At 43.1% G+C, this 72089-nt stretch overlaps 3 protein-coding genes across 5 annotated transcripts in view; all 3 read right to left on the bottom strand.

The window, feature by feature from the left end:
- The window catches only part of ifitm5 (interferon induced transmembrane protein 5), a 3622-nt gene extending 2932 nt beyond the window's left edge, over nt 1–690 (bottom strand). Inside the window, exon 1 of one of the 2 annotated variants that reach the window (XM_055932955.1) lies at nt 642–690. The gene's annotated coding sequence lies outside the window, so the exon portion shown is untranslated. Of the gene's footprint in view, nt 72–641 lie in introns of those variants that run through there. The other variant, XM_055932956.1, reaches the window with a different exon arrangement.
- Nucleotides 691–16996: 16306 nt separating this feature from the next.
- Nucleotides 16997–33096, bottom strand: cat (catalase). Its single transcript, XM_055934921.1, has 11 exons — nt 32876–33096; nt 29355–29526; nt 24828–24938; nt 23740–23870; nt 23262–23366; nt 22809–22934; nt 21917–22108; nt 20711–21133; nt 19541–19648; nt 19253–19330; nt 16997–18817 (listed from the first exon to the last, which is right to left on the bottom strand). The coding sequence occupies exons 1-11, from the start codon at nt 32939–32941 to the stop codon at nt 18755–18757; spliced, it is 1575 nt and encodes a 524-aa protein (XP_055790896.1). The 5' UTR covers nt 32942–33096; the 3' UTR covers nt 16997–18754.
- A 217-nt stretch (nt 33097–33313) lies between these two features.
- On the bottom strand, nt 33314–70916 carry syt12 (synaptotagmin XII). Of its 2 annotated transcripts, none has more exons than XM_055934922.1 (8): nt 70530–70916; nt 59834–59894; nt 59158–59351; nt 47797–48207; nt 37500–37715; nt 35978–36098; nt 35445–35578; nt 33314–35114 (listed from the first exon to the last, which is right to left on the bottom strand). In XM_055934922.1, exons 2-8 carry the CDS (start codon nt 59877–59879, stop codon nt 34941–34943), a joined length of 1296 nt encoding a protein of 431 aa, XP_055790897.1. In that variant the 5' UTR covers nt 59880–59894; nt 70530–70916; the 3' UTR covers nt 33314–34940. The 2 variants fall into 2 exon arrangements, with proteins under 2 accessions (XP_055790897.1, XP_055790898.1); XM_055934923.1 differs by having other exon boundaries at nt 70576–70916.
- Nucleotides 70917–72089: the final 1173 nt, after the last annotated feature.

The following is a 72089-nucleotide window of genomic DNA, read 5'->3' as shown; positions in this document are numbered from 1 at the left end:
AGACAGACAGAGAGCGAGAAAGAGAACGAGAGAGAGATGAAGGGAGAGAGAGAGAGAGACCAGTTTGTTGAATTCAGATCAAGGGTCTCTAATTGGATAGATAGGTGTGCAGGCTTTTGTTCCAGCCCAGTATTACCACACCTGATTCAACTACTGTAATCATGGTCCAGATTGAAGACAGTGAATAGTTGATTATTTGACAGGTTTGTTAGGTCTGGGCTCGCTCGCTCAAACTGTCACAAAGAGCTGCCTGGGATTGAGTTGGCGATCCCGTGTTTAGAGAGACTCGTTACTATAGAGTTGGATCCCTAGCTAGCTGAAGTCATTACAGTGACTAATACACACTTTCTGCTGTCCTCATTGTTTAACCCTATTCAGGATGGTACTTGTACACTTAAATGATCATTTCAACTAGAGCTGGATTATGTAAAGCATTTGTAGCCAAACATGTATATACAGTGCATTTGGAAAGTATTCAGACTACCTGACTTTTTCCACATTTTGTTACATTTCAGCCTTATTCTAAAATGGATTAAATAAAACATTTTCCTCATCAATCTACACACATTACCCCATAATAAGAAAATGAAAAACTTTTTAGAATTTTTAGCAAATGCATTAAAAATATAAAACAGAAATACCTTATTTACACAAGAATTCAGACCTTTTGCTATGTGACTCGAAATTCAGCTCAGGTGCATCCTGTTTCCATTGATCATCCTTCAGATGTTTCTACAACTTGATTGGAGGCCACCTGTGGTAAATTCAACTGATTGAACATAATTTGGAATGGCACACGCCTGTCTATATAAGGTTCCACAGTTGGCAGTGCATGTCAGAGCAAAAAAAACAAATAAATAGTTTATAGAGGTTGAAAAGGTTTGGCATGGGCCCTCAAATCCTCAAAAAGTTCTACAGCTGCACCATTGAGAGCATCTTGACCGGCTGCATCGCTGCTTGATATGGTAACAACACCGCCCTTGATCGCATGGCGCTACAGAGAGTGGTGCTGTTATCATACCAAGCAGTCAATATGCTATGAATTGTTAGACTTCAGACACCCAAGCCATAAACTGTTCTTTCTACTTCTGCACGGCAAGCGGTACCAATGCATCAAGTCTGACACCAAAAGCCTCCTGAACAGCTTCAACCCCAAAGCTATAAGACTGCTAAAAAGCTAACAAAATGGCTACACGGACTATCTGAGTTAACCCTTGTATTTTATTTTTACACTGTCTCTATGCACACTCACAGGACTTTACATACTCATGCACACTGACACTCCAACAAACACACACTTAATTTGCTCACACACACATAACATCACTTGGTTAAGCTTTCAAAGTGTCCGTAGAGTTTTTTTTACTCTGAGAATTAGATCCTAACACAATGTACTTGTGCATGTGACATTAAAACTTGAAACAGTGCTGCTCCCTACTGGGGAACCATGTCAAACGGAGGTTGAGTATCGGTCATCTGAACTGAGACGAGAGCGCCCTCCTGTGGCCTGTTGTCTACTGTACCCGGTGAATATCTAAAGAATATCAGTCTACAGCACATATCGTACAGCTTTGGTCGTCTTAAAAAGATAAAACTTCTTGTTGAAATCTCCTGTTTAAAACCAAAAAAATGTCAGGGCAACGCTTCGAGTTGTACTTTTTATGTACAGTATTTTTATTAACAAATAATTTTCTTTTATATATCAGAATAATAGAAAGGTCAAATGATCATACAGGTGCAAAAGCAGCAAGAGTGATGGGAAAACATTGTAATTACAGGCACTTTGTTCAAGCGGCCAAGTTAATTTAAGACGTGACATGGTACATCAATTTGGGCTCAGTGGTTCATACATAGGCTACATACAAACACACACACACACATAGTGTTGCACAGAATACCGAAATGTCTGTACTTTTCCGATACTAGACCATGAAAAACGGTTAAATTCTAAATTTGCTCTTACTTTCGGTACTTCTGTCAAATGTGTCTCACGGATCAACTCTGTCTACCAGCGCAACCAGTCCACTTATACCAGGAAATAATGTGACACGGCATATAGAAATGTTGAAACCGTTAATTATTGTCCCCATACGGAAAAATTATAAATGGGCATATATCGTGGAAACATATATGCATGTATATACTTATAGATGTATTGTTAAAATATACAATAATTGGCCAGTTTCATATAAGTGTCACGGCCGTTGAAAGAACTGGACCAAGGTGCAGCGTGGTCAGCGTACATTTTCTTTTATTTAAGAGTGACGCCGACAAAAACAACGCAAAAACAAACCGTGAAGCTAAAGGCTAAGTGCCATAAACAAAGTCAACCTCCCACAAGTGGGAAAAAGTGCTACCTAAGTATGGTTCTCAATCAGAGACAACGATGTCACTGATTGAGAACCATACCCGGCCAAAACATAGAAAAATAAATAATAGGACATAGAATACCCACCCCAAATCACACCCTGACCAAACCAAATAGAGACATACAAAGGATCGCTAAGGTCAGGGCGTGACAATAAGTGAAATATTTCTAACTTATATACACAAATGTATATGTACAAATGTATAATACTTACGCTACCGGTCAAAAGTTTTAGAACACCTACTCATTCAAAGGGTTTTTCATTTTTTAAATAATTTTCTATATTGTAGAATAATAGTGAAGACATCAAAACTATGAAATAACACATATGGAATCATATAGTAACCAAAAAAGTGTCAAACAAATCAAAATATATTTTATATTTGAGATTCTTCAAATAGCCACCCTTTGCCTTGATCACAGCTTTGCACACTCTTGGCATTCTCTCAACCAGCTTCATGAGGTAGTCACCTGGAATGCATTGCAAATAACAGGTGTGCCTTCCTAAAAGTTAATTTGTGGAGTTTCTTTCCTTTTTAATGCGTTTGAGCCAATCAGTTGCGGTATGACAAGGTAGGGGGGTATACAGAAGATAGCCTATTTGGTAAAAGACCAAGTCCATAATATTATGGCAAGAACAGCTCAAATAAGCAAATAGCAAATCATTACTTTAAGACATAAAGGTCAGTCAATACAGAACATTTCAAGAACTTTGAAAGTTTCTTCAAGTGCAGTCGCAAAACCATTCAAGCGCTATGATGAAACCGGTTCTCATGAGGACCGCCATAGGAATGGAAGACCCTGAGTTACCTCTTCTGCAGAAGATAAGTTCATTAGAGTTACCAGCCTCGTAAATTGCAAGCCAAATAAATGCTTCACAGAGTTCAAGTAACAGACACATCTCAACATCAATTGTTCAGAGGAGACTGTGTGAATCAGGCCTTCATGGTCAAATTGCTACAAAGAAACCACAAAGGACACCAATAAGAAGAAGAGACTTGCTTGCACCAAGAAACACAAGCAATGAACATTAGACTGGTGGAAATTTGTCCTTTGGTCTGGAGTCCAAATAAGAGATTTTTGGCTCCAACTGCTGTGTCTTTGTGAGACGCGGTGTGGGTGAGGGGATGATCTCTGCATGTGTATTTCCCACCGTAAAGCATGGAGGAGGAGGTGTTATGGTGTGGGGGTGCTTTGCTGGTGACACTGTCTGTGATTTATGTAGAATTCAAGGCACACTTAACATTCTGCAGCGACACGCCATCCCATCTGGTTTGGGCTTAATGTGACTATCATTTGTTTTTCAACAGGACAATGACCCAACACACCTTCAGGCTGTGCAAGGGCAATTTTACCAAGAAGGAGTGCTGCATCAGATGACCTGGCCTCCACAATCCCCTGACCACAACCAAACTGATGGTTTGGAAAAGCAGCCAACAAGTGCTCAGCATTTGTGGGAACTCCTTCAAGACTGTTGGTAAAGCATTCCAGGTGAAGCTGGTTGAGTGAATGCAAAGCTGTCATGAAGGTAAAGGGTGGCTATTTGAAGAATCTCAAATATAAAATAGATTTGTTTAACTTTGTTTTAGTTACTACATGATTCCATATGTGTTATTTTATCATTTTGATGTCTTCACTATTAATCTACAATGTAGAAAATTGTAAAAATAAAAACCTTGAATGAGTAGGTGTTCTAAAACTTTTGACCAGTAGTGTATATGCTCATATATGTGACACATGTAGTATTGGAATGTTTATTACATACATTATACAGTACGTCCCTTATATCTCATAATACAGTACCAGTCAAAAGTTTGGGCACACCTACTCAATCAAGTGTTTTTCTTTATTTTCACTATTTTCTACATTGTAGAATAATAGTGAAGACATCAAAACTATGAAATAAGACATATGGAATCATGAAAATAGTAAAAAATAATGAAAAACCCTGGAATGAGTAGGTGTGTCTAAACTTTTGACCCGACAAGGCCAACATTGTAAGGGCTGTCGTTCTCCTCATCCTCGGACGAGGAGAGGAGAGAAGGATCATCAGACCAAAATGCAGCATTCGGGAAATAAGCCATCTTTTATTTAAACACGACGATGGCAACACGAAAAACAAAACACTCAAAATTACAAAAAAAACAAGAAAACGACGTAGACGAAAAAACCTGAACATGAACTTACTTAACTAAAACATAAAACTCACGGACAGGAACAGACTACATCGAAACGAAACGAACAACCGAACAGTCCCGTATGGTGCAAGACATAACACAGATACGGAAGACAATCACCCACAAACAAACAGTGAGAACACCCTACCTAAATATGACTCTTAATTAGAGGAAAACGCAAACCACCTGCCTCTAATTAAGAGCCATACCAGGCAACCCAAAACCAACATAGAAACAGAAAACATAGACTGCCCACCCAAAACACACGCCCTGACCATAAACACATACAAAAACAACATAAAACAGGTCAGGACCGTTACAGAACCCCCCCCTCAAGGTGCGAACGCCGGGCGCACCAGCACAAAGTCCAGGGGAGGGTCTGGGTGGGCAGTTGACCACGGTGGTGGCTCAGGCTCTGGACGCTGTCCCCACACCACCATAGTCACTCCCCGCTTCTGTCTTCCCCTCCCAATGACCACCCTAAAACTAACATCCCCTAAATGAACGGCCAGCACCGGGAGAAGGGGCAGCACCGGGACAAGGGGCAGCACCGGGACAAGGGGCAGCACCGGGATAAGGGGCAGCACCGGTACAAGGGGCAGCACCGGTACAAGGGGCAGCACCGGTACAAGGGGCAGCACCGGGACAAGGGGCAGCACCGGGACAAGGGGCAGCACCGGGACAAGGGGCAGCACCGGGACAAGGGGCAGCACCGGGACAAGGGGCAGGTCCCGGCTGATATACTCAGGCAGATCCAGACTGAACGGCTCTCGACGCTCATGGCTGGCTGACGGCTCTCGACGCTCATGGCTGGCTGACGGCTCTCGACGCTCATGGCTGGCTGACGGCTCTCGACGCTCATGGCTGGCTGACGGCTCTCGACGCTCATGGCTGGCTGACGGCTCTCGACGCTCATGGCTGGCTGACGGCTCTCGACGCTCATGGCTGGCTGACGGCTCTCGACGCTCATGGCAGGCTGACGGCTCTCGACGCTCATGGCAGGCTGACGGCTCTCGACGCTCATGGCAGGCTGACGGCTCTCGACGCTCATGGCATGCTGACGGCTCTCGACGCTCATGGCAGGCTGACGGCTCTCGACGCTCATGGCAGGCTGACGGCTCTCGACGCTCATGGCAGGCTGACGGCTCTCGACGCTCATGGCTCTCTGACGGCTCTGGCTGCTCATGGCTCGCTGGCGGCTCTGGCAGATCCTGTCTGGTTGGCGGCTCTGGCAGATCCTGTCTGGTTGGCGGCTCTGGCAGATCCTGTCTGGTTGGCGGCTCTGGCAGATCCTGTCTGGTTGGCGGCTCTGGCAGATCCTGTCTGGTTGGCGGCTCTGGCAGATCCTGTCTGGTTGGCGGCTCTGGCAGATCCTGTCTGGCGGGCGGCTCTGGCAGATCCTGTCTGGCGGGCGGCTCTAGCGGCTCCTGTCTGGCGTGCGGCTCTAGCGGCTCCTGTCTGGCAGACGGCTCTGTAGGCTCATGGCAGACGGGCGGCTTAGCAGGCTCATGGCAGACGGGCGGCTTTGCAGGCTCATTGCAGACGGATGGCTCAGACGGCGCTGGGGAGACGGATGGCTCAGATGGCGCTGGGGAGACGGATGGCTCAGATGGCGCTGGGGAGACGGATGGCTCAGATGGCGCTGGTGAGACGGATGGCTCTGGCCGGATACGGCGCACTGTAGACCTGGTGCGTGGTGCCGGAACTGGAGGCACCGGGCTAAGGATAAGCACCTTCCTACTAGTGCGGGGAGCAGGGACATGGCACACTGTACTCTCAAAGCCCACTCTATAACTGATGCGAGGTACCGGCACTGGTGACACCGGGCTGAGGACAAGCACATCAGGATTAGTAGGAGGAGAAGATACAGTGTGTACAGGGCTCTGGAGACGCACAGGAGGCTTTGTGCGTGGTGCCGGAACTGGAGGCACCGAGCTAGATACACGCACTACAGGGAGAGTGCGTGGAGGAGGAACTGGGCTCAGGAGACGCACTGGTAGCCTAGTGCGTAGTGTAGGCACTGTAGGTACTAGGCTGGGGCGGGGAGGTGGCGCCGGAAATACCGGACCGTGGAGGCGTACTGGCCCTCTTGAGCATTGAGCCTGCCCAACCTTACCTGGTTGAATGCTCCCGGTCACCCGACCAGTGCGGGGAGGTGGAATAACCAGCACCGGCCTATGTAGGCGAACCGGGGAAACCATGCGTAAGGCAGGTGCCATGTATGCCGGCCCGAGGAGACGCACTGGAGACCAGACGCGTTGAGCCGGCCTCATGACACCTGGCTCAATACCCAATCTAGCCCTATGCACTCGTACAGGAGACACCGTGCGCTCTACTGCGTAACACGGCGCCTGCCCGTACTCCCGCTCTCCACGGTAAGCCTGGGAAGTGGGCGCAGGTCTCCTACCTGCCCTTGGCCCACTACCTCTTAGCCCCCCCCCAAGAAATTTTTGGGTGTTGCTTCCGTGCCAGACGCGTTCCCTCATAACTCCGGTTCCTCTCTCCGGTAGCCTCTGCTCTCCTCAGTGCCTCCAGCTGCTCCCATGGGAGGCGATCCCTACCAGCCAGGATCTCCTCCCATGTGTAGCAACCTTTTCAGTCCAAGATATCGTCCCAAGTCCATTGCTCCTTCTTTTCCTGTCCCTTACTCCGTTGAGTTTTCCCTTGCCGCTTGGTCCTAGCGTGGTGGGTGATTCTGTAAGGGCTGTCGTTCTCCTCATCCTCGGACGAGGAGAGGAGAGAAGGATCATCAGACCAAAATGCAGCATTCGGGAAATAAGCCATCTTTTATTTAAACACGACGATGGCAACACGAAAAACAAAACACTTTCAAAATTACAAAAAAAACAAGAAAACGACGTAGACGAAAAAACCTGAACATGAACTTACTTAACTAAAACGTAAAACTCACGGACAGGAACAGACTACATCGAAACGAAACGAACAACCGAACAGTCCCGTATGGTGCAAGACATAACACAGATACGGAAGACAATCACCCACAAACAAACAGTGAGAACACCCTACCTAAATATGACTCTTAATTAGAGGAAAACGCAAACCACCTGCCTCTAATTAAGAGCCATACCAGGCAACCCAAAACCAGAATAGAAACAGAAAACATAGACTGCCCACCCAAAACACACGCCCTGACCATAAACACATACAAAAACAACATAAAACAGGTCAGGACCGTTACAAACATCCCTGTTATTTGCCAGAGGAAGAAACACAGGTACAGAGGACAAAGAGGCGGATGCCTCGTCAGGACCCGGAAAAGGCGAGTGGGAAAGCTGCCGTAACTGTCAATACTACTCGCCAACGTGCAATCATTGGACAATGAATTAGATGAGGTACGATCATGAATATCCTACCAACGGGTCATCAAAAACTGTAAAATCCTATGTTTTATTTAAAAACTGTAAAATCCTACAGATATTCAGGGGGGGGGGGGTCTGTGCATATTTGTAAACAACAGCTGGTACACGAAATCTAAGGAAGTCTCTAGATTTTGCTCGCCTGAAGTAGAGTATATTGTGATAAATTGCAGGCCACACTACTTGGCTAGAGAGTTTTCAGCTATACTTTTCGTGGCTGTTTATTTACCACCACAGACAGATGCTGGCACTAAGACCTCACTCAGTCAGCTGTATAAGGAAATAAGCAAACAGGAAACCACTCACCCAGAGGCTCCTAGTGGCCAGAGACTTTAATGCAGGGAAACTTAAATCAGTTCTACCAAATTTCTATCAACATGTTAAATGTGCAACCAGAAGGAAAAAAATTCAAGATCACCTGTACTCCACACACAGAGACGCGTACAAAGCTCTCCCTCGCCCTCCATTTGGTAAATCCGACCACAACTCTATCCTCCTGATTCCTTCTTATAAGGACAAATTAAAGCAGGAAGCACCAGTGACTCGGTCTGTAAAAAAGTTGTCAGATGAAGCAGATGCTAAACTACAGGACTGTTTTGCTATCACAGACTGGAACATGTTCCAGGATTCTTCCGATGGCATTGAGGAGTACACCACATCAGTCACTGGCTTTATAAATAAGTGCATCGAGGACGTCGTCCCCACAGTGACTGTATGTACATACCCCAACCAGAAGCCATGGATTACAGGCAACATTCGCACTGAGCTAAAGGTTGCGGAACTCTAACCCGGAAGCTTACAAGAAATCCTGCTATGCCCTGCGGCGAACCATCAAACAGCCAAAGCGTCAATACAGGGCTAAGATCGAATCATACTACACCAGCTCCGACGCTCGTCTTATGTGGCAGGGCTTGCAAACTATTAGAGACTACAAAGGGAAGCACAGCCGCGAGCTGCCCAGTGACACGAGCCTACCAGATGAGCTAAATCACTTCTATGCTCGCTTCAAGGCAAGCAACACTGAGGCATGCATGAGAGCATCAGCTGTTCCGGACGACTGTGTGATCACGCTCTCCGTAGCCGACATGAGTAAGACCTTTAAACAGGTCAACATACACAAGGCTGCGGGGCCAGACGGATTACCAGGATGTGTGCTCCGGGCATGTGCTGACCAACTTGCAGGTGTCTTCACTGACATTTTCAACATGTCCCTGATTGAGTCTGTAATACCAACATGTTTCAAGCAGACCACCATAAATGCCTAAATGACTACAGACCCGTAGCACTCACGTCCGTAGCAATTAAGTGCTTTGAAAGGTTGGTAATGGCTCACATAAACACCATTATCCCAGAAACCCTAGACCCACTCCAATTTGCATACCGCCCAAACAGATCCACAGATGATGCAATCTCTATTGCACTCCACACTGCCCTTTCGCACCTGGACAAAATGAACACTTATGTGAAAATGCTATTTATTGACTACAGCTTAGCATTCAACACCATAGTACCCTCAAAGCTCATCACTAAGCTAAGGATCCTGGGACTAAACACCTCCCTCTGCAACTGGATTCTGGACTTCCTGACGGGCTGCCCCCAGGTGGTGAGGGTAGGTAGCAACACATCTGCCACGCTGATCCTCAACACTGGAGCTCCCCAAGGGTGTGTGCTCAGTCCCCTCCTGTACTCCTTGTTCACCCACGACTGCATGGCCAGGCACGACTCCAACACCATCATTAAGTTTGCAGACGACACAACAGTGATCACCGACAACGACGAGACAGCCTATAGGGAGGAGGTCAGAGACCAGGCCCGGTGGTGCCAGAATAACAACCTATCCCTCAATGTAACCAAGACTAAGGAGATAATTGTGGACTACAGGAAAAGGAGGACCAAGCACACCCCCATTCTCATCGACGGGGCTGTAGTGGAGCAGGTTGAGAGCTTCAAGTTCCTTGGTGTCCACATCAACAACAAACTAGAATGGTCCAAACACACCAAGACATTCGTGAAGAGGGCACGACAAAGCCTATTCCCCCTCAGGAAACTAAAAAGATTTTGCATGGGTCCTGAGATCCTCAAAAGGTTCTACAGCTGCAACATCAAGATCATCCTGGCTGGTTGCATCACTGCTTGGTACGGCAATTGCTCGGCCTCTGACCGCAAGGCACTACAGAGGCACTAGTGCGTACGGCCCAGTACATCACTGGGGCTAAGCTGCCTGCCATCCAGGACCTCTACACCAGGCGGTGTCAGAGGAAGGCCCTAAAAATTGTCAAAGACCCCAGCCACCCCAGTCATAGACTGTTCTCTCTACTACCGCATGGCAAGCGGTACTGGAGTGCCAAGTCTAATACACAAAGTTTTTACCCCCAAGCCATAAGACTCCTGAACAGGTAATCAAATGGCTACCCAGACTATTTATATTGTGTATATCCAAATATAGGCATATACATGTTTCAGTATCCGGACGTAAATAGTAATGCTTTACCAATAATTAATGAATTTACTAACACCATCCTCATAAATTATACTAGACTGAACAAAAATATAAACGCAGCATGTAAAGTGTTGGTCCCATGTTTCATGAGCTGAAATAAAAGATCCCAGAAAGTTTCCATACGCACAGAAAGCTTATTTCTCTCAAATGATGTGCATAAATTTGTTTACATCCCTGTTAGTGAGAATTTCTCCTTTGCCAAGATAATCCATCCACTTGACAGGTGCGGCATATCAAGAAGCTTATTAAACATGGTCATTAGACAGGTGCACCTTGTGCTGGGGACAATAAAAGACCACTCCAAAATGTGCAGGTTAGTCACACAACACAATGCCACAGATGTCTCAAGTTTTGAAGGAACGTGCAATTGGAATGCAGACTACAGGAATGTCCATCAGAGCTGTTGCCAGAGATTTGAATGTTAATTTCTCTACCATAAGCCGCCTCCAACATTATTTTAAAGAATTTGTCAGTACGTCCAAGCGGCCTCACAACTGCAGACCGCGTGTATGGCATCTCGTGGGCGAGCAGTTTTTTGATCTCAGAGTTGAGAACAAAGTGCCCCATGGTGGCAGTGGGGTTATGGAATGGGTAGGTATAAGCTACGGACAACAGACACAATTGCATTTTATCAATCAAATAATTTGAATGCACAGAAATACAGTGACAAGATGCTGAGGCAAATTGTGCATACAGTGGGGCAAAAAAGTATTTAGTCAGCCACCAATTGTGCAAGTTCTCCCACTTAAAAAGTTCTCCCACTCAAGTTCTCCAACTTAAAAAGATGAGAGAGGCCTGTAGTGTACCTATTTTCATCATAGGTACACTTCAACTATGACAGACAAAATGAGAAAAAAAATTCCAGAAAATCACATTGTAGGATTTTTTATGAATTTATTTGCAAATGATGGTGGAAAATAAGTATTTGGTCACCTACAAACAAGCAAGATTTCTGGCTCTCACAGACCTGTAACTTCTTCTTTAAGAGGCTCCTCTGTCCTCCACTCGTTACCTGTATTAATGGCACCTGTTTGAACTTGTTATCAGTATAAAAGACACCTGTCCACAACCTCAAACAGTCACACTCCAAACTCCACTATGGCCAAGACCAAAGAGCTGTCAAAGGACACCAGAAACAAAATTGTAGACCTGCACCAGGCTGGGAAGACTGAATCTGCAATAGGTAAGCAGCTTGGTTTGAAGAAATCAACTGTGGGAGCAATTATTAGGAAATGGAAGACATACAAGACCACTGATAATCTCCCTCGATCTGGGGCTCCACGCAAGATCTCACCCCGTGGGGTCAAAATGATCACAAGAACGGTGAGCAAAAATCCCAGAACCACACGGGGGAACCTAGTGAATGACCTGCAGAGAGCTGGGACCAAAGTAACAAAGCCTACCATCAGTAACACACTACGCCGCCAGGGACTCAAATCCTGCAGTGCCAGACGTGTCCCCCTGCTTAAGCCAGTACATGTCCAGGCCCGTCTGAAGTTTGCTAGAGAGCATTTGGATGATCCAGAAGAAGATTGGGAGAATGTCATATGGTCAGATGAAACCAAAATAGAACTTTTTGGTAAAAACTCAACTCGTCGTGTTTGGAGGACAAAGAATGCTGAGTTGCATCCAAAGAACACCATACCTACTGTGAAGCATGGGGGTGGAAACATCATGCTTTGGGGCTGTTTTTCTGCAAAGGGACCAGGACGACTGATCCGTGTAAAGGAAAGAATGAATGGGGCCCATGTATCGTGAGATTTTGAGTGAAACCCTCCTTCCATCAGCAAGGGCATTGAAGATGAAACGTGGCTGGGTCTTTCAGCATGACAATGATCCCAAACACACCGCCCGGGCAACGAAGGAGTGGCTTCGTAAGAAGCATTTCAAGGTCCTGGAGTGGCCTAGCCAGTCTCCAGATCTCAACCCCATAGAAAATCTTTGGAGGGAGTTGAAAGCCCGTGTTGCCCAGCAACAGCCCCAAAACATCACTGCTCTAGAGGAGATCTGCATGGAGGAATGGGCCAAAATACCAGCAACAGTGTGTGAAAACCTTGTGAAGACTTACAGAAAACGTTTGACCTCTGTCATTGCCAACAAAGGGTATATAACAAAGTATTGAGATAACCTTTTGTTATTGACCAAATACTTATTTTCCACCATAATTTGCAAATAAATTCATTAAAAATCCTACAATGTGATTTTCTGGATTTTCTTTTCTCATTTTGTCTGTCATAGTTGAAGTGTACCTATGATGAAAATTACAGGCCTCTCTCATCTTTTTAAGTGGGAGAACTTGCACAATTGGTGGCTGACTAAATACTTTTTTGCCCCACTGTATCTGTATTCCCAGTAGTGAAATCCATAGATTAGGGCCTAATGAATTTATTTCAATTGACTGATTTCCTTATTTGAACTGTAACTCAGTAAAATCTTTGAAATTGTTGCATGTTGTGTTTATATTTTTGTACAGTATATTAAAGATTCTCTGCACTGTAAACATATGTAAGCTGCCATTCAATAGGCTACTGCCGCCATCTACTGGCAGATCTTGCATTGCAATTGTGCAGTAATGCAACAACAACAATAAATTGCAGATTACTTAAGATTGTCGAGTTTTTAGCTGAAAGACAGAGCTAACAGATTTTATTTAGCTTTGTTCCAGATACTGTGTGAGGACCTGGCTCCTCTAGTGCCTTGCAGAGGTGGATCCATTAAAAATAGGGTGTTGGTCTCCCTGGGGCCAACCAGGAAAGGTTCAGGGGAGTGGCAGACAGCTCATGTTTACAAACATCTTTACCGGGAATGCTGGTTCTGTGCACAATGCCAGAGTGTACAAGACCAGCAACCTCAAGGCCCACCTGGTGACCAACCCACTACCCAAGCAATAACATCTGCTCTGGGATTCTGCGTACCCCCTGAGTGTGCACTTAATTGTCCCATTCAGAAACAATATCCACCTTGAAGATGAACAAAAGCATTTCAAACAGGTCCACAGTTCGACACGTGGAGACATTGAGGGATCAGAGGAAATACCAGAAGAGGCCACCATTGACCCCGTCCTTGACCCTGCCTCAGACCTCCAAAGGGCAGCTGTTTGACAGGCAGCAATGCTGAAGAGGGACAACCTGACTAGAATTCTATAAGCTACAACACACATCTACACTCACACACATGTATACCCAACCACACACCCATCACTGACGTCCACCTAGCAAAATTAGTATAGTGCATAACCACATTTAATCAATAATTATTGGACTAGATGAGAAAAATGTTTGTGTGTTTAGCAAAGCCACAGTTCAATGAAAAAGTTTACATTTTAATAAAAAATGTTCCAAAAAATGTGTTATTAACGATTTCAGTTAAACATACAATCAAGGAAAATCTCAGGATAATTATTTATTAGTGTACAATTAAACAACCAAAATAGCCATGACAATTAGTTATTAATGATTTCAGTTAAACATGCAATCAAGCAAAGTCTCAGGACAATTATTTATTAGTGCACAATTAAACAATAAATAAATAGATTTAGACTGCTGTTCTATGAAATTCTGGAGTGCAGTAGTAGACTGTTGAAAAATATTGTTCCTCTCAATCTGTGCTTGAAGTGTTTGTTTCTGAGGTGCAATGATGTTGTCCAGTTTCGCCTTCTTTTTAGGTTGTGTGCAGGGAGGGGTGTTGGCATGAGGGTTATAAGGTGTTGTAGTAGAGGGTGAGAGGCTGTCAGTGTTACTGTAGCGTGCTGTGTGGGGGTTGTCTGTGGAGGTGCTGGTTGAGTGACAGTGTAATCAGTATTGTGTGCTGTATGTTGTGTGAGTGTAGTGATGTTAGGGATGGTGTGAGTGACAGTGTGAGTGTTGCGTATGGCAAATTATTATACTGTATAATGACTGTTGGGGTCACCGCAGGATCACCAAAGAACCTCTTCCATGATGGAGTAGAACTCCCACTTCCTTCTCCCCTGCCCCGTCTTCTGATGCCCGTCGAAGACGGCCTTGTACCAGTGTGACACACTTTGGCATCATGAGTGCACATTAACAGTACATGACAGCAGTAGCTGCTCTCGCTCTCTTTCCATGTGTGTGTTTGTATGTGTGTGTAAGTAATTTAAATAGTGAGAACCAAATAGCAATAGGAAATAAAAGGAGAAAGGAAATAAAGAGGAGAAAGACAAGAGAGGTACTTAAATAGACTTTGACACTTTGAAAATTAGAAATGTGTAATATCTGAAAATGTAGCTAGCTAGACTCTCTTAACCGTATACATGGATGGACGCTTCTCCCTCTGTCACTTATGCCTCGGTTGCCCTTAGTTTGAAGATGTAATCCGGAGACAGGTTTTTAATATAACAGCCTTCTGTGTGTTCTCTTTTCGACTCCATCTGCATGTTTGCAATCAAATGCCAGAATTTTCTAAATTCCCTGAGATGTCATACTCCAATTCCATTGATATCAAAACGCGGTCCTCCAGAAAGTGGAGAGCAACACTTATGCAGTTCTACTAAGTGATATCTTTCAAAAAAGCCACCTTAGAAAGAATTACCTACACATACTGACCAGCTCATATTACAGACAGAAACGTGCTACATGGCAGACCAAACCGAACTCATCTCTCGGCATTATCCAGCCCACTCATAATCTCAAGCAATCATGGCTAGCGGGAAGGTTGCCGCCTTTTTCCATGGCTAAAACAACTAGGCTCGTAAATTAACCATTTTATTTGTATTTACAGTTTGTTATTAAGGCACATGAAAGTTCACATGTTCCAGAAGGCATTTGCCAAACAAGGCATACGTCTTGTTTCCTGAAATGAGTCCCAAATTAGAACCTAACACCAGCTATTGTTAGCTAGCTACCTAAGATGAGGCTGAATACGTTTCTAGTTAGCTAACGTAGCTAGTTTCTCTGCTAAATATGAAAAAGTAAATTGAGCAACACAATAAAATGCATCATAACTAACCGTGTTCAACATTTGCTAGCGTTTAACTACAAGTTAATTGACAACTAGTGACTTTACTCGCCCCTGGTGCTTCCGCTGCTCTCCATCTTCTCAATTTTTGTTTGCCACACACAGCCCTTTCTAACTGTTAGCTAACGTTAGGAAACGTTCACAGCCAACATCAAGCTAACATATATATATATATATTATATATATACACATATATGTATATACATAAATATGTATATAAATATATATGTATATAAATAGGTTGACCTCAGGTCTCCCCACTGGAAGCCCGATGTAGGGGGAGTGTAGGGGGATCTAACTTTGCACAGTACTAATGCAATTAGTAAAATCAGTCACACTATGTAATGGCACTAAATAAACCACAATTCATTCATAATACTGTGAATATATAGTTTCACAGACATATTGTTGCATTTTTTTCTGGTTTGTGCGAAATCGTTAAGAATAATATAAAACCAGTCTGCACACCACCAAGGTGAATTGGTTTAGTCTTGACAATGTTGGGGGATGGGTAATGTATTGATGCTCGTGCCAAATCAACACAAATTTGGTTCTGTTCGTCTTTGTTACTTTTTGATATTTATGAGTATTATTTATGTTTTAAATGTTATGATTATTTGTGTTATTCCAAATGTTAAAAAAAAAATACGTTTTGGTTCGCCCAGGGAGCCATACAAGCTTGAACTGCCAGTGACCCTCCACCGAATAGCAGGCAGTGAAAGCAAAATAGTGTAGCGACCCGCACAGACAGCTGTGTGTTATGTGTTAGGCTAGTAGGTGGTTGTGTTGTACTGACCATTACCCAGTGTTCGCGGGGTCCGACATGTCAATCAACCTGCTATCTGCCAATCACGGGAATGCCTGGAATGTTCTGATGCCGGGCATCCTGGCGTGTAGGGGGGTTGGGCAGGGAGATGGAGCATTGGAAGTTAAGACCAGGTTTAGCCTTTGTTCTCTCTCTTACGTCTGGGCTTCACAAGAGGTCACGATTGGCTTGTGGGTTCTTTCATTTATTTGGCGTGGGCTACGGCCAAACCGTAGCCTGTGTAAAGTTGGTTTAATAAACCGTCCATTCGTAAACTCAATCCTCTGTCTGGACAATTGTTCCTTTATGATCTAGTCAGGTCATTACAATAGTGTTTGCTTTGCGACGCTCAGTGTGCCACTCATTGTTGAATTTGCGATTTCTGACATATGTAACCTTTGTCTAATGGCAATTGAGCACTGATATGTTTTATCTATAATTTCTCTTCATATGACAAGGATTGAAAAGGATTTGCCAGTAGATTGTCAAAGTGATTCACGAGGACGACTGCTAGCTAAGATTTTGAAAGTATGTTGACACATACTTTTGGTCATGTAGTGCATGTCACATCAATAAATGGCAGAATTCCATGAAAAATATTTCCCACATGCGACAGGGGCCCGTGAAATAAATATTACAATGAAACAAGTTAGGAAGAGTAAGCTTGTCCTTGGTGACAAACCCTCAACCTTCAGAGCCCTATACTACTTACCTGGTTCATTCAGGATAAATGTGATTAGCCCCCCGAGTTAGCCTGCCCCTGAGCAAGTTAGATCTGAACGATTCATCGCCATATAAATTGACCAACATATCTTTATTAAGCCAGGGCAGGCAAGGCACAAAGTATTAGAAATAATTGTTCTATTATTTAAAAAACCCAGTTCTGATACCATGGCTTGCATGAATTGAGAGATGTTTTGTTTTTGATTAACTGACAAAGTTTAAACACGTACATTATAAAGCAAAATATAAAACAAAGCTTATACATTCCCCCACGACTTACATGAAATATGATCAACTGGTTAGAGTGAAGAAAATGCTAGCTACCTATTCACCATTCAGACAATGTAGGCCTACAGTTTAATTTTAATTGATGGAAACTAAGTATGAACCTGCTTGGAATGTTTTGTACAGATGAAATAGGCCATTCTTTACCCTTACCTCAGTCTGTTGAGTGTCTTTGCAGTGGTATGCTTACTCTATAGTCATCGTCTTAACCACTGTCCTGTCAGTTGGTATTTGTAAATAATCTATTGGACCTAGATGGGGGAGGGAGGACTGAATGTCTTGAAATGCTGAGACCTAAGGACAAACCACCATTCACGACTTGAATAGCACCACAGATGACAACCTCGTGAAAATCCTCAATGCATTTACAAAGGACTAGGGTTATTCAACGCTGTTTCCTTTTGTTCCAGCCCAGTAGCAACACTCCTCCACCAACAAATCAAGGGCTTGATGGGTAGAATCAGCTGGAGTCCTGCGTTAGAACTGAAGTGTGCATACCCTGGAGTTAAGATAGGCCTACTTTAAACCAGACACTAAAACCACACATATAGCATTGCCGTTGGATATATTAGCATAAATTGAAAGATCAAGCACTCAATAATGCATCTTATTTTGTGGTTCAAAGTTCACAATTGCATATTAATATAACAAATCACTTCTCTTCAGACAGGCGATGTGATGGGGAATGCTACCTAGCACAGAAACACTAACAGTCCAGGGCTCCGCTGGAACATAGAAAACGAGTAGGGAGATTTGTGAGAAGGGATAAGGACAGTAAACAGTAGTGGTTCTTGTTTCCCCAGCCCTAATACAACTCTTTAGTGATTCAGAGTCTGTACACTAATATACAGAAGACATTTGGTACATGAGATTATTCATAAAAGTCATTGCAAACCCTTTATAATGGATACGTTTCTAACCAAAAAGGCACTGCTGTGTTGGTTTGGCTGCGAGTACGATGACTCAAACATTCTTTCATGACTCAATCACAGTCATTCTCACCGATCGATGGCCGGCAACTATTTCTAATATAAACAAGGAATATGGTGTAGGCCTTAACACAGGAACACTTTTGAAGAGAACTTAAGTTTAAACTGCAAAATAATGATGAATCTTATTCGAAAACATTGGTGGTTTGTTTAACGAGGATAAATGTCATTTTTTTTGCATATAGGCTAACACATACCTCTTTTAAGCTAACTATCAGGGCTTCGATGAAGCATGGACACACAAACGATACATAATTGGGAAGAGATGGATCACTATACTGAAAATGACAAACATTTCAGACAGCAGACCTGTATATTTGACAGATGTAGTTTGGGGACAGATCTTCTCCCATAGGGCTGCAGTCTGACTACATACATTTCTGTGTGAACTTTGGCAAAATGGACAGCAAACACGTTAGAACAATGTTGTAAGTAGCCTGAGGAATATTAAATCATGATTAGCTATGGCATTCACGGACGGTTAGAAGTAGGATCTTGGATAGCAGGCTGGTAAGCGCAACAGGTGGAAGTGCCCCACCAGGTGGAAGTTAAGGCATCACATCTTGGAGGAGGCAGTGATGGCAGTGGCTCCTCCAAGGGTATACACTCTCACAGCGTCCTGTGAGAGTGGGAGGAGACAAGGAGATTTGAGGCTATTAAAAAAAACACAATCTTGTCAAACACAATCTTGTTTACGAGGGGAACTGAAAAAAACAGTCACATACTAAATAGAAAGAAAAAAGTACAAACTAAAAGTTCTACTTAAATACAATGTGTATGAAACCATTCAGTTAACGCAACTTTTGATTTTCATGAAGGATCTACAATATACTTAAAACTGCTCATGTAAATAAATGCGACCACACTTCGATCTTTATTTGTCTCCAAATATTTCATGAATTATCCCTCTTCACCTGCAACAAGCCAACTCAGATGTGCGAGTGCTTTTCCTACTTTGACTATACTGCATCACTCATGGGGGGGGGGGACATGTTTACTGTTGCCTTGTTGACATGCGCTTTGGTGTCTGTTGACAGCAAACAAATGGACTTACCTTCTTGGGCTCGGCATCGTTGAGTCGGGCCTGGACCCCGTTTCCATAGTCTGCATGCACAGCCATCAGGTTCTGAACCTGGAAAAACAGGGAGTGAGAGCAGAGGGCGAGCGGGTCAGAACAGTGTTGTTAGTGATGGCACTGTAAATTATTAAACATTACATTGCAAAGATGGCCTTTGTGGTAGTGAGGAAGATGATACCAACTATATAACAGCCATCATTGCTGATACTAGTGATGAAAGTGATGACTTAGACAATCTTAATGATGGTGATGATGAGAACTCACCCAGCGTTTCTGGATGAAGACTTGGGCTCCCTTCAGGGCACCAGCCATATTCTGACAAAGCCTCTGACGCTCCTCCTCGTTCAGCACCTTCGTGAAGAAGGTACGCACCTGCAATACATATACACAAAGGGTCAGGGCACTGGTCACATACACCAATCAGCATTAAGAAATAACCAATAAAATATTTATTTCATTATTTGTAATCATAAAGCATTTAATATGTAAAATAACAAAGATTTCTTTATAGGGTGTATCATTATTGGCCCTGCCAGTGCAGTGCACACAGCTCGGTGTGTAGTAAATGAACCTCGTGTCACATCAGCACAACCCCCTTTACCGGACAGGGAAGACATGAAAATGCTGGGGTTAGTGGAAAAGTATGTTGACGTTTTCCCTCGAAGCCGAGCTAACGATTCCGGATCACCGGCTTTAAATCAGACTGATCCCACCAAGCTCTGTCCTCCACGGCAGAAGCTAGCGTTCCTCGTTCTGACGTGCTCCACCCGGCGTCAGTGCAAATCTCTGAGTCTCTAGTCTCCCCCTTTGGGAGTAACTAATGCAGTGATACATTGGCATTAAGTGTAATGTGTAACTCTATAGGTTGGCATTCAGTAACTTCCTGTTAGGACTGAACCACAACTTGCATTTTAAAAATTGCTCACTGCACAACTCAGTCAATACTTCTTGAGCAGTATGCGCCCGCATCACCTGTTAAGTACAAGCTTGATTGTGTAAAAGGTAGCTCTATCCACAATTAGGATATCATTCTCTAGCAATTTGATAAACAAATGATTGAATTCATCATTCCCCTGTATCGATTACGTGTCATCATCATTTACCCTGTAACCATTGATTCGTGTATTGATTTTTATTATCACATTTGTAGTTTACTTGTTATTTTGGGGGTTTTCTGACCCAAAACAAGCTCTAGAAAACTGTACGATTTCACAAATCTGATACTAGGCTCATCAGATATACTGTACCTTCAGATAAATCAATGATTACTATTATTCTCAGTTCTGTCTTAGCTAAGATAACCCATAAGTCAGATATTCTTAAAATACAATGTTTGTCCAATAATCAACTGGTGCCCCCCCCACTCATAAAATATATTAATTCATAAAGTTTAGTAATAACTTAACCAATATTCCCAACACACGGGTTCTCTACCTGTGTGACGTTGTCGTCGTCAGTACTGTTGTAGCGACCCACATCTGGGGACACCTTGAACCTGCTCTCCATGTGCTGCGGCTGGGTCTCTGGAGCACTGAAGCTGTTGGGGAAGTAGTTGGGAGCTCCAGCCTGGTTGTCGAACATGCACATGGGCCCATCTCGCTGGTAGTTGGCCACACGGGTCCTGAAAGGGCAGTTGACGGGCAGCTGCAGGTAGTTGGCGCCCAGCCGGTGGCGGTGTGTGTCTGGGTATGAGAACAGACGCCCCTGCAGCATCTTGTCAGGGCTGGGCTCGATGCCCGGGGGCATGTTGCTGGGGTCAAAGGCTAGCTGCTCGATCTCAGCAAAGTAGTTGGCAGGGTTTCTGTTGAGCACCAACCTCCCCACAGGAATGAGGGGGTACTCCTCGTGAGACCACACCTAAGGAGTAAGAGAGACGTGTAGCTACCTCGCATGCCAACCAAGGTGCATGGCCGTGCAAAAGAATTCCATGAACATAGGCTTGCATGACCCCCTTATTTTCACCTAATAATTATCCTGACTAAATAACAGCTATGACAATCAGTTACCAATCACACTAATGCTCACAGATGCTATGACAACATAACAGATATCAGCCCACTGTCAGATCTTTCAGTGTTTACGTTGAGGAAGTCCCCCCTCTTGTGGAAAAGCCAGAGTACTGCCAATGTCTGGATATTCTGGGAATGTGTTTTTGTGGCAGGTTAAAATGGCGAAGAAAGTACAAAGACATCAGGTATTCCCGTCACATTCTTTCAAAACCAAGGGAACATATTGATAAATGTTAGGGAATGGACCTACTATAAAGAGAGCGCGGTTCCCACATAACTGAATAGAATATTATGAGAAATAAAGCTGCAATATCTAACTTTTTGGGGCGACCCGACCAAATTCACATAGAAATTGAGTTCTAAATTGTTCTTTCTCATTGAAAGTAAGTCTAAGAAGTGGTAGATCTGTTCTATATGCGCTACTTCTATGCTGCCCGTTCTTGCGTATTTCCTTTTGGTTTAGTACACCAGCTTCAAACACCTGAAAATACAATATCTTTGGTTATGGAAAATATATATCACAGCGGTTTAGATGGTGCAATGATTCTCTACATAATGACTACTTGCTTTGTCGCAAACTTAAATTAGGCAAATGGCGGAGCGATTACTGCTTATTGCATCTCTAAGGTACCTTGGTCAGGTCAAAGGGGTTCCACTGGAACTTCTCTGCCTGCTCAAAGGTCATGACCTGGATGTAAAAGGACCAGGAGGGGAAGTTGCCGTTGGCGATGGAGGTGTAAAGGTCTCGGATGGCGTAGTCCGGGTCGGTGGAAGCCAGGCGCTCGGCGTCCTCAGGTTTCATGTTCTTGATGCCCTGGTCGGTCTGAGATGGGAAGGTTTACTGTTAGGTGAGAATTATCGGTTAATTGAATGATTAGAATATTCCGCCCTGAAACATATAATTGTACGGAAGTGATTAGAATGTATAACATCATAACCAATAAATGTGTAGTCCTAGTCAGAATTAGGGTAAAGACAATATGTCTTCATGGTATTTTAAACACAGACTGTCTATGAGCTTGCTGCCGACCTGACTAGAGATTTGGGAGAAGAACAGGGAGTGTGTCTCAAGGACAAGGTCACTAATCTCTGGCGGCTGGGTAGCAGGACGTGTGTGTGTGTGTGTGTGTGTGTGTGTGTGTGTGCGTATGGTTGTGTGAATATGTGGGCGTGAGAAGTCAATATAAAATGAATTGTTTTGTATTCTTGATTTTAGAACGTTCCGCGAATAAACCTTTTGACTATTTAGCTGGGCTTCCGTCTGTTTCATTCGACCAGGATCTTACAAATTCTGGTTTGCAAACTGAGTAATATATTTAAATTGGGTTATGAAGCTGGAAAACAAAATTCTCTTATCAATTACTATGGACCCTGTCCCAATTTCTCCAACTACGTTTCCTTCTTTCCCACCATCACCCTCTTGTGTCCTTCAGTTAATTAGGTACAGTTGACTCCTCTATCCATTTAAGTGTAGTGCATTTCACTAGTCCTGTACACTACATTATTTTTAATTGTGCATTGACCTTGTAATGGAACTTGCAGTAGACGGGCTGACCCTCGGCGTTGACCAGCTTGAACGTGTGGGAGCCGTAGCCGTTCATGTGGCGGAAGCCGTCAGGCAGACCACGGTCACTGAATAGGAAGGACACCTTCACAGAGACGAGAACAAATAGGAGACCATGAACGAAGACACATATTCAGTCATTAGCAATTGAGCTGTTGTAAGTAAATAGGATCTAGAAAAACGTAAGTATATAAGGATGATGTAATAATCTGATCAGGAAAGAGATGCATACGCAGCACCCACCATTCCTAGACATAATGGCAAAGCTATGAAGTTGTTAATGGCATGTTGTTACTCAAATCTGGCTTAGTGTGGGGTGAAATCAGAAAATACAATGTCAGAAAACCATCCATCGCTCTATCGTGTGCGCGTGCGTGCATGTAAAGGTTTGGTTGAGGAGCGACTACAGCACCTGATGCATACACTCAGGCCGCAGGCTCCAGAAGTCCCACACCATGTCTGGGTCCTTTAGGTGAGTCTGGGGGTTGCGCTTCTGAGAGTGGATAAAGGATGGGAACTGCACAGACAAAGGGATATCAGAGAGATGCAGTACCGGTACATATCAAAACGGGGAGATTAACTCATGTATAGCACCATAACACATAATATCCACCCATACACACAAAACATCTGGGTCTCACACACACACACACTACACCCTGAACCTTGGCCACGGTAACACACACACACACTACACCCTGAACCTTGGCCACGGTAACACACTACACCATGAAGCTTGGCCACGCTAACACACACACACACTACACCCTGGACCTTGGCCACGGTAACACACACTACACCCTGAACCGTGGCCACGGCAACACAAACTACACCCTGAACCTAGGCTGGGCACACAGGCTCAATCTTGACTCACACGTGTCTGGACTTACCAGCATGGCGTCCCTGATAAAGAATATGGGGGTGTTGTTGCCAGTAAGGTCCCAGTTGCCCTCGTCAGTGTAGAACTTGACTGCAAAGCCACGTGGGTCTCTCACTGTGTCGGCTGAGCCCGATTCCCCAGCTGCACGAGTTAGATACAAAATATAAGACAATTAGAAACTCACAGTTTAAACAAGACATTATTTACAGATGGAAAAAAAATGACATTGTCTATTTCCCGATATTTATTCAATGACGTATTGAAGAAACATCACCGTCTTTTTGGATGTTGTAATTGCCGAGTAATTGAATTTTGCCTTTATTTTGTATCATTTCAAACACAAGAAATGCCAAACAACGTTGAAAAAGCTAGAGACCTAGGTCAAGTCAATTCAATAGAAAAGAGATTCCAGGGAACTTCAGGTGGGTTCAGGGAGCCTATACGTTTCTGGGACATGTAGGCTAACTGTATCAAAGTATTAATCCAGATTGTTTTACGGAGTTTGTCTTTTCTTTGGATTCCCAGCTAATTTCATTCCTGCAACAGCAGTTTTCCCACCGAGGCTTTGGGTCAGGGTTAGTGATGGACACTTGCACATCAAGGTCACTACACTACGGACTGCTCGTCACCCGACAGCATCAATCACGTAGACAACACCATGTTCTCACGGGGCTCTTGCACAAGCTGTTTGTATAGCTCTGGCAGGAGATAACTGTCCAGGCATCCGCTACGAGCGTTACTAGAGCTGTTATAAGAGTGTTATTTGGTCAAATTAGGAATTTTCTATTCGTCAGGAGTTAATGTGAACTCGGTCAAGGATTCTTCTGATATCGGCAAACATGGCTTTTGCAGACAATCATAACCAGAGGTAATGACTAAAAGTATCATAAACAAGCTAATATTGGTAGCAAATACATACTACGTGATACAGTTCTTCTTTACACATGATCTTGAGGAAACAAGTAAATGTGTTTGTAGCAGTTTTATGGAAGAGCCGGAGGGAGCAACCTCAATACAACTACGTAAGACAAAAAAAATGTCATGTAGGCAATTGTAACCAATAAAAAAATGGAGTGGCTAAGTGGTGGTGCGTCTTACCCACAGTGGAGAAGCGGATGGCGATAGGTGTGGTCTTGCCCACATGCTCAAACACCTTGGCCTTGCAGTAGCGAGAGATGTCATGTGTCACCTCAAAGTACCCGAACGCTCCTGTTGAGGAAGAGGCAGTACATGGTCAGTTACCGTTGTATTTTATGTTAGCTAGTTAAGAGATATACATTTTTGTTCCCTTTATCGAAGTTGCCAAAAGAGTCCGTCACCGAAACGAGACGCCAGTCTCTGCTGTTGCCTAGGGTCGGTTTCCGAGACTAGAGATGGCACGGCTAGTTAGGCTAACGTAGATTATCACTCCTAATTTAAAACCAATGTATCTTTACTGTCATTGTAGGCAGTGCAAAACAAAGTTACTTGTGTAACCCCGGTTCTCTGATAATATGAGTATGACGTATTACTATGGAGAGTCGCCAGGATCACCAACTCTAGGAAGGACCTACTGTATCAAAAGCATCTCCTGGAGACACAGGTAGAGTGGCAAATGAGGTGAGCCCCCCACTTCCTTATAAGAAGACACTCTCTCATTCTCTGGTCCTTCCTCAAGCATGCTTCTCTTCCTCACGCCCTTGCCAGCAAAGGAATGCGGTGATACATCTCACCTCATTATCAGAGAACCGGGGTTACGCAAGTAACCTTAAGTTCTATCAAATACTTGTTTCGATGTATCATTATGGGGATATGGCCAACTCCTTTATCGCAAAACATTCTCTGAAGCCACGATAGTCCAAACATTAGCAACCTTCAAGAGGCTCCGAAACTGAGGGAGTACGAACCAAGAAAGTGCAGAAACAACCAGTCGGGAAAAACCTTGTAACAAAGCGAGGGGAAGCCCAATCCGTGTCCCAAAAACAGTGCCCAAGATATAAACTCCTCTGTAGAAGAGGGCCCTTTAAGGCCCTTCCAAAGGCTGTCGATCTCACCACTATAAAACAATATAATGTTGCCCAATGAGGGAAGAACATAACACCCTCGCCCGAGCTCTCATTCAGTCCAAGTAGATGTGCAACGAGCATACGCCCTACTGAGGAAGGCGACAGATGAAAAGCCATAGGCCCCAAGGTGCAACAATAAGAAAATGTCGACCTAGGCCAAAGGATGGGGTTAGGTACATTCATCTGAAAAATCCCTGGGCACACTGAGGGCGCAAACAGTGCTGGTAAAGCACAGTCCACACACTCGCGTATGGGTGCCAAGGGCTGTAGCAAAGCAAAATACAAAGAAATATTACAGCTCCACGCTGCTATGAAAATATCTTAAGCCCAATAGACATGCCCCAGGACTAGCTAAAGGCTTAGCGACTGGGCGTATGTGACGTGCCCCCCCCCCCCCCCCCCCCCCTAAAAACTACATAATAGGGATGGATAAACGGCAATACTGTCAGGGCCTTGGCAGGCCAAGAAAGCAGCTAGTGGACCTTAACAAAGAAAACCTTTTTTCTCTGTCCAACAAGTCCTGCAAGGAGCATAGGACCATGGAAATCAGAGTAGGAAGGAACAGTTGGTTTATTCATTTCACTTCTCCAAGAAAAACAACCCAGAGCGTGCATGAGGAGGCTGGCACTCTCTTCCAACATTCGAGGGCCTGTCTTTTATTTATTTTTTACTCAGCACAGTATTCCTAATGCTGGGAAGTAGAAGAGCTAGGTAACTGGTATGTCTTGGCCCTGTTCCATGGAGGGTTGTCAAGAGCGAAGATATCCCCAGCCTCTTGCGCCCAACTGATGGGGATGTCCGGTTATCTGAACCAATTGCAGTAAAAAAAAAAAAAAAAAAGTATGAATAAAATAAACAAGTCAGAACGTACCAGATCATTGTCTGAGGCTCTGACGTCTGGCGAGTGTGCTGTCTTCGCTCAGCCCCTTCTCCCACCAGCGCTAGGCTCGTGGTACGACCACAGCCTTAAATGGCACTATGGGAGGCACAGAGGTTTAAATCTAATCACACAGATCTCCTCCCAGGCATCTAGATCTAGGGTGTCTGAGTCCAGTTGTTTCCCCACCACCTCCATTAGATCAGCATGATAAGCCAGCAATTTTTCAAAAAGATCACATTGATGGCCAATTTGTTGGGCCAAGTACGTTTACTGACAAAGAATTGAGGCAGTAAAGCGGACCATCTTTCTAGCGAGTGAGGTCCCAGTGTCGCTAGTAAAACGGCGCGAGGGACTAAGCCAGAGACGGCGCCACTGTGGGAGCGTAACCAAACCTAAATTCCTCCATATTGTGCATGTTCAGGCTTGGGGTGCCCCTAGCAAGAATCATGCTCGTGAGGGGTTTGTCCTATGAGCTCTTAGCTTCCCTGAGGCATGCGGGTACCACCGGGAGTTGCTTTACCGCGGCTGAATGAGACCGGTCTCTTCTCGTTGTATAGGTCCCTTAACGGGCACGGAGGAGCCCAAACTCCAATGGAGACAGTGAGCGGAAGGAGTCGAGGCTATCCATGACCTCGCTAGGTTGCGGGGAGCTGAGCGTCAGCTTTCGCTGTTGGCTTGGAGACAAAAGGGGCTATCGAGATAGATGCTCGTTTAAACCTCAGACCTGCCCCAGTCAGCAGTGCTCACAGGACTCAGGGTCATAAAGTGCCTCTTGGGCACGTTCCTTTCCCAGGCAATTGATGCATAGAAGGTGGGTATCCTTCCCCGCAATCATGGAATCGCAAGTGCAAGAACGTGGGGATCCAAGTGCTGGGCTAGGCTCGTCCTGGGATACTAGAGGCCATTGTGAGGAACAAGGCTTGCTTGGAGGAAAAAGCCATCCCAGTTGTAAGAACAACGAGTAGACTGCATAGGCTAGCTAGTTAGAAGCCTTGCAGCTGGTGGCTAGCAAATGGTAGCTTGTGTAAACAGTGTTATGAGCTAGCTAGTTAGAAGCCTTGCGGCTAATAACTAGCAATAATGAGCACTAGAATGCTATAACCACGAGGCTAGTGGAGCATTAGCTAGCAGCAGAGTTAGCCCGCAGGTAATGTGCTCTCATGACAGAAGGAACCTTAAGGCTGAGAAGGATGAACGTAGCTAGACGAGAGAAGGGACCTAGCAATGCTACCGTGTTACAGGTAAGGTATGCTAGTGAGGTTAGCTTGTATCTCAGTGAGCTAACCAAGTTAGACTTGCATCTCAGTGAGCTAACCGAGTTAGCCTTGCAGCTAACCGAGTCTCAATAGCTTGCCGTGAAGCTAGCTACCAAGGGAGACTGAAAGTAGAAAACCTTTCGGTCCGTACAAAACCTCTCGAAATGCTCTGAAGATCTACGGTTGGGCAGCGATATCCTTCATGGTTCGCTTGTAAAGCAGTTGAGCAGGAAAACAGGGATCAATCGTGCAGAGGAGAGCTAGAGAGTAATGCTTTTCACAAGAATGAATGACCACATGGTGGGCGAGTGGCTCGTTATAAGGAAGTGAGGGATCACGCCTCCTTCGCCACTACCTACTTGTCTGCAACAGACGCTTCCGACAGGTTCTTCCAAGAGTTGGTGATCCTGGCGAATCCCCATAGTGATACATGAAAACGAGTATTCAAAAGAGAACCACTGAACTTGTCATTATACAAAATGAGGTGAGGTTATATTCAACTTCACAAACAAATGTGCTGCCTTCACCATGTTGTGTACACATTCCTTGGAAGATTTGTGAGTAAACAGTGAGTAAACACCTGCAAACAAAGCCAGTGGTGCACTTTACCTCTCGTGTAGTGGGCCAACAGATTGTCACATGATCATGGTCTTTATAATACTAGACTGGAGAGCCGCTTACAGTTGGCGTAGTCCCAAAAGTAGGCCCACAATTGATAACTAGATGTCTAGGACAGGGTAGTGTTTCTCCAACCAATACATAAAGCTCCACTGTTAGGTAAAACATCTAGTGGTGTCTGACTGTCATTTCTGCTTGTCTAAACAGTTTGACACATATACTGAACAAAAATATAAACGCAACATCTAATGTCTTGGTCCCATGTTTAATGAGCGCGGAAAGAAAATAGACCGAAAATTTTCCACGCGCACAAAATGCATTTTTTGGGGGGGGGTACACAATTGTTTACATCCCTGTTAGTGAGCATTTCTCCTTTTCCAAGATAATACATCCACTTGACAGGTTTGGCATAACAAGAAGCTGATTAAACAGCAGGATCATTACACAGGTGCACCTTGTGCTAGGGACAATAAAAATAAAAGTTGAGGAAGCGTGCAATTGGAATGCTGACAAGATGAATGCCCACCACAGCTGTTGCCAGAGAATTGACTTAATTTCTCTACCAACATCATTGTAGAGAATTTGTCAGTACATCCAACAGGCCTCACAACCGCAGACCATGTGTGTGGCATATCTGTATCCCCTGTCATGTGAAATACATAGATTAGGGCCTAATGATTTTTTAATGACTTATTTTCTTATATGAATAATAACTAAGTCAAATCTTTGAAACTGCTCCATGTGCGATTATATTTTTGTTCAGTATTTATTGCATTAATGTTAATCAGCGGCAGTCTTAAATTCATTGGTAGTGCTGGACACCCACCGCCTCCCTTGGCGTGCACCACCCTCTCTGGGATGCGCTCACGGTCGAAGTGTGACATCTCATCTATGAACGGGGTGTCCTGCACCAGGAGGGGCCCCTGGGGACCTGTGGTCATTATATTCAGCTTGTCCCCTACCGGGTGACCAGCCCCTGTGGTCAGGGTGTCTGGCCTCTGAAGGGAAAGCAATGGAATAGACATTATACATAGCGAAGACATTGAATGATCAAATGCTTTTTATTTTTTACCTTTATTTAACTAGGCAAGTCAGTTAACAACAAATTCTTACTTACATTCATGGCCTCATTGCGTCATTCATGCTATTGTTACAATTCAATATTGGCCAATTCAGACTTAAGAAAGATTTACCTTATGGAGGTGCGTAACAGGCTTTGCAGGGATGGTTCCCTTGCACGCTCGGAATACATTTATACCCCTTTTACTCCCCAATTTCATGACTATGAACTTGTCTCATCACTGCAACTCCCCAGCGGGCTAGTAAGAGACGAAGTTCGAGTCATGCGTCCTCCGAAACATGACCTGCCTAACCACGCTTCTAGGGTCCATTTTCCTCTATTTCCAACTGACATGCCCAAAGTAAACTGCCTGTTGCTCAGGCCCTGAAGCCAGGATATGCATATAATTGGTACCTTTGGAAAGAAAACACTCTGGAGTTTGTAGAAATGTTAAAATAATGTAAAAGACTATAACACAATAGATATGGTAGGAGGAAATCCAAAGAAAAACCACCCGGATTTTTTGTTTTTTTGAGCCCATCCTCTTCCATTAGAACATATAGGGGAAAAAATGTAATCTAGCTCCCAGTATGCAATTCCTATGGTTTCCACTGGATGTCAGTAGTATTTGTTCAAGGTTTCAGGCTTGTTTCTTCCCAACTGAGGAAGAATTATGAGTTTTAGTACTGGGATACAGACTTGGAATTCAGTCTATGCACGCGCGACAAAGAGAATGCACACCTGCTAATATCATTTTCCTATTGAACATACATTCCGTATGAAATATTATAGTGTAATTACATTTCAGGGTATCTGAGGATTAAATAGAAATGTATTTTGACTTGTTTTAACAAAGTTTAGCGTTAGCTTTTTGGATTCCTTTCTCTGCATGTTGAACGAGTGGATTACTCAAATCGATGGCGCCAACTAAACTGACTTTTTGGGATATAAAGAAGGATTTTATTTAACAAAACGACACTACATGTTGTAGCTGGGACCCTTTGGATGACAAATTAGAGGAAGATTTTCAAAAAGTAAGTGAATATTTAAACCACTATTTGTGAATTTATGAAACCTGCGCTAGTGGAAAAATATTTTGATGTGGGGCGCCGTCCTCAATCGCATGGCATGCTTTCGCTGTAAAGCCTATTGTAAATCGGACAGTGCAGTTAGATTAACAAGAACTTAAGTTTTTTACTGATATAAGATACTTGTATGTACATAAATGTTCAATATCCATAATTTTTATGAATATTTATTTGGATTGCGCACCCTCCAGGTTCACCGGAAGTTGTCCCGCTAGCGGGACCCCTATCCCAGAGAGGTTTAACACCCCCTCGCTTAACCCGGAAGGAAACACCGTTCAACTGACCACGACGTCAGCCTGCAGGCACCCATCCCACCACAAGGAGTCGCTAGAGTGCGATGAGCCAATTAAAGTCCCCCGGCCTAACCCGGACAACGCTGGGCCAATTGTGCACCGCCCCTATGGGACTCCCGGTCACAGCAGGTAATGACATGAACCCCAGGCTGTAGTGGCGCCGTAACACTGCTATGCATTGCCTTAGGCCGCTACGCCACTCCGGAGGCCAGAATCATTTTTATTCAAAAAGCTGAACCACTTGCTGGCCAAAACCTCCCACTTGCTGGCCAACAGATTTTCTCGTGGAGTTTTCATACAATTGGGCTTTCAGTACATTTATATAAAGCCATTAGAATTTTAGCGACAGACTGAGTAAATACCCACCTAGCACAGTGGATCTGGGCCGATTCCGGCTGAGAGTTGGGGCACTCGGCTGAGAGTCAAACTCGGCCAACGTCATGTGGCCCGTGTCTGGGCCGCATTCGGCAGTATTACTTATGGCTAGGATGCAGGGATTGAGCTTGGGCCAATTCCGATGTGAGTTATCTGGCCCAAATGTATTACTTGGGGCTCGGGCCGATTGGGTCTACTCTGGCAGATGATTACACGGGCTGCTTTATATAGTTAACATTTCATTATTTAATTTTCCATATTTTTTCATTGTTTCTGTGATCAAAAAATATAATTAACATTTAAATGTGAGGAAGCGTGCCATCGGCATGCCGATATAGACGTACACATTTATTTACATATGCATCGGGCCGCTTCTGGGGGATTCTGAATACTGGTCGACTGAAACGGGCAGATTCTGGGCAGTCATTAATTTTGATTCCGGGCCGAATCAATCAGTTCCGGCCCCCCGGAAGAGGGCCGCTTCTGGGTCGATTCCTCATTGCTAGCTGTGTATATGGCGAATGAAAGAATGACATGTGTTTACTTGGTCTCATCACAGACAACTTTAGCATTTTAGCTAACTTGCAACTACTTATTAATTTGCATCTACTTGTCATACGAAATGGATGCTTGACATCCACAAATGAATGCATACCATACCAAAGATAACAATATCATAGAGGAAGGCCCTAAAAAATTGTCAGACTCTCTCTGTTACCGCACGGCAAGCGGTACCGGAGATCCAAATATAGGTCCAAGAGGCTTCTAAACAGCTTCTACCCCCAAGCCATAAGACTCTAGTCGAATGGCTACACAGACTATTTGCACCCCCCCCCCCCTCCTCCTCTTTACACCACTGCTACTCTGTTGTCATCTATGCATAGTCACTTTAATAACTGTACCTACATGTACATACTACCTCAACTAACCGGTGCCCCCGCACATTGACACTGTATCGGTACCCACCTGTATATATAGTCTCGCTATTGTTATTTTACTGTACGTAAGTAAGCATTTCACTGTAACGTCTACCTACACCTGTTGTATTCGGCGCATGTGACTAATAAAATGTGATACTAAATGAGTTGCTAACGCCGGCTCCGCGCTTTCCTGATCGTGGTATAGCCGCGTTCCGACTAGAGAGAATGTAATGAACGTCTAATCAGATTATTGTTGCTAGAAGTAATCTATTCTAAAAAATAAAAAAAATGCAAGAGCTCAACCTGCTAAGCGAACGTTAGCTAACAGCAGCAATCCGCTAGCAGCCATCTAACAATTCCCGACCACCCACCCCATGCACGACCAGAAATGAATACAACACAAATGTGCGTTGACTTTGTACGAAATGTTGTGGAATTGTATCGTGCCAGGGTTCTTAAATTATAGTAAACTGATGCAGCTAACTGTCGAGCCAGGAGACACGAATAGGACCCTGGATGACCTCTCACCCATTTCACAACAAACTCCCCTTGCTTCCACTGCGCAACATTATCGTCGCGTCTGTATAAATGAATCATCGAAATGGACAAACCTGAGCGCTTCGGCCCTCTTTCCATAGCTTCATTTGATCGGTTGCTTTCCCTCTATAATCAGCCATCGTGAAAACAAAACTTTAAACCACAAATGCGTGAAAAATGGATATGCTTGCTAGCTAAATAGCAGAGTTTATGTACTTTTTACGGCTTGGCTCCTCCTCCTTGGTTTATGGGTATTCATTCCGCCGATTCAGTTGCAAAACGTTTCTTAAACGGAGGCTAACCGAACGAAACGGGGCGGGACTTCTCAAAATATTTCCAATAGAAACTCTCGTTTCAGTTTGGACTAATAACCTAGCTAGTTCGGTTGACTGGATGACCTAGCTCGCTAGCTACTTTCGGACCAAAGGGCAACAAAGGGAGAGATAAAGGGAAAGAAGCGGGGAGATAACAAAATCATAGATAGCATAGCACAAACATGTCAAACCAGGCCATTTGTTGCATTTCTTATATTTGAAACGATGTTTACACAATACACATATTTGGTGACACAACCATAACTAGTGCTAAACAAGTGCATGCATGGCATCGATCACAAAATGCAAATGCTCACTGTGGGCTAAATGAAAATATTGCTTCAATAATGAATTTGGCACAGTAGGAAATATTGCATCACATTGTTGATTGTGGAATGCAAAGGAGTGGTAGGGAATGGTTGCCCAGATGCAGCATTTAACAAGCTTCTTGTTAGAATTTTTGTTGAGGTTATTTAGTGACAATACTGTATTTTGTGCCATTAAACGCATGGTTAGTTTTGCACTGAATTAATAAAAATCACATTTGCAAGGTAATAAGGGCGATCTGACCTGTTTATACAATGCAAGGGGAGGTCACTTGTTAATTCACATTCTATTGTACAAACATTATTGCCAAATTGTTACAGATAGCAAATAAAGGTCTTCATTGCATCCCCTCACAATGCAACCAAGTGAAATAATCAGTTACATCCAAGTCAACAGTAATGGTTGTCGAGGTCAACATCGATAAAGCCCATTTTAGTATTTTATGCATTCACCTAGATAATATGGTGCTCTTACTCCAAAAGTGAGTCCAGAAGGTTATGTTTAGCAGTTTAAAGCAGATAGAGGATAAAATGGGTAAAACTGACCACTAAATGCATCCACAAACAATTATTACACGTTTATAAGGGCTACATAAGCATGAGATATGGCTTCATTGTGGAATGCATTGGGTGACATACCTTTTAAGACATAGTAAATAGTAAATCGATCTACTGAATTAATATTCACCTGATAATGTGTTTGTGTAACTCTAGTATTGGCTTTTTGATGATTATGAATATGCAATGAAAGTGCACACTAATTATCAACATTATACCATAATAATAGTAACATAATAATATATATTCATATTTGAATGAATAAAACTAAAACGAAGCAGTTATACATTATTTACATTCCTAACACTGTTTTTATCAGAATGACATTGCAACTTGTATTGCATTTATTATGATACAAATCGTACAATGCAACAAGTTATAGTACCTATATACCTGTTAGGTCAGATTTGGGCACCCTGTTACAATTGCTACAAATTACAATTGATATCACCTGGATTTGAGAACCTGGATTTTAAAAAGCACAAGAAGATATGATACATACCAAAAACCATACTAGGAAAAGTTTGTCACTCTCACATTTTACAAATGATCACAAGCAAATCTGATAAAGCTTACCACGCCACCTGTCAATTAGTCTCCCATACCACTAGGTGCAGAGTAAGACTGGTTTCAAAAGACAAATGACTAGTTTCCTGAAAAAGAAGCTATTTTACCCCTTCCTTTTTTATTCTCCCTATCTGGAGGACAGTAAAATAGTACTACAGTAGGCACCATGCAAAGAGGAGTGACCGGCAGGGTCGGGATCAATACCAATCCAATTCGTTCAATTTAGGAAGTGGAAAATCCTCCTTGAAAATAAATGGCACTTTTTCAATTCTCAAACTGAAATTTCAATGTATCCCCTGAATGGAGTGAGTTGAATTGGAATTGAGCCCAACCCTGGTGACCGGAGGTATGGTACAGAGGGAGATGGAGGGGTACTAGGTCCTCCGCAGAGGGTGCCACATGGACACAGGTTTCCTCAGTGTTGCCAACATCTGGTTCCAGTGGGTGATGCCCATGCCACTCGCCTCGGGTCCGATAATCACGTGACCCACGTTCTCGCCCCTGCCGTCGTCGGTGCCCTCCGCCACTGTGATCCTCAGGGAGAGTTCCTGAAGAGGGAGCACAGTGTCAGCACCAGTCCCAACATAGTACAGGGCAATCCTCTTATAGTAATCAAATCAGTACAGGACAATTTGATCACTATAAACGGTTGACCACTATAACTGTATTCACTATAAGATTAGTGCACTTTAGTACTCCAGAGAGGGTCAACAGTGAAGCCTATGTGGTTCACAGTGGTAACGCAGTCTAGCAACAACGGCTCAACCAAAATACCGCCAGAAAGTCAAATGTCATTTGATTAGAGCAAATTTCATTTGACTAAACAATCCTTTCAGCTGTCTATTCCCTACCATGGTACCATCCCTTCCCAGTGTCACCTGTAAGACGACAGCAGGCACAGAGAAGATCATGGCTTCGTTGAAGATGGGGTTGGTGTCGTCTCTTTTCATAGAGGTCTTCTTCTTACTGATCTTCTTGCCATCTTGCAGAAGGTACACTTTGACAAAGGGATCTATTAACAGAGAGATTGTGACAGCTTGGTTCACAAACAATTTCAATTCCAAAAGTGTCATCAGAAATATTAGTCTGTGTGTGTAGACAGTGATACAAGTAAAACAAAAAAGGAGATGTTTTAACCCATGCGACACCATTGTTCTTCATATTTAACTTTTCACGTTAGCATAATGGAGGTAAAGTGATGGTAAATATTTAATTTGATGAAAATCTACCCACTTTTTGAGACATTGTCATAAATTCTAGTGAAAATATTGGCAAATCACTTTGCAAAAAGCAAAATAGAAAGATAAATTGTTGAATGACTGGGTAATATGTAGTATTAATGTGAATAGGTGCTCACACAGGATGCAATATAGAGACAAACATAAGAGTTCAAGCTGTGAAGTAGTGTCACCTGCTGTGGTTTTGTCATTGGTCCACACAAGGTTCTTTGCTTTGGCCACCACCACTGTAAGGCGCTCAGCGGTGGGCAAGTAGCTGAGGGACAGCAGAATCTCCCCAACTGCATCCACGGCCTAAAGACAACACAAGCCAAAAGAGGCCATTGTTGCACACTGCACAGATACGACAGTCACTGATTCTATAAAAACGAAACTGTTTCCATGATTTATCCTCAGAAAGCCACCTATCTCCATGTCTCATGTTCCGCTTCATGCCATCAGCACCCTTAAAACGTATATTTTATATGCTTTATTACCCTTACAAAAATCACATGAAAAAAAACACATGGTTTTCGGACACGTGTGATCAAATCATGTGAACATTTTCAAATGAGAAAAAAATGATTCATGTTAGAAATATTCACGAGTCAGACGTGGTTTTCAAAGTCCTGTGAAGTTTCACATGTACATTTGTCATGTGTTTTTCCTTCGTGAAAAATAATTTCCCCACGTGACATTTTGTTTTCATGTTTACTTTTCATAGGTTTATTTTCACCACTTCCTGCTACATCTGGTCTCCCGTCCAGTGACTGAGTAGGACCAACCCTGCTTAGCTTCAGAGGCAAACCAGCAGTGGGATGCAGGGTGCTATGTTGCTGGAAAGTAGTTGCATTTTCAGCTAAATTAAAGGCCAGGGTAACATAACCAAAGATAGAGAGAATTGCAGGAAAGAGGGGAGGTGTTTTATTTCATTGCATTATCTTATTTTTATTACCGAAAACTATTTTTCTGTATCCATTTACAATTAATTTGCTCTCGCATTTCAAAAGGATTTCCTTGCAATATTTTGTTTTGCTATCAATACTTTTGGGTTTATGTTTTTCTTTCAATATCATTATTTTTGTTTGCAATACTAATAAATTTGTTCTCAACTTCAGAAGTTTTGCTTGATATTAATGGCACAAAAGTAACTCACTGGAGGATTTCAACATATAATAAGACTTTTACTCTATTAAAGGTGTTTAAAGCGGCAATCCTTAACTGTAACATTAGCAAAGTGTCCTCCCCGCCACAGTTTCAGTAAACAGCTGTGGGATGGGGCTGGTGAAATGCAACCACTCAAATCCATACACTATGGATGCAAGGCCTGACCATCCATGATATCAAAATTACAGTTTAAACCATGTTTTTAGGCTATACAGTGACACCATGTTTCCACCTCCCAGTTGGAAAGGTGGTGTTAACATGATAACTCTAAATGTATAACATATATAAATATGGTTTCACGTGAAATTTTAGCTCAATGTGTGAAAACTGCTATTTCACATGTGAAACTGCAAAATGAACACGTGTTTTGTTGTTGTTAAGGGTAGACGGACGAGAGATAATGGGAGAGACAGGAGGAGAAGGTCAAATGGGCAGTGGGCCAGATTCCAACCCACGCCGACACTGAGACATGTGTGCTGTAGGCGGCAGTCCACAGGCCATCAGCACCATAAGGCAATACTACAACCAACCCAAAGGTGCTGATTTTACCTTGTTAACATCTTGCAGGTAGAGCCAGGCATTGAAGGGTCTGATAGAAAGGTCCAGGTCCGACAGCTTGAGCTCTGCTAGGCCGGCGCTGATGTTCCTCTCCTCCGCGTCGATGCCGAATGCAGCGAAGCGCAGGCTGTTCTCCTCCAGACAAGATGGATCCAGGGCTATGGAGAAACGCTCGTCGAACACGACTGTGAAAGCATTCCTCTGGACCTGCATCACAATCCAAACATTTTAGTGAGCTAGTTATAGATCTGGATTATTTCAAACAACACAACAAACATAGGACTAAACAGGTCGGCCGGTTAGTTTATAAACATTATTACTAACAGTGAAATACTTACTTACAGGCCCTTCCCACCAACGCAGAGACAAAAATATTAACACGAGGAATAATTTCAAAATGAGTAAAGATAACTTGCCTATATATACGGGGTACCAGTGCCGAGTCAATGTGCAAGGGTACGAGGTAATTGAGATAGATACAGTATGTACATATAGGTAGGGGTAAAGTGACTAGGGCAAAAGGATAGATAATAGACAGCAGCAGCAGCGTATGTGATGAGTCAAAAGAGTTAGCGCAAAAAGGGTCTATGCAGATAGTCTGGGTAACTATTTGAGTAACTATTTTGTAGTCTTATGGTTTGGCGGTAGAAGCTGTTAAGGGTCCTGTTGGTTCCAGACTTGGTGCATCTTTCAGGTCCTGGATGGCAGGGAACTTGGCCCCGGTGATGTGGACACTGAGGAACTTGAAACATCCGACCTTCTCCACTCAAGCCTCGTCGATGTGGATAGGGGCATGCTCGGCCCTCCGTTTCCTGTAGTCCACGATCAGCTCCTTTGTCTTGCTGACATTGAGGGCGAGGTTGTGTTCCTGGCACCACACTGCCAGGTCACTGACCTCCTCACTATAGGCGGTCTTATCGGTGATCAGGCCTACCACTGTTATGTCATCAGCAAACTTAATGATGGTGTTGGAGTGGGTGAACAGAGAGTGTAGAAGGGAACTAAGCATGCACCCAAGGGGCCCCCGTGCTGAGGGTCAGCATGGCAGATGTGTTGTTACCTACCCTCACCACCCGTCAGGAAGTCCAGGATCCAGTTGCAGAGGGAGGTGTTTAGTCCCAGGGTCCTGACCTTAGTGATGAGCTTGGAAGGCATTATGGTGTTTAATGCAGAGCTGTAGTCAATGAACAGAATTCTCACATAATTGTTCCTCTTGTCCAGGCAATCCAATAGAGATTGCGTCATGTGTGGATCTGTTGGGGCGGTATGCAAATTGGAGTGGGTTCAGGGTTTCTGGAATGATGGTATTCATGTGAGCCATGACCAGCCTTTCAAAGTATTTCATGGCTACAGATGTGAGTGCTACGGGCGGTAGTCATTTAGACAGGTTACCTTAACCTGTTTAAAGGTCTTACTCACATCGGCTACGGCGAGCGAGATCACAGTCGTCCGTAACTGCTGTTGCTCTCATGCATGGTTCAGTGTTGCTTGCCTTGAAGCAAGCATAGAAGGCATTTAGCTCATCTGATAGGCTCGCTTCACTGGGCAGCTCATGGCTGGGTTTCCCTTTGTAATCAGTGAGTTTATAAACCCTGCTACATCCGACGAGAATCAGAGCTATCAAAAGAGCCTGTTTGATGGCTCACCTGAGGACGTAGCGGGATTAAATTTAGTAAATGCATGTGGTCCGTTGTTCATGATTTAAATGACTGGCGATGATAGATACGTTAACAAATGATAAAGATTTTACTAATAGTTATAATGGTTCACATAAGGTTAACTTGAAATCAACTGCTCCTAACAAAGTAATATTCAAGTGCATCGCACAAAATACCAAAAGGAATTTGGTATTCAATATATACATTGTATCATACAGTATATGCCTAGTTAAAGGTAGACTCAGAAACATGACATCTTTGTACACGGCAGGGCAAATTCCTGCTTTCAGAAATCAACAACAAAATGCAAATTAGCCAGGGCTGCTATCATAACACAACATAACCTGCATCTTAACACCATAGTCTTCATGGTAAATTGTCATACAAACTGTGCTGAATTTCTTCATGAAAGCCCATAGTGGATTTATGAAACCTGAATAATATTCCGTAACAGTAACCTTGGACTCTTCCCTATATCAAACACCAGAAACACATTACAACTAGAGGTCGACCGATTAATCGGAATGGCCGATTAATTAGGGCCGATTTCAAGTTTTCATAACAATTGGAAATCGGTATTTTTTTTTTTACACCTTTATTTACCTAGGCAAGTCAGTTAAGAACACATTCTTATTTTCAATGACGGCCTAGGAACAGTGGGTTAACTGCCTTGTTCAGGGGCAGAACGACAGATTTTTACCTTGTCAGCTCAGGGATTCATCTTGCAACCTTACGGTTAACTAGTCCAACGCTCTAACCACCTGCCTCACGAGGAGCCCGCCTGTTACGCGAATACAGTAAGAAGCCAAGGTAAGTTGCTAGCTAGCATTAAACTTATCTTATAAAAAACAATCAATCAATCATAATCACTAGTTATAACTACACATGGTTGATGATATTACTAGTTTATCTAGTGTGTCCTGCGTTGCATATAATCGATGCGGTGTGCATTCGCGAAAAAGGACTGTCGTTGCTCCAACATGTACCTAACCATAAACATCAATGCCTTTCTTAAAATCAATACACAGAAGTATATATTTTTAAACCTGCATATTTAGCTAAAAGAAATCCAGGTTAGCAAGCAATATTAACCAGGTGAAATTGTGTCATTTCTCTTGCGTTTATTGCACGCAGAGTCAGAGTATATGCAACAGTTTGGGCCGCCTGGCTCATTGCAAACTAATTTGCCAGAATTTTACGTAATTATGACATAACATTGAAGGTTGTATAATGTAACAGGAATATTTAGACTTATGGATGACACCCGTTAGATAAAATACGGAACGGGTCCGTATTTCACTGAAAGAATAAACGTTTTGTTTTCGAGATAATAGTTTCCGGATTCGACCATATTAATGACCTAAGGCTCGTATTTCTGTGTGTTATTATGTTATAATTAAGTCTATGATTTGATAGAGCAGTCTGAGCGATGGTAGGCACCAGCAGGCTCGTAAGCATTCATTCAAACAGCACTTTCGTGTGTTTTGCCAGCAGCTCTTCGCAATGCTTCAAGCATTGCGCTGTTTATGACTTCAAGCCTATCAACTCCTGAGATTAGGCTGGTGTAACCGATGTGAAATGGCTAGCTAGTTAGCGGGGTGCGCGCTAATAGCGTTTCAAACGTCACTCGCTCTGAGACTTGGAGTAGTTGTTCCCCTTGCTCTGCATGGGTAACGCTGCTTCGAGGGTGGCTGTTGTCGATGTGTTCCTGGTTCGAGCCCAGGTAGCGGCGAGGAGAGGGATGGAAGCTATACTGTTACACTGGCAATACTAAAGTTCCTATAAGAACATCCAATAGTCAAAGGTATATGAAATACAAATTGTATAGAGAGAAATAGTTCTATAATTCCTATAATACTACAACCTAAAACTTCTTACCTGGGAATATTGAAGACTCATGTTAAAAGGAACCACCAGCTTTCATATGTTCTCATGTTCTGAGCAAGGAACTTAAACGTTAGCTTCTTACATGGCACATATTGCACTTTTACTTTCTTCTCCAACACTTTGTTTTTGCATTATTTAAACCAAATTGAACATGTTTCATTATTTATTTGAGGCTAAATTGTTTTTATTGATGTATTATATTAAGTTAAAATGAGTGTTCATTCAGTATTGTTGTAATTGTCATTATTACAAATACATTTTTAAAAAACGGCCGATTAACCGGTATCGGCTTTTTTTGGTCCTCCAATAATCGGTATCGGTATCGGCGTTGAAAAATCGTAATCGGTCGACCTCTAATTACAACCCTACTTCAAATACCTGCAGAATCTGAAACACCACTTAACTGTAAATAGGCTGGATGTAAATTACATCCAAAACAATGAACACATTCTCCTTGGCCTGTAATGTGTGAATATAATGTTTCCTACATGGAGCATTCCCTGCATCTCTAATATGTGACAGTCTGAACATTTATAATTATGGAGATTACCACCACTAAACAGTGTGACTGAGGGAAAAAGGAACCGTCGGAGATCTAGAGAGAGAAGCCAGGCTTAACAGCTTGCTCCCCTGTGGATTGTGCCGAGCGGAGCAGTAGATCCAGCTGATGTCAGCATTCCCCCCCGGTCTCCCACATTCCTTGAGTCAGCCGCACAGTGGCTATCATTGTGGCCAGTGTGAATGCATTAACACAGTGATTTGCTCTGATCCTGACTATCTTGCAGTGCAGGGGGTGACAAGCCTGGAGACTTTGGCGGTTACTGTACATTGTGGTGCATTGTGGTTGCAATTATCATGTTTGCGGATGTAGCCTCCTGTGTGACAGAAACTCACCCTTTATTCCATCTCAAACCTACTGTAAGAATCCCCAGGAGACTTGGTGCTGAAAATCAAAATGCACTTTCCCATCAGACAAGAATAGGATTAGCCCATCGAGCTGAAGGCTCAAAACTCTAACCCAAGGGACTCATTGCTCTTTCACTCTGACTCCAAACTTGGGTTATCAACACTTCTCAGCTAACAAGAAAAGTTACCAAAACCAGATGAGAACGACTGCCGCCTCCCATTGAAGCCACGAAAGTTGAAAGCCGACTGCGGTACTGCAGGCATTGTTAGTGGAAAACAGGATCCCCCATATCTTCAAAGACAATTTTCGTGTCAATAAAAACATATTGAGGACAATTATGGTACCAACAATTGCTTCTAATGCACCTGATGTATGTCCTTGAAGCGATTATTTTACAATCACACACTGAAGAAGTTCAGGATAATTTAGTTGCTAATGGAAGCCTGCAGTACCCCGGTTGGCCTTCAACTTGAGTTACTCAATGAGAGGGGCAACACTGAGCTAGCCTGCAACATCACTTCCTGGAGTAGCTCAAACTGCACATGTTATGTCTCCATGAGACGGCCATCATAACCGACTTCAGTTGGCTTCAATGTGCTATTGATACTTCACATAGGAACTAATGGTATCAAAAATACGCACAAGGGCATCACGCAACAGACGTCATCACAGCCAGCAACATACCAGTGTAATGTCTACACTCGGTTTGTTGCTTTTATTAAATCGTTTTCATTAAATCAAAGCTTAAGTTTGTATTGCTACGGATTCCGCGACGCGGTCAGCTTTGACAGCTGGGACCGCAAGTTTGTGTCCCCATTTCCTGTTAAGTATTAGTTAGCTGCTAGCTATCATTAAAACGGAGCAGGCTAACACTAGCAGTGCTAGCCCACAGATGTTTTTATCCACGGCTGGGCACAAATGCTTCAGGTGTGAGATGATTTCCACACAATCACAAGATGAAGATAAGGTGCAACTGGGAAATAGATATGAATTTGTCTGCCCTAAATGCACCACCATCAAGCACTTTAGGGAAGAGATCCTAAGGCTGTCAGCTCGGCTGTGAGAAAAGGATAACCTGCTTTCTAAGTACACCGACCTTGCTGTAACCCAAGCAAACCCAAATCTCAGTTTTCAATGCCTCCTATAGCAAAGCTGTTGATTAGTCGGACGGCGTTGATCTCAATCCAATGGACAGATGTTCAGCTCAACTCCGCGGCCCAGTGGAGACTGGACACTCGCAAGGCGTAGGAGATTAGGGCAGTCTGGCCACCCTTCATCTATCCGAGAAGATCTGATCCAGCTATCAAACAGCTTCGCCCCACTTGAGACGAACCTAACAGCCCCGGGAGTCAGCACTGATCCTGGGTGTACACCAACAGCCAGCAGCACCCTCCCCACGGACACCGCAGTTCAGCAGGTCGCTTCCCCATCACGACCACCATCATGGTGGGCAGCTCGATGGTGAAAGAGTTTGGCCTGCCTATGATCTGTGGAGGATCATAGGAGGAGGAGCCCATATCCATGACATCAACTCCCTCCTGCCCACGGTTCCGGACAACTACTCCAATATTGACACCCTTGTCATTCATGTAGGTTTTAACGGCCTTTGTTTGAGGCGATCCGAGGGAGAACTACATGTTTTAAACACCCTCGCTAGCACAGGGAAGATAATAATTATCTCTGTTTCCCTCTTTTTGTGACAACTCTGAGTTGTTGTGGGAGCAACCAGCACTTTTTAAAAGAGACAGTATTCATCCTAACCGAACGGGTTCCAGGATTATTATTTTAGAGACTGACAGACAGGGTCTGGTAGTGCTCCAGTCCTCCCTGTCAGAATAAGCAACAGAGGACTTGTAAAGTATATGAACTCCTGTAGAAATGGCACTATGGTTATTGTGAGTAACCTCATTTATTTCCCTTTAACTCCACCTTCTAGTGACTTTATACAAACTCTCATCTCCTACCATTCTGATAGATTGGAGACTGTCAGAAAACGTGGTTGTAACGTTAATAATTTGGTTGTTATTCCATTGGTTACCTCGAGGCACATGCCCACAGTCATTGAATATGGCATTTTTAAACTTTAGAGCAATCACAAGTTAAACCTTTCCAGTGAATGACCTCAGTACTGAGCTCAAAGTTGATTTGCATGTTTCTCACTGAAACATGGCTGTCGTCAGACTGTAATGCTGCTCTTATTGAAGCCTCCCCGGACTACAGCTTTTCATACTCTATCAGAAAAGGGAAAACGGATGGGGGGACAGCCTCTATTTTTACTAATGCTCTCAGCTGTAAGGACATTTAGTTTGGCGACTTTGGGTCTTTTAAGCATCATGCTATACTGTTTAAATGTCAGCCACCAGTGCTGGCCATAACCGTGTATAGGCCACCAAAGCACTGCCCCATGTTCTTTACTGATTTATCTGAACTATTATCTATTGTCCTTGAGAACTATCATAAAATCATTGTGTTGGGAGATTTCAACATTCATGTTGACAAAGAGACTGACCCCAAGGCCATTGAATTTATGAATCTTTTGAGCTCTATGGACTTTATCCAACATGTTACTGGGCCCACCCATAACCACGGCCATACTCTGGACCTGGTTATTACCAAGGGGCTTTCTACTGGGCCCACCCATAACCACAGCCATACTCTGGACCTGGTTATTACCAAGGGGCTTTCTACTGGGCCCACCCATAACCACGGCCATACTCTGGACCTGGTTATTACCAAGGGGCTTTCTACTGGGCCCACCCATAACCACAGCCATACTCTGGACCTGGTTATTACCAAGGGGCTTTCTACTGGGCTCACCCATAACCACTGCCATACTCTGGACCTGGTTATTACCAAAGGGCTTTCTGCTGGGTCCACCCATAACCACAACCATACTCTGGACCTGGTTATTACCAAGGGGCTTTCTACTGGGCCCACCCATAACCGCGGCCATACTCTGGGCCTGGTTATTACCAAGGGGCTTTTTACTGGGCCCACCCATAACCACAGCCATTCTCTGGACCTGGTTATTACCAAGAGGCTTTCTACTGGGCCCACCCATAACCACAGCCATACTCTGGACCTGGTTATTACCAAGGGGCTTTCTACTGGGCCCAACCATAACCACAGCCATAGTCTGGACCTGGTTATTACCAAGGGGCTTTCTACTGGGCCCACCCATAACCACAGCCATACTCTGGACCTGGTTATTACCAAGGGGCTTTCTACTGGGCCCACCCATAACCACAGCCATACTCTGGACCTGGTTATTACCAAGGGGCTTTCTACTGGGCCCACCCAAAACCACAGCCATACTCTGGACCTGGTTATTACCAAGGGGCTTTCTATTGACATATCCTCTATTGTTGATGTTGCTTTATCTGATCACCACTGTGTATTTTTTACAACCTTGTTGCCCATAGCACCGGGTAGTACTGAACAGATTATTAAGAAACGCTATCTTACCTTTGACATTGCTACATAATTTATTGAATGTATGAACAATACTCCACCACCTTTACTATAGTAAATTAGTAAATTAAGGGCAACCATTGATGCCATAGCTCCAGTAAAGTTGAAAAAGGACACATCCAAACAGAGAGCCCTTCGGATGAGTGAGGAAATGAGTCAATTAAAGAGAAATTACAGAAAGGCAGAGCGGAAGTGGAGACAGTCAAAGTTGAAGGTCCATTATGATATCTGAGAGAGCAACTTGGCTTATAGGACAAGGCAATTAAAAATGCCAGACGGGGTCATTTTTCTAACTTGATCACTATTAATCAGAATAATTTGAGTGCTCTTCTCGATCATTAATGGTCTAATAAATCCTACCCCGCAAACCTATGTGAACTTTCCTCCACGTCTAAATGTGATGAGTTTGCGTCATATTTCAGAGATAAGATAATCAACATTAGGCTGGGTATCAGTCAAGCAAGACCTGGTGATAAGTTTGATGATATGTGCCCTAGCCTGTCATGCAAAGCCACTGTGGATTTATTTTCCCTGGTTGACAGAGACATACTCAGGAAAGTGATATCCCAACTTAAGCCTTCTACCTGCCTTCTTGATCCTATCCCCGCCACCTTCTTCAAAACAGTTTTTAATTGCATATCTGAAGTGCAAGCTATTGTTAAAAACTGCTATGGTGAAACCCCTTCTGAAAAAAAGTCAATTAGATTCTTCAACTCTTAGCAATTTTTGGCCAACATCCAACCTTCCATTCTGAAGCAACATTTTGGAGAAATTGATTTTCAAACAGATAAATTACCTTTTAAGTGCCAACTGTAATTTAAAAAAAAAAATCCAATCTGTTTTCTGTACCCACCACAGCACAGAGACAGCGTTAGTTAAAGTGGGAAATGATTTTAGAGACAACACAGATGCCAAACAGCTCTCTGTCCTTAGATTGAAGTGCTGCATTCGACGCTGTTGTCCATGATGTCCTTCTGGACAGACTGGAGAGGTGGGTTGGCCTCTCCGGTCCAGTTCTGGTTCGATTTTTGGTCCGGTACTGTTCAGTTTCTATATGTTACCCCTTGGCAGCATTATCGGAAAGCACAGCACTACACAACATTACACAACTTTACATTTCTGTGTCACCAAAGGATTTTAGCTCCACGGATTCATTACTAGACTGTATTAGTGGGCAGCAGGTAGCCTATTGGATAAGCCTAGTGGTTATGAGCGTTGGGCCAGTAACCAAAAGGTCACTGGTTCAAATCCCTGATGTGACTAGGTGGGGGAAAAAATCTGTCGATGTGCCCTTGAGCAAGGCACTTAACCCTAATTGCTCCTGTAAATCGCTCTGGATAATAGAGTCTGCTAAATTACTAAAATGTCAAATGTAAATGTATTAGTGATTGAAATACACTTGGATGGTGCTCACAACTTCCTTCAGCTAAATCAAGACAATCTATCCGCACATTTGAATTCAAGGGCAATAAAGATAAAACACCAGGTAAAAAAAAAACCTAGGTGTCATTTTAGATTCTGAACTAAATTTAGAATCACACAATAGGAATGTGACCAAAATAGCTTTTTACCACCAGAGGAACATTGCCACGGTGCGGACCGTTTCTCTCTCAGGCTGATACAGAGAGACTCATCCATGCTTGACTACTGTAATGATCTCCTGTCTGGTCTACCCAAGAAATCCATTGGTCAACTGCAAAACATACAAAATGCTGCAGCACGGGTACTGACCAAGACCAGATGGAGAGCTCACATTACACTGGTTTTAAGGTCTCTGCACTGGCTGCCTGTGAGTTTTAGAATACATTTTAAGATGCTTCTATTGGTTTATAAATCAAACCACGATTGTGCACCCCAATACATGTCAGACATGCTTTTAAGTGATATACCCAGTAGGTCCCCCTTAGGTCCTCTGGCCTTTTAACTATCCCAAAGCCTAGGACCAAGAGGCATGGAGAGGCAGCCTTTAGTTACTATGCCCCTAGCCTCTGGAATAGCCTGCCAGAGAACCCGAAGGGGGCCGAAACTGTGGACATATTTAAAAGAGATCTTAAAACACATCTTTTTAGCTTTGCTTTCCTTAGGGTGCTTTTTATCTTGTGTTTGTTGGTTGGTAAATATTTCATCTTTTAATTACATTAAAACTAGATATGATGTGATCGATGGCTTTGTCCATTCAAAACAGAGAGAATTTTCTGTCTGGTTTCTGAGAACATTTTCTACAAGAATGATTCCAGAACATCATTAGTGTTGCATCTTCAGTGAAATATGATACCACAGAACCATTCTGCAAAGCCCAAATAAAATACGATAATATCATTCTAAAAGACTATTACCACATGCACACACACATGCACACACTCACCCTGGTGACGCCCACGTTGAGTTCGTCAGGAACCAAGGTCACCCGGATAAAGCAGCCGGGGAAGTCCCCTTCCTCCTTCTCCATTAGGTCCTTGCCCTGGTGCAGGGCGATGTGGAGCACCCCCGGCCCAGGCCCTGGTCGGGCCTCGTACTCCAGGGTCACCTCCAGCTGCCCCACTGTGTAGTCGTGGCCAAAATTGTTGCCGATGGAGGAAATAGAGCTGAGAGAGTCGGTGGACATGGAGCGGTTGAAGGGCACCACCCCAGCGGCAGGGTCCATCAGGTCCCGGCTCATCAGCTCCAGGTGGCCCAGATCCCGCAGCCCGTCCGGGGTGTCCACCAGCTGCAGGCTGGGCTTACGACTCAGGTTGGTGGAGGCGGAGGCCCGTCTGTGGTTGTTGGCGACCACTCTCTGAGGATACAAACAACGCAAAATTACACATCAACTCTTGCGTCAAGTTCTAAGAAATTCAGTAATATTTTATTAGGTAACACTTTATATGAAGGGGGTATACATAAAGTTGTTATGAAACCAGTATTATTGCAGTATTATTCATAACAACCTTAGTAACACATTTATCCACAGGAATTTCCAAATTAAAGGCCTATTGTAAAATGGAAATTTAAATGTTTTACTTCTTCTTCTATGGTATATTGGTGATCACACAATTTAATGAGCATCCTGCCACCCACTCTGCGGGATGGAAATAGGATTCCCCAAAAACTAAACTTTTCTGTTAAATAAATAAATAAAACAGATCTGATCCCTACACAGGCTCAAGGGAACCTGAGAGGGTGGGTCTTCCGGTGCTTGCAGGTCTTCAGATGTAAAATCCTTGAGTCCCAAAAACTTTTCTGACGCAGCCATTATAATGTCCAGTTCCTTCGACTTCCTTGAGTCTCGTGCTATACAGTTTATAACTGTGGCAAAGAACGCAACAACATCCATATTTTTAACACACAAGGTTATCTTTTGACTGGCAGCAAACATTTACTACAGGCTGTGGAGCGTCCACAACCATATCGCCACTAGTTTCACTTGTTTTTTCAATTATTTTAATCTCCTCCCCATAGGAGATTCGATTGACCACTCTAACTTTTGCCACCTCAATCTCCTTCACCCTTACAGAGTACTCCAGGAACTCAGGATCATGATCCCCACCACAATTGCAACACCGTCATCCTTATATCCTTATGTCTCAAGACATCAGTCAGGAAGTTAAAGCTTGGTCGCAAATGGGTCTTCCAAATGGACAATGACCCCAAGCATACTTCCAAAGTTGTGGCAAAATGGCTTAAGGACAACAACGTCAAAGCGTTGGAGTGGCCATCACAAAGCCCTGACCTCAATCGTATAGAACATTTGTGGGCAGAACTGAAAAAGCATGTGCGAGCAAGGAGGCCTACAAACCTGACTCAGGTTAGTAGTCCTAACCAACTTGCCAAAAAGATAGTGTGTTAACAAGACATTTGTTGGAGTGGTTGAAAAACGAGTTTTAATGACTCCAACCTAAGTGTATGTAAACTTCCGATTTCAATTGTACAAACATACTTATGCACACTTTTTGTTTTTAGAATATACCTTTATTATTCCTCGCAAACCCTACCACCCTTCCCCCAAATGGAGTAAACTAATAAACAATAACATTTAGGCTTCTACTTTCAGTTTATACATACTATACACATTTTACAGACAGAACTATTGTAAAATAGATTGTATTTTGTTTGTTTATAGTCCTGGCCTTCCTCTCGTTATGATGTCCGTCCAGTTTGATTTAGATTTGAAAACTGTGCTATTTCACAACATTTCTGAACCTATAAACATTTGGCAGGCCCTGTATGTTTTACATTTGTTATCTTGTTGTTATTTGTCCCACCCTTCAGCTCCATTCAACCCCTCCCATCTATCTCTTAACACCATGCATTTTGGATTTCTGTTTGCCATATATTTTTCAAACTGTGCTGTGATGCTTCACAAAAGTACTGAACCTTTCTATTCTCATAGCTTCTACAGATTATAAATTAAATATAATTTTTTTTGCTGAAATAATAATAATATTATTGATCAATTGACTATGACTTTTCAAATCACCCAGTATTGCTATCTGCAGTGTTAGTTCTAGGTAAACGTTGCAAATCTTCAGCCATTCCTGGACCTGTGACCAAAAACGAGCTACATATGGACAGTACCAAAATAAATGATCTAATGACTCTGCCTCCTCGCAGCAAAATCTGCAGAGCTGGGAAGATTGCATCCCCCATATATATTACATTCTATTGGTTGCATGAATTTTTTGAAAAAAATTATGTTTTGAATCCGGCGTCGTTTTGCTTGTCAATTCATTAACCATGTGCCATGGAATCGGTACATCGAAAATCTCTTCCCAACTATTTTGCAATTTATATGGCACAGCTGACAGTTTTTTGGTCCTTAAATGAAACTGGTATATATTTTTATTTATCACAATTTTCTTTAATCATTACATTTTAGATGTACATTTTAGTCATTTAGCAGACGCTCTTATCCAGAGCGACTTACAGTAGAGTGCATACATTTTATTACATACTGAGACAAGGATATCCCTACCGGCCAAACCCTCCCTAACCCGGACGACGCTATGCCAATTGTGCGTCGCCCCACGGACCTCCCGGTTGCGGCCGGCTGCGACAGAGCCTGGGCGCGAACCCAGAGACTCTGGTGGCGCAGCTAGCACTGCGATGCAGTGCCCTAGACCACTGCGCCACCCGGGAGGTATCATGTTTGGTCTTTAATGCAGGGCTTACAGACAAGTTCCTTACTTTTCCCCCTTCCACTTGCCTCTTCAATTTTTGTGGTAATGCTGCAAATGGTTGTAATTTTTGGTAGAGCAGACATTTCCATATGTCTGTGTTAGCTGCATGTGTGACAACTCCACCAGTCCTATTTATGATATAATTTACAAAGATTATACCTTTAAAAAAATATATGTATATATATTATTATTTATTTTTTAATCAATTAGTATATTTGAGTTTATGGGTGTGCCATTTTTACAAATTTACTAGAGAACCATTTCAGATTTAAGTATAACCTTAGTATGACTGATGCCTTTAGTGAGAGGTCTATTGCTTTAATATTTAATAATTTCTGCCCTCCGAATTCATATTTGTTAAATAAATAGACCCTTTTAATTTTGTCTGGCTTGCCGTTCCAAATAAAATGGAATATTTTTTGTTCATATAATTTAAAAAGCAGGTGTAGGCAAAACCATAAGCAAATAGCATAAGCAAACTATGATATGACTAAAGAGTTAATCAGGGTGATTTCTCCACAAATAGACATGTATTTTCCATGGTAGCAAGATCATATCTATTTTTGCTAACTTTCTATTCAAATGTGTTGGAGTGAGATCATTTCTTTCTTTCGGGATATGTATACCGAGTATGTCCACATCCCCGTCCGACCATTTTATTTGTAAACTACACGGTAATGTAAAAATGCCATTTTTTTGTAATGCAATACATTATAATTTGGTTTTAATCCAGTAGAGGTTAGAAAAAGTATCTAGATCCTCTATGATGCTGTGGAGGGATTCTAATTGTGGTACAATGACACATCTGCCAATCTTATCAAATGTATGATTTAGTTCACCTGCTAAATAGTTCCTGTCTGGATTTGATCTACTGTAGGTTGAATTCTATCTAAAAACACCAGATTTGCCCCTGGTGGGATATACAATGAAATCAATGTGTATTTCTCACCATGTAAGGTACAATTCAATATTAGAAAATGGCCGTCTTGGTCCATTTGCTGGGATATAAGGGGAAATGGTGTATTCTTATTTATCAGGATGCCTACACCTCTGCTATTACTACACTAGGTGGAAGCATAGGCCTCTCAAACCCAGCTCCTCTTTACATTTTGTTGGTCTCTACTTGTATACATTACTCATCTCATATGTATATACTGTACTCTATATCATCTACTGCATCTTGCCATCTTTATGTAATACATGTATCACTAGCCACTTTAAACAATGCCACTTTTATATGTTTACATACCCTACATTACTCATCTCATATATACTGTACTCGATACCATCTACTGCATCTTGCCTATGCCGTTCTGTACCATCACTCATTCATATATCTTTATGTACATATTCTTCATCCCTTTACACTTGTGTGTATAAGGTAGTAGTTGTGGAATTGTTAGGTTAGATTACCCGTTGGTTATTACTGCATTGCCGAAACTAGAAGCACAAGCATTTCGCTACACTCGCATTAACATCTGCTAACCATATGTATGTGACAAATAACATTTGATTTGATTTGATATCGAATGAAAGTTGATCTCATCTGTTCCATCATTGAAGAACCAAATAAAACATTTTAGCAGACATAACATATGAGGGGGGTGGGCATTCCATAGAATAGGAGGATCATAGCATAAATTCATAGTTATTGTACACATTACATATATAGAGCGTGTGGGCATGTTGGCTGCGCAGACATTGAACAAAAAAACTAAGCAGTGTACGTGAGGCGCTTTTCAGCTCCAACTCCTAATGTTTGGATTATGTCATTGTACATACATTGAACAAAAATATAAACACTACATGCAACAATTTCTAAGATTGTACTGAGTTACAGTTCATATAAAGAAATCAGTTAATTTAAATCAATTCATTAGGCCCTAATCTATGGATTTCACATGTCTGGGAATACAAATATGCATCTGTTGGTCACGGATACCTATTAAAAAGGTAGGGGCGTGGATCAGAAAACCAGTCAGTATCTGGTGTGACCATTTGCCTCATGCAGTGCGACATCTCCTTCCCTATAGAGTTGATCAGGCTGTTGATTGACTGTGGAATGTAGTCTCACTACTCTTCAATGGCTGTGTAAAATTGCTGGATATTGGCGGGAACTGGAACACGCTATTGTACACATCGATCCAGAGCGTCCCAAATATGCTCAATGGGTGACATTGTCTGGTGACTATGCAGGCTATGGAAGAAGTGGGACATTATCAGCTTCCAGGAATTGTGTACAGATCCTTGCGACATGGGGCCATGCATTATCATGCTGAAACATGAGGTGATGCTGGCGGATGAATGGCACGACAATGGGCGTCAGGGTATCTCTGTGCATTCAAATTGCCATCGATAAAATGCAATTGTGTTTGTTGTCCATAGGTCATACCTGCCCATCCCATAATAACCCCACCCCCAGCATGGGGCACTCTGTTCACAATGTTGACATCATCAAACCGCTCGCCCACACAACACCATACACTAGGGTTGCCAACTGTCCCTTATTAGCCGGGATGTCCCTTATATTGGGCTAAATTGATTTGTTCCATACAGGACCTCCCTTGTCCCGTATATTCATCCAATCACAGTATAGCGTAAACACGCCAATTCCTGCAAAGTAATTTCTGTTGTTGTTCGGTCGGTTTGGCATATCAAGGAAATATGGATAAACCTGCAAAAAAAGAAAAGACTGTGCAGCTACAACAAACAATGGGAAGCAACAAAGACGTGGGTTAAGGCTGTCAGTGGTGATTCGACGAAAACTTTCTGTACTTTATGCCGTCGGGAATTCTCAATTGGCCACGGAGGGGAGAATGACTTAACTCAGCATGCATCCACAGAAATGCACAAGAAGGCCACGCTAGCTAAGGGTGCCAGCAATATCGGTGCATTCTTCGTGAAAATAACAAAATTGCGGCAAGCGACGCCTCGTATGTGTACCATACGGTTAAACACGGACTCAGCTACAACAGCACCGACTGTCTTGTTAAGCTCCTAGGTGCCTTTGTTTCATGACTCAAATGTTGCGAAGAAGACGCACTTGGGAAGAACGAAAGCGGAGATGATTACAATGAATGTTTCAGGACCAAAGACCGTGCGGGATATTTTGGATGATCTGTCCCCGACCGTAGGCGAGCCCGCGTATTTCTCAGTTGCCAGTGACGCCTCAAACAAGGGAAATAGAAACATGTGTCCAGTGTGCGTGAGATATTTCTCAGTGTCTGATGGCGTGCAGCGCAAGTTACTTGCCTTTTATGAAGACAGTGATGAAACTGCAAATGGCATACATCAAGCTCTGACGAACTGTCTGGAAAAACATGAACTGGATATTAGACACATCACAGTCTATGCAGCAGATAATGCCAATGTCAACTTTGGAAAACACCTCTCCGTTTACCAGTTATTGAGCAGTGCCAACAATCGCATTCTGAAAGCTAATTGCCCAGCTCACGTAGCTCATAATGCCTGCAAGAAGGCCTGCGATCAGCTGTCAGTGGATATTGAGACAATTGTTTAAAGATCTACAGCCACTTCTCAGTATCTGCTTCCCGAAGAGAGGAACTGCGTGCATTTTTTTTGCCGTTGTTGACATTGAACGGAGTGAAATTCTGCGACATGTTTGCGCACGATGGCTCTCTCTTCATCCAGCTGTCGATCGTCTCCTGCAAAGCTGGCCAGCTCTTACTACGTACGTCAGGTCCCTTGGGGAGACTTGTAGAGTATTTTTGAGTATGAAGAAAAAACAGAAGCCGCTGAGATTTATCTGTGCTTTTTCCAGCTGGAGGAAACAATGCTCTGCATCACAGATGTTTACGAGGAAGTCCAACATTTCAAAATGAAGATGCTTCAGTGGAAACAGGACAGCTTTTTTGGATACCAGACCAAGCAGCTGATGGACACACAACTGTCGGCACAAAGGTCCAAGCAGCAACAGGACTTTGAAGTTCTATGACACTGTCATTACATACACTGACAAGTGGTTTGATTTCTCACCAGAAAATGTAATGTTGAAACTGAAACCGATCAGCCTCTATGAGGAGCTCTCCTTCACTGACCTGGAGCAGGTGGTGGTTGCCCTCAAAATGACAGAGACAGTCATTATGGACCAACTCTATGAAGAGTTTTGTGCTAGCCGGGAGGAAATACAGAAAATGAACTTCAAATATCTGTGAACTGTGACTTGTCATGTATGGACTTCTCTCTGGCTATGCGAAATGACAAAGGACTGCTTGAATTTTATTTTTTATTTATTTTTATTTTACCGTTATTTTACCAGGTAAGTTGACTGAGAACACGTTCTCATTTGCAGCAACGACCTGGGGAATAGCTACAGGGGAGAGGAGGGGGATGAATGAGCTGGGGATTATTAGGTGACCATGATGGTTTGAGGGCTAGATTGGGAATTTAGCCAGGACACCGGGGTTAACACCCCTACTCTTACGATAAGTGCCATGGGATCTTTAATGACCTCAGAGAGTCAGGACACCCGTTTAACGTCCCATCCGAAAGACGGCACCCTACACAGGGCAGTGTCCCCAATCACTGCCCTGGGGCATTGGGATATTTTTTTTTTTTTTTACAGTTCTTGCTGTGAGATGTTACCCCACTCTTCCACCAAGGCACCTGCAAGTTCCCGGACATTTCTCGGGGAAATGGCCCTAGCCCTCACCCTCCGATCCAACAGGTCCCAGACGTGCTCAATGGGATTGAGATCCGGGCTCTTCGCTGGCCATGGCAGAACACTGACATTTCTGTCTTGCAGGAAATCACGCACAGAACAAGCAGTATGGCTGGTGGCATTGTCATGCTGGAGTGTCCGGTCAGGATGAGCCTGCAGGAAGGGTACCACATGAAGGAGGAGGATGTCTTCCCTGTAACGCACAATGTTGAGATTGCCTGCAATGACAACAAACTCAGTCCGATGATGCTGTGACACACCGCCCCAGACCATGACGGACTCTCCACCTCCAAATCGATCCCGCTCCAGAGTACAGGCCTTGGTGTAATGCTCATTCCTTCAACGATAAACGTGAATCCGACCATCACCCCTGGTGAGACAAAACCGCAACTCGTCAGTAAAGAGCACTTTTTGCCAGTCCTGTCTGGTCCAGCGACGGTGGGTTTGTGCCTATCGGCGACGTTGTTGCCTTACAACAGGCCTACAAGCCCTCAGTCCAGCCTCTCTCAGCCTATTGCGGACAGTCTGAGCACTGATGGAGGGAGTGTGTGTTCCTGGTGTAACTCGGGAGTTGTTGTTGCCATCCTGTACCTGTCCCGCAGGTGTGATGTTCGGATGTACCGATCCTGTGCAGGTGTTGTTACACGTGGTCTGCCACTGCGAGGACAATCAGCTGTCTGTCCTGTCTCCCTGTAGCGCTGTCTTAGGGGTCTCACAGTACGGACATTACAATTTATTGCCCTGGCCACATCTGCAGTCCTCATGCCTCTTTGCAGCATGCCTAAGGCACATTCACACAGATGAGCAGGGACCCTGGGCATCTTTCTTTTGGTGTTTTTCAGAGTCAGTAGAAAGGCCTCTTTAGTGTCCTAAGTTTTCATAACTGTGACCTTAATTGCCTACCATCCGTAAGCTGTTAGGGTCTTAACGACCGTTCCACAGGTGCATGTTCATTAATTGTTTATGGTTCATTGAACAAGCATGGGAAACAGTGTTTAAACGCTTTACAATGAAGATCTGTGAAGTTATTTGGATTTTTACGAATGATCTTTGAAAGACAGGGTCCTGAAAATGTGACGTTTCTTTTTTTGCTGATCCATTTCCTACGAGAGGACGCGTTGGTGGTGTTAACATGGCATTTCATTGTTTTGGTCGCTATCCATTGACCTCTTCACTGCATGTCCCAGAGTGCTTTGCACAGCAGGCACAAGTGAGATTTGTTGTGCAAATTAAAGGGAATTTAATAATATGATATAAACATTGTGCAGCAGCCAAACGGTCATTTTATTACCATGGTGGAGATAACAATGGCACATCAGCTGCATATTCTGTATGGGTCATTCTATAGAAGTGTGCAAAAAAAAGTTTCAGCACATGTCTTCCAACATGTCAGGCAAACAGTGAGAAATGGCACCCAGGCAGTACTACACCCCTGCAATCTGCTGCACCGAACGAGCAATTGAAGCGCACCTAGCCTACTCTTTTGCCTCGCAATAACATTTGGTCATGCAGAAATGAGAGACCAGGTGTGGATATTTCATAAAAATTTGGGAAGATTTGGCCAAGGAAAAAGTTCTGGTTGGTGTCAGGAATTGTAATAGAGTTAGGAAGGGAGGTTGAGTGAAGTAACAGCAAACATGTTGAATGAGCAACTAATGAGCATGTCCGGAAAGCCTCACAAGTTTGACAAAATTACCTTATCTTTCAGTCTAATATGGCTATTTACTTTCTTTTGTAGCTCTTGATCAGAAGCAAGCTTTTTGAAAGTAGTTAGGCCTAACTGTCCTCTCCAAGTTGAGCTGGAATTTAAGTCAAAAGGATTAGAAGAATTTGATTGGTTGACGATAGGCCTATGACATTGGCTTAACATCTCGTCTGGCACTGCGCAGAATATCAGATCTCAACAACGATTGGAGAATGTTTAAGATCACCAGTAGAATACCACATCCGTATGATATACACTCAGTGGTCAGTTTATTAGGTACACCCAACTGTTACCGGGTCGGACTCCCCTGTAGCCATGAAGCGATGCACCTGGTCAGCAACAATGTGCAGATACGCTGTAGCGTTCAAACGTTGCTCAATTGGTATCAAGGAAACCTAACGTGTGCCAGGAAAACATTCTTCACACCATTACACCACCAGCCTGTACCGTAGACACCAAGCAGTAAGGGGCAACTCAAATTCTGACTCTGCCATCAGCATGACCCAACAGGAACTGGGATTTGTCAGACCAGGCAGTGTTTTTCCACTCCTCAACTGTCCAGCATTGGTGATCGCGTGCCCACTGGAGCCGCTTCTTCTTGTTTCTAGCTGATAGGAACCGGGTGTGGTAGTCTGCTGCAGTAGCCCATCCGTGACAAGGACAGATGAGTTGTGCGTTCTGACATGCCGTTTTGCACACCACTGTTGTGCTGCGACGTTATTTGTCTGTTTGTGGCACGCCTATTAGCTTGCACCATTCTTGCCATTCTCCTTAGACCTCGTTCATCAACGAGCTGCCGGCGCCTGGATGTTTTTCTGTTTGTCGCAGCGCCATTCTCCGTAAACCACGGAAGTCCAGAGAGGACATACGAATTGCAAATGTATTCCCTCGATATGTCGCGATCACGAGTTATTTATCTCTTGATCACGACATAACAAAAGTTGTTTTATTGAGATCATGAGATACTCTACATATTGATGATAGATTGACAGTGTGGCTGAGGCAGCAGCACATATGTTTTCATTGATTGCTACACTAAATGATGGGACATTTCATGCTAACAATCATGCCTTCATTTGTGTTTGGTGCTCATTATCGGTTTCTAAGTTAGAATATTAGCAAGCTCAATGACCGTTACCTTGATTTAAGAGCTCTTGCGGCATCTAAGCCCTTGAAAGAAATGTACCATCCCTTAGCGTAGCAATCAATAAAAAACAGACGCTGTCGCCTCAGTTGTCTTTCTTGGCACTGGAAAAATAATGTCTAAGAGACCCGCCGCTAATGTAAAGTAACGGTCCATAAAAAATTTTGGGTGGTATTTGTTGTTATCGAGCAAAATAGTTACATGTATTGCATTTATGAGTTTTGCTCCATATTGCCAAGCTCTAGCACTTACCCCAAAAATGATTTATCACCCATGTATTTTTATTGCAAAAAATGGGTCAATATACCACTAAGGATTTTTTTCATTTTGTGATACTGGTCCGCTACCCCACATGGTGGTCCTCTGTAACTCAATTGGTAGACCATGGCACATGCAGCATAAAAATAGAAATTGCCTCAATGGCGCTGCCCGTGCTGTCACAGACGCCATAATGGCACAGATACAAAGAGGACACCTCTTATATATCTAAATGGTGTTAATTGTTCCAGTTGTAACCGTCCATTTTGGTTTGGATGACTTGTACTTATTTTTTACTTCATAGAATCCCCAGCTAACTAATGTACATCCCAGCAAACATATATTTTAGTCCCAGAAATATATTTGATGTTTAGTAGTGACACTTCTTAAAAAAAACATGAAAACAATGCAGGCAGACAGACAGACAACTCACCATGTGGCCATGCTCGAGAGGGGTACAATCCCATCACCTGGTGATATTGGTAGGCACATCCATTCTACAGTCTTTTAATGTGTATGTTTCAGTAGCCACATCAAAAGGTAGGACAGCATTTTTTGTTCTTTAAAGATGTTTAAAAAATGAACAAAACTACCAATTCGATCAGTATCTTTCAATGTAACAATAGAACAACTCAAGACGTTCTGTTGAAATAATAGTGTTTACGCCCTTAAAGATTAAAATATAATATTACAACCAATAAGAGCTCAAATATAGGAAGTAGCCAGTTTACAACATAACCCAACTGTATAAAGTTAGTCGTTGGGTTTAAATGAACTCTGACCTTTTGCCGCGCTTCTGAGAAGGAGTTGCCATATTTTTCTTGTAGATAGCGGTAGTCAAAGTTTGGGAAGGGTGAGGGTGCAGGAAAGGTGCCAGACTTCCATAACTTCCAGAGGTTGACTCCTGCCACCGCCAACAACAGCAGGAACCCAGCCACGAACACCCCTACCTCCCAATCCGGGGGAGCTCGGACCACTGAGGGGAAATAACAGTTGTTTGTTAAACAAATTATGTCCACTATTTACTGTAATGTATCATCAAATGAAGAAGTGATAAAACCTTTAACACTATACATTCATAACACAAGGAGTGTCACTTGATGACTCATTACCAACAAAAACAGCATTCTCATTTGCACCTGAAAACACATTTCACATCTCCGACTTGAACGAGCCATTATCAACTGTTACTGCCGTCTCTCTCTTAAGAAAAATGACTTATTATGAATGCCCAAAGCGGACAGCTTCACCTTGCCTTTTCAAAGCAGCAAACAGGCAAATGATGGAATACCTTGGTCTTTTCAACGTGTCAAAGCCTTGTTTAAGTGTTCTTATGAAGGGTTGGCTTAAGGACACACACAAACAGACTGAACCGGTGGCTCTGCTGTGTGTGACCAAGCAGCATGAAACATCAGAATGGATGGGGCATCGCGAGGCCACGCACACACACAGACTCACCGCTGATATGGTAGTCCGATATATCCTTGCCCTGTGCTGAGGACATTGTACAGCCACCAGCCTAAAAACAAAAGAACACTAGTTTGTTCTTGGTTGAATGCACCAGTGTATAATGCATTATGAATGCATTATAATGGCTTCTGTTACATACATATTGCACTATACGCATAAGCATAAACATTACAAGAGTAATCCTAGGTACAGCATAAGCAATCATAAGTGCTCCTTATATCATCCTTTATAAGTGCATATAAAGGCTAGACGTGCATTCGTAACAGATTACATACAGACGCTTCATCACTCAAAGTGCATTATAAGACTTGCTATGAACATTCATAGCAGTTCACAGCTCCCTTATAATGTCATCCTTTATAAATGCACAAATATCATAATAACATTCATAAGTCATTATTGGTGGTTTGTCATATATAATACAATAGTGTATTAATACTTAAAAACATTCATAAATATTTGTGTCTCCTTGTGCCAGCATTTAAATAAAAATAAATACTTATGTATGCCTTCATAATACAGTAAAACATAGATTCATAGTAGAAGTAACAGCTAAAGAGTGATCTATGTGTTACAGTTTATTGAACTGGTTATTCTCCAGAAGCCTGTATTACAATGTTGAGCATGACATCAGCTTAACCTTGCCATAAGCACTCATAACAACCAATTTACTGATCATGACGCATGCAGATGCTGTGTTGGGTTAGCATGCATATAATGACACTAGATCCTTTAAGACAGATGAGAGAAGTTTTAATATTGGATATAGACAGAGCATGTCTTTCAAGGTAAAGTACAACGCAATATTTTTGTATCGCAATATCAACACAAGTAAATTTGCGGGTGTTAAAATCTCTTAACACCAGCGGGATTGAAATTGACACTACATGAGGTGAATACATTACGTTTTATTTGAATCACAGTGGAATCATCAACGTGTTGAGTTAATTTCCATTTACTCTCTCAGAATGAAAAAGACATCACATTTCCCAGCAGGCTTTGTTGCAGGTTGCTTTTTAGAACAGTTTGTTTTAATATCTATGTTTTTGCATGCACATTGATTCATCAATTTATCTTATACTACACAAAGTAAAATAACATCGATTTATTTAAAACTAATCCAATCTGTAATTGGTTGGATTTATTTCATTTATCAATCTTCCCCATCTTGGCAGTCTTTTTAACTGCAGTGGCGGGTGATTAACAGTTCCAATTGTTGAATCCATTGGATTCCATAGGAATTATATAACACTTTGCAAGCCAGCATAATGTGACTTGCCGATGTGGCCTGTAAACCAGGAGTTTCAGACCACTGTGTTAGAGTAAAACTAGGCTGTCGAAGTATGGTATTGTGAATTTTTTTATATATATTGTCATAAATAATGTAATTTGGCACTCACTTGGTGAAGGATACAGGACTGCAAAAATCATGTCTGTCACTAGCAAACACAGTCATGGGTGGTACTGGTACCTCTAAAATTCACACAAAAGACACCCTCTAAAATAATATGCAAATAAGGCTATACACCCTACAGTGTTGAAACAACACTCAAAAACAAGTTCTTGTAACACCACGTTTTAATTCCCATCAGCTCTAATAAAGTGTTAATTTAAGTCGTAATTTTGTTAAAATGTTAAAATTCCGATCGCAAATTTGCTGTGCAGTAAACAGCAAAAATGGCAGCCTCAGTATGAGTCATTCAGCCGAGTTCTGCTAGAAGCAAACCCAACCTATGTTCGCTTCCCCTAGCCAAGTTCTGCTAGAAGCAAACCCAACCTATGTTCGCTTCCCCTAGCCAAGTTCTGCTAGAAGCAAACCCAACCTATGTTCGCTTCCCCTAGCCAAGTTCTGCTAGAAGCAAACCCAACCTATGTTCGCTTCCCCTAGACAAGTTCTGCTAGAAGCAAACCCAACCTATGTTCGCTTCCCCTAGCCAAGTTCTGCTAGAAGCAAACCCAACCTATGTATGCGGACGCCTTCAGAGTAACCAGGAACATTACACTAATGACATAGAAGGGGGGATGAGGAGGTAGGGGAGAAATCACTCAATTCCGCTGAGCGATTTGTAAATGCAGGGCAGCCCAAGTAAATAATTAAATTGTCTGGCGCAGTGCAGGCGAATGACAGCTGCTGAAATGCCATTAGTAGGGTCCTACTGTAGCACAGAGAGAGAGGGCTCTGCTAAACTTGCCCCTGGCAGCTGTGAAGACTACAGCCTGTCTCTCTCATCTATAGTCTGACTTTCCCTTATCCCTCCCTCCCTTCATAAAGGTGAATGGTTCCTGAAGAGGTAGCCTGGGTTTGCTAAAGCACAAACTGATCTGGACTAGGCTTAATCAGGTTAGTTCAGGCTAGTGGAAGCTTCCCTTCACAAGGGAGAGGGAGGAGCGAGGGGGGGAAGGGAGGGAAATAATGATACAGACAGAGGGACTGAGAAAGTGAGCATCAGAAAGCAAGAGACAAAAAGCTGTTTGGGCTAAAAACCTCTATTCTCCTTAGTGAACCCTTCTGAGTGAGACAGAGAGACAAGGAAGAAAAGGACTCCACACATTGTCATTTGGTGCTGTGTATTGGCAGGCATATGTTGAATTTCAATTGCCAATTGAAAACTGCTTCTCCAATAGAAATCCCCGGTCATGCATGTCATAGCAACAACGTTAGCTAGCATAGTTAATGGTCAGAAACAGATAATTGGGTCTGACTGTCGTGTCGTGCCGAACTCTGCATGTGCAGGCCGTCAAATCAAAGGCACTCTTTCGAAATTAAGTTGTTTTTGGCGAAAACGAAAACAAGTTAGTTTGTCACTTTCACAAGGCAGTAGTGATGAGATTTTCAGCAACTAAATACATTGGCTTGAATCTAGGTTTTAGATGAAAAAAAAAATTTCACTTCTCCCATTGACTTGCCAAACTCCAAACTCTAGTCTGGTCTGTCGAGTCTGCTTTGAGATGCCTTCCCGGAAGTATCGCAATGTTTGGCCTCTAGGTTTGAAAACTCTGTGGCATTACAGGCCTTGTTCTGGAAAGAATTAGCATAATAACATTTCAGTTGAAGTGTCAAATTTGCATACTAAAGTTCTTGGCCCATCTATTCTGAATTTGCTCAACCCTCTACATCTCATGGGTACTTCACAACTAATATCCACTAATAGTGTAGTTGCAAAAACCATCAAGTGCTATGATGAAACTGGCTCTCATGAGGACCGCCACAGGAAAGGAAGACCCAGAGTTGCCTCTGCTGCAGAGGATAAGTTCATTAGAGTTACCAGCCTCAGATATTGCAGCCCAAATAAATGCTTCACAGAGTTCAAGTAACAGACACAACATCAACTGTTCAGAGGAGACTGCCTGAATCAGGTCTTGATGGTCGAATTGCTACAAAGAAACCACTACTAAAGGACACCAATAATAAGAAGAGACTTGCTTGGGCCAAGAAACACGAGCAATGGACATTAAACTGGTGGAAATCTGTCCTTTGGTCTGATGAGTCCAGATTTGAGATTTTTGGTTCCAACCGCTGTGTCTTTCTGAGACGCAGTGTAGGTGAACGGATGATCTCCGCATGTGTGGTTCCCACCATGAAGCATGGAGGAGGAGGTGTGATGGTGCGGTGGTGCTTTGCTGGTGACACTGTGATAAGGGAATTATATGTGCTTAATGGTAATGACAAAAAATATTCCACCCTGAAACCATATAATTGTATGAAATTTATTAGAATCATAAAACTATAATCTGATGATGTGTGTAGTTTTTGTCAGAATTAGAACAAGGACCGTTTGTTCATTTTTAGGATGTAAGCAGGGTACAAGTGTGAAACAAATGATAAGAGGAGCTATCGACAGACGAGTTGTACTACTGTGTTCCTTACAGGACATTCTGTCTCCACCCGTGGAGGGGAGAAACTGTTAGGCTCGCAGAAAATTATGAAACATGTTGCAGATTAAAGAAACAATGCATCTGTATGGTGGAAAAACACAGACTGTCTGAGCAAGGCGTAGCTTAAGATTTGAACTCGTATGTATGTGCGAAGGATACCTACTGTTTGTGTGGAAGTATGCTATAAAATGGATGTCTTTGTATAATGAACTTCAGAACGTTCTCTGAATAAACTGTACTAGACTTTTGCATAAACTGAGTCTTTGACTAATTATTATTAAACCCATGGTCTTACAAACCTCCGGAATTGGTCAAAGCTATTGATTGATTGATAGTTATTATCATTGGGATTGAAAATTCTCGTGGATACACTGTTAGTGATTTATTTAGAATTCAAGGGACACTTAACCAGCATGGCTATCACAGTATTCTGCAGCGATACACCATCCCATCTGGTTTGTGCTTAGTGCGACTATCATTTGTTCTACAACAGTACAATGACCCAACACACCTCCAGGCTGTGTAAGGGCTATTTGACCAAGAAGGAGAGTGATGGAGTGCTGCATCAGATGACTTGGCCTCCACAATCACCCGACCTCAACCCAATTGAGATGGTTTGGGATGAGTTGGATCGCAGAGGGAAGGAATAGTAGCCAACAAGTGCTCAGCATATATGTGAACTCCTTCAAGACTGTTGGAAAAACATTCCAGGTGACGCTGGTTGAGAGAATTCCAAGAGTGTGCAAAGCTTTCATCAGGACAAAAGGTGTCTACTTTAAAGAATATAAAATATATTTTGACTTGTTTAACACTTTTTTGGTTACTACATGATTCCATATGTGTTATTTCATAGTGTTGATGTCTTCACTATTATTCTACAATGTAGAAAATAGTCCAAATAAAGAAAAACCCTTGAATGAGTAGGTGTGTCCAAACTTTTGACTGGTACTCTTCATATTGTGGGCATAACAATGACATAAGAGGTCATAAACATTAATGACAAACTATGGCTAACCTAACACAGTAGTTGGTTAGTGCCTAGCTGCTCTGTTCAATTCCACTGACATCCGCTGTCATGACTGTTTACAACATGTATTATCAGGATTACATCACATGGCTGCCTCAGACGAGAGGCCATGTCAGTGGCAGATCGACCCGATCCAGTCACAAACTAAACAATCCCCCTACTCGGACGGACAGATATTACAACAGCCCTACCCACGCCTTACTTTATGAGACTGCTTAAAGCTGTCATCCGTAATGGTGAAAGTGACATTTCTGTTAGTGACATTGTTTCACTCTGACATCATTGCACGTGCCACAGAACACCAGAGTATGTACTGAATATTTTTCACCTCCGCTTCGTCGGCAAAACAACAACAACGGCCGTGGGACGGACAGTGGGGTTGTTTCCGCTAATGTGGATTCCGTTGCTAACACTGCTCGGCTGTAATAGTGTATACCACATCTCAAATACCATTAACTTCCATATCTGTTGTTTTACTTACTTACATAGGCCTATGTACGCAGCAATTCAGTTTGTGCTGTACAAGTGTACAACTCCAATACATCTTCGACGTAGAACTGTACATTTGTAACTGGATGTTTCAAGTAGGTCATATTATCTTACGTTAGCTCATCAATCCAACGCAACACAGCTGATACAATATCAAGCTGATGAAAAGTAACTATATAATAGTTGCTAATATTCCTCGAAGCAAATATCAATGAATAGTACTAAATTAAGCAGATGGTGCCAAGCAGAAATATGGAGAAAACTCTGGACCGATTATTCTGAATGTTTCAATGACTCTCCTTCTTTTGCTTCTGTTCGATGAAAAGGATAACCTTTCGACTCCGAGACAGAAAGCAAGCTTGTTGTGGAAACACCCTCCCTGTGGAGTTGTGTGACACTGCAGCCTACACAGTGCCTACAGAGAACAAGAGAGCACAGCCGGTGCGTGTGTGTGTGAGAGATTCTCTGCGTGTGTGTGTGTGAGAGATACTCTGCGTGTGTGTGTGAGAGATACTCTGCGTGTGTGTGTGAGAGAGAAAGATACTCTGCGTGTGTGTGTGAGAGATACTCAGCGTGTGTGTGTGAGAGATACTCAGCGTGTGTGTGTGAGAGATTCTCTGCGTGTGTGTGTGAGAGATACTCTGCGTGTGCGTGTGTGTGTGTGTGTGTGTGTGTGTGAGAGATACTCTGCGTGTGTGTGTGTGTGTGTGTGTGTGTGTGTGTGTGTGTGTGTGTGTGTGTGTGTGTGTGTGTGTGTGTGTGTGTGTGTGTGTGTGTGAGAAAGCGAGACTCTGCGTGTGTGTGAGAGAGACTATGTGTGTGTGTGTGTGTGTGTGTGTGTGAGAGAGAGAGATCGAGAGATTGACTGTGTGTGTATCCTTCTGCTTCTGCTGTGTTGGCTCTCATAAAGAGCATCATGATTGGCTCCTCTGTGTCTTTGCAGGGGAGACCACACAGCGCATGGGCAAACACACGCAGTGCACACTAGTCAGTCAGCTCTTCTGTTAACTGGAGAGCCCTTGCACTATCAAAGACAATCTGCTGTCAACAACAAAAACTGCAGAGTGTGTGTGTACTAAATGTGTGCTTATCTGTACAAATGTAAAAGAACAGGACCTGGTGTGCTACCCCTACTGAAGAAAATGAATGTGTACTACTTCCCTTTATTGGTCCTCTATGCTAAAACACCATTGATCAAATATAATGGATGCAGGGCTGCGAGAGAGAGAGAGGGAGGGTGGGGATGGTGGGGTGGGGATCAAGAAAGAGAGAACGATCACAGCAAGTGTGCTTTCGTCAGCTTCTCTCTCTCTTCTTTCTCGCCGGCTTCGGTACAACTAATAAATCAACTTTGCTTTTAATCTCGCGCAATGAGTCATAATAAAAATTAACTGCATCGCTGCCACAGTGCCTGGGAAAAGCGAATAGCCTATCCTAGCGTGGCGGTTATTCCGGCTTGCCTCTGCCACGCCGCATTCGCGTCGGTTGCCAGATATAGGCTGGGTTTCTGTAAAGCACTTTGAGATATCAGGTGATGTAAGAAGGGCTTTATAAATACATTTGATTTTGATATAGTTTCCTTCGCCGGCACATTTGACAGCTTTTCCCCCTGTGCTTTTAACTAAAAGTAACAGCGCGCGGCAGAGCCACCGAAAGCTTGCGCAGGGCTTTTGAAACGTCAGAGGATAGGAGAATCTTGAAACTGTGGCCTCCCCCTCACAGTGAATCACCAGCTCAATCAATCAAGGTGAAAACACAACTCTCCTTCTTCCGCTGACACTTGCATCCCTTGAGACCTAGCAGGGAACACTATGGAAATGCAATCTATTATTATCGTTGGGGAACACTTTAGTTATTGCTTAAGCCCCAAACTGAAGCCAATAAGGACTGCCTATAGTCCACATAGGTGCTATAGCTGCATAAACATCTTTACCTACAGTGTTTTCAGAAATAATACTGTCTGAATCAAACATGTATTCATCTACACACAATACCCCATAATGACAAAGTCAAAACATGGTTTTAGAAATGTTTGCAAATATCTCATTTACACACACTACCGTTCAAAAGTTTGGGGTCACTTAGAAATGTACTTGTTTTTGAAAGAAAAGCACATTTTTGGTCCATTCAAATGACATCAAATTGATCAAAAATACAGTATAGACATTGTTAATGTTGTAAATGACTATTGTAGTTGGAAACGGCTGATTTTGAATGGAATATCTACGTAGGCGTACAGAGACCCATTATCAGCAACCATCACTCCTGTGTTCCAATGGCACGTTGTGTTAGCTAATCCAAGTTTATAATTTTAAACACGCTAATTGATCATTAGAAAACCCTTTTGCAATTATGTTAGCACAACTGAAAACTGTTGTTCTGATTAAAGAAGCAATAAAACTGGCCTTCTTTAGACTAGTTGAGTATCTGGAGCATCAGCATTTGTCGGTTTGATTACAGGCTCAAAATGGTCAGAAACAAAGGAACTTTCTTCGGAAACTCATCAGTCTATTCTTGTTATGAGAAATGAAGGCTTTTCCATGCGAGAAATTGCCAAGAAACTGAAGATCTCGTACAACGCTGTGTAATACTCCCTTCACAGAACAGCGCAAACTGGCTCTAACCAGAATAGAAAGAGGAGTGGGAGGGCCCGGTGCACAACTGAGCAAGAGGACAAGTACATTACAGTGTCTAGTTTGAGAAACAGGCGCCTGACAAGTCCTCAACTGGCAGCTTCATTAAATAGTACCCGCAAAACACCAGTATCAATGTCAACAGTGAAGTGGCAACTCCGGGATGCTGACCTTCTAAGCAGAGTTGCAAAGAAAAAGCCATATCTCAGACTGGCCAATAAAAAGAAAAGATGGGTAAAAGAACACAGACACTGGACAGAGGCAGCTGTGGGTCTTTCGGGGTAAGTCTCTAAGAGCTTTGCACACCTGGATTGTACAATTTTTGCACATTATTCTTTTTAAAATCCTTCAAGCTCTGTCAAGTTGGTTGTTGATCATTGCTAGACAGCCATTTTAAAGTCTTCCCATCGATTTTCAAGACGATTTAAGTCAAAACTGTAACTAGGCCACTCAGGAACACTCACTGTCATCTTGGTAAATAACTCCAGTGTATATTTGGCCTTGTGTTTTAGGTTACTGTACTGCTGAAAGGTGAACTTGTCTCCCAGTGTCTGTTGGAAAGCAGACTGAACCAGATTTTCTTCTAGGGTTTTGCCCGTGCTTAGCTCTATTCCAAACATACCCATAACATGCTGCAGCCACCACCATGCTTGAAAATATGAAGAGTGGTACTCAGTGATGTGTTGTATTGGATTTCCCCCGAACATAACGCTTTGTATTCAGGACATGAAGTTCATTTAATTGCCACATTGTTTGCAGTTTTACTTTAGTGTCTTCATGCAAACAGGATGCATGTTTTGGAATATTTTTATTCTGCACAGGCTTCCTTCTTTTTTTACTAGCTACTCTGTCCAGCTCCAACCCGGGAACAGAGAGCTTGGAACACATCATCATAGGAGTGTGTGGGTGTTAAATCAATGGTCGAGCAGACAGGAGTAGCAGGCCTATTCCTTGAGGCCCCAACAACCAATTCTGTAAAGGTCTCATACCAGAGCAGAGGCAAGGACAGGTTGTGACAATGCAAAAGTACATATTTTTTTCAAGTGATTTTGATAAGCAGCCCCCGAAGCCATTATTTGAGCAGATTGGAGTTTATTAAATTGTGTTCAATCTTGTGCTGAAGAGCCCACACACAGTCAATTTCTATAGGTTGTTAGGGAGTGGGTTGTTGGGTACAATAGATGACTCAAGTCTATTTTCTATCAACAAACAATCACAACTTTTCCGAATGGTAGCATGGCATCATGCTCCGACCTAGAGTGTGGTTCTGAAAGAACAACAGCTTCCGTTGTGTCACTCGATTACTTTTCACAAACAGCCCCAAGGTTTGACAAAGTATATCGTCTGGTCTTTGGCGTCCCAACGCAAATAGCGTAACCGGCAATACAGGCCTAACCACCCGCGACCAGCGAGTACATGAAACATCCTCCATTCTTCCTTAATTAGCTTTAATGGTGTGCCTCCAGAAGAAAGAAAAACACGGGAGAAATGCAAAGTCTTAATAAAACAATTTCCACCACCACAAATTGCCCTGCAGAGCACGTACCTCGAGATCCCCGGAATTGTTAGATACTACTGTGAATTGTTAGATACTACTGCACTGTCGGAGCTAGGAACACAAGTATTTCGTCACAACTGCAATAACATCTGCTAAATATGCGTATGTGACCAATAACATTGGTTTTGATTTGATTTGCTAGGGTGGCTAATACATTGTGTACAGCATTCAGCCAATCAGGTTGCACCAGTCTGTTGTTTACCCCTGCTGCTGTACACAACGCATGAGCCACCCTGTCATGGTGGTGGGGAAATGAGTTTAAGACAGTATGACTATTTTTCAAAAAAGATTTTGGGCGGCCCCCCATTTAATCGCGTTAAGGAGGAAAACGATGCCTTTGCCGCCTGATTAGAGGATGTTTTACGTACAAACTGGTCGCAGGTAGAGGAAATCAACAATGTCAGGAAGAAGTACGCCCTCTAGGGGTTTTGGCACGACACAAACATAAGATTTAATGTGAATGTTCGTTTGTGGCCTCAACACTTAATATATATTTTCCCTTTCGAAAACCATATTGCAATCCGAGTGCAGTGTAACTACAACTGCAGTCAGAGTGCAGTACACTAAAAGTTACTCTGCAATTACTGAGACCAAATTACCACAGTCGACAGCAGTTACTGGACTTTTAATGCAGTTTCAAAACGGCAGTCTTCTTTTGTAAGGTTTAGTAGCCTATGTGGGCTTTGGCATTTACAATATGTTGCTCGTGACCAGTCCAATTATGCTGTTACCCCCTCTACGCCATTATAATACTTATTCATAATGCTACTATATTTACATTGCATGGGCCAGCTTCATGGAGAAGCGGTCACTGTCTGGGATGCAAAATCAATGTTTCGGGTCGATTGTTGCTTAGATAATGGAATTACATTTGATCTACCCATAAAGGCATAATGCTATACAATTAATATAATTGTTCTTCTTATTGACAATAACAACGCAATACATGCAGAACTAACGTTAGAGGTTAGACATAATAAGACAAAAAGTGTCTCCAAACACTCGGCATATGGCGCTTCATAGAACAAGGGTGTGCATATTCGAGCACACAAACATGAAATAAAGTGGATTCATTTTATGAAAGACTAGCGTTGGTCTTACCTAGGAGTTTTATTTTGGTGCAAGGGGGAAGGGGGGTAAGCTCCACCGCTCTCCCTTCAGTTTACTCGCCGCTCTCCATCGAAACGCACAGGTGCCTGTCTTTCCGCGGGAAACGTGATGGAGATTCACCCCTGTTCAGCGCATCCGCTCGACTAATTGTATTGAAATCATTCAACGAGGGGCCTTCCCACTCGAGATGCATGCGATGCGAGGTCCTGAGGAGACAGTCGCTAGAGAAGCATTTCTATGAGAACGTTCCCCCCCGACTGCAGAAGTAGCCTAGTCACACCCCTGCAATGCAACTTCCAGCACTTGACCAGAATACACCGGAGCGCTCAATACAAAGGGTATAGATACCGCGTTATTTTCTTATGCTACGGACATCGTTTCAGAAGCTCACGATACCATAGCATGTATACATATATACACATGTATACACTCAGTATACAAAACATTAAGAACACCTGCTCTTTCCATGACATAGACTGACCAGGTGAATCCAGGTTAAAGCTATGGTCCCTTATTGATGTCACTTGTTAAATCCACTTCAATCAGTGTAAAATGAAAGGGAGGAGACAGTTTCAAGAATTATTTTTAAGCCTTGAGACATGGATTGTGTATGTGTGCCATTCAGAGGGTGAATGGGCATGACAAAATATTTAAGTGCCTTTGAATGGGTTAGTGCCAGGCACGGGCTTGTGTCAAGACCTCCAACACTGCTGGGTTTTTCACGCTCAAAAGTTTGTGTGTGTATCAAGAATGGTCCACCACCCAAAAGACATCCAGCCAACTTGACACAACTGTGGGAAGCATTGGAGTCAACGTGGGCCAGCATCCCCGTTGAACGCTTTTCGACATCTTATAGAGTCCATGCCCTGACAAATTGAGGCTGTTCTGAGGGAAAAAGGGGTGGGTGCAACTGAGTCCCATGGGATGGCACAATTGGCCCAACGTCGTTAGGGTTTGGCCGTCATTGTAGATAAGAATTTGTTCTCAACTGACTTACCTAGTTAAATAAAGGGTTAAATAAAAAAAACTCGATATCAGAAGGTGCTCCTAATGTTTGGTGTACTCAAGTCAGTGTACATCTCATCATCTACTGCAGTATTTCCCAACTCCTCGAGTACCCCGACAGTACATATTTTTTTGTTGTGGCCCCGGACAAGCACACCTGATTCTACTTGTCAACTAATCATCAAGCCATTGGCAAGTTGAATCAGATGTTTTTGTACAACAACGATGTATGCTGTTGGGGGTACTCGAGGACCAGAGTTGGGAAACACTTCTCTATTGCAATAGCCTATTCCAACACACTATTGGGCGATTCTATTAATGTATGCATTTGTGGGTGGGTGGGCGGGTGGCAGAGAGAGAGAGCCTGGCAATTTAATTAACCCAATCATTTGATTTAATGAAATACATTGCTTCTAATGACAAGTATAGCACAATATATGTCATTTTACTACTTAGGCTACTTTCATCTAAGACTCTCATACTGCTTTGCCAAAATGCACCTGTGTAGGCTACCTCATGCCAATAAACCATATACAACTAATTGAA

This window comes from Salvelinus fontinalis, chromosome 9 (assembly GCF_029448725.1).
Source record: "Salvelinus fontinalis isolate EN_2023a chromosome 9, ASM2944872v1, whole genome shotgun sequence".
NCBI lineage: Eukaryota > Metazoa > Chordata > Actinopteri > Salmoniformes > Salmonidae > Salvelinus > Salvelinus fontinalis.
This window is presented reverse-complemented; position numbering and strand designations above follow the sequence as displayed.

Excerpts from the sequence above, each read along its gene's own strand:
- cat (XM_055934921.1), bottom strand. The coding sequence starts at position 32,941 with ATGGCTGATTATAGAGGGAAAGCAACCGATCAAATGAAGCTATGGAAA. Across the intron at positions 23,367-23,739 it reads TTATCAGGGACGCCATGCTG|TTCCCATCCTTTATCCACTC; the intron begins GTAAGTCCAGAC and ends TTGTCTGTGCAG. Across the intron at positions 18,818-19,252 it reads ACGATGCCGAGCCCAAGAAG|GACGCTGTGAGAGTGTATAC; the intron begins GTAAGTCCATTT and ends CCACTCTCACAG.
- syt12 (XM_055934922.1), bottom strand. The coding sequence starts at position 59,879 with ATGTCCTCAGCACAGGGCAAGGATATATCGGACTACCATATCAGCG. Across the intron at positions 37,716-47,796 it reads TCAACGTGGGCGTCACCAGG|GTCCAGAGGAATGCTTTCAC; the intron begins GTGAGTGTGTGC and ends ATTGTGATGCAG. Across the intron at positions 35,115-35,444 it reads TGCCTGCTGTCGTCTTACAG|GAACTCTCCCTGAGGATCAC; the intron begins GTGACACTGGGA and ends CTCCCTCTTCAG.